Source organism: Lactuca serriola, chromosome 2 (genome assembly GCF_051521515.1).
Source record: "Lactuca serriola cultivar US96UC23 chromosome 2, Lser_US96UC23_V15, whole genome shotgun sequence".
Taxonomy (NCBI): Eukaryota; Viridiplantae; Streptophyta; class Magnoliopsida; order Asterales; family Asteraceae; genus Lactuca; species Lactuca serriola.
This window is the reverse complement of record NC_136409.1, coordinates 185,877,167-185,949,255: the sequence shown is the minus strand read 5'-3', so window position 1 is coordinate 185,949,255 and position 72,089 is coordinate 185,877,167. Positions and strand designations below refer to the sequence as shown.

Sequence of the window (72,089 nt, the reverse complement as noted above, 5' to 3'; positions counted from 1 at the left end):
TAGGGACTCTCAGAGAGTTGGAGGACGTCTAGACTCGCCGAGTCGCCATGGCACTCGCCGAGTCCGGTCGAGTTGACCGTTGACCGTTGACCTAAGTCTGACTTCTTAGGGATAGTCACACTTAGAAGATATAAGTATTAATGAGAGATATGTGATGTTATAGGGAGGTTGTAGCTCGTCGGATTGTGCACGAGTGATTTCAGGATTTGCTAGCTTTCAGCATTTACGAGGTGAGTCTTCTCACTATACTGTACCCGGAAGGGTTTGACTGTGTGACCGGAAGGTCAGATATGATATTTGATATGTATGCTATATGTGGTAAGTTATTTGGTATGTGTGATATGTATGTTATGTGGGCCGGAAGGCAATATGTTATGGGCCGGAAGGCGATTATGTTATGGGCCGGAAGGCGTTGTGTTGACGACCGGAAGGTCAGGGCCTGGAAAGGCGTATGTGCGTAAGTTGTATATTGGGGAACTCACTAAGCATTTATGCTTACAGTTGTTATGTATGTGTTTCAGGTACTAGTGAGGACCGTGGGAAGGCGTAGGCGTGATCGATACACACTGGGGAATGCTTTTATGATCTTGGGATTTTGACTATTTGTATTTAACAGAATACTTAAACTATTTATGCCTTGTTTTGAATGAAATTACTCTATTTATAAAAAGAAAATTTTGTTTGAAAATTTGCGTTGTTACACATAAATAATAATGAACTTTCACAGATCTTGCATTTTGGTCACTACATCCAACTAATAAATGAAATTCAATTTGGAGGAATGATTCGAGAAGTGCATCCATGACTTGTTGTAGCTAAATTTGGAAAAATGCTAAGACCTACTAAGATATGCGGGAACGGTCTGTGAGGCTACAATTAGTTTCTAGAGAGTAATACAAATTCAAAATCGTTAGCACATATCTTTCTTACCTGCTTCAATTATCAAATTTAGATCAAGCTTGTCAAAATCAAATTACAAAAAAAAAAAACCCTCAAATATGTAACCTAACAATCAAACAACATAATTTTCATAGAAATAAATATCACAAATCTACGATTTACACTTTATATAATATTCTTAAATTATAAATTATCTTTTCATCTTTAATGGTGACTAATACCACTTTCTGCCTTATTATTATGACACGCATCTGTATCGAAAATAAGAGAAAGAACTATAGAGAACGAACGTTGATAGATTGATCCTTATTTGAAATTGCAACAAAATTCTTCATAGAGCCGCTAGGATTCTTCTATAGTCCACTAGAAGGTCTCTATGGTGACAACCAATGTAGCATCTATGAGAACACATCATTTAAAGTAATAGTTTTGATTAATGTAAGTGAAAAATCATTTAGAATGCTTACCAGTAGTGGTTTTTTCCACTTAGATGTGAACATTAACATTCTTGTCGAGAAATGAAATATCAAAGCCTACATAGTCAAATCAACAAACATGACAACATAAAAAGAAGCCTAAATTGACATATAACCAAATTTTCAACAAATTTCAAAATGTTAGGTTTTGCTGAACAATTTTTTCAATTTATCAAAAAAATTATTACAACCCTATATGACTAATCAATAATCTAAAGTAAGTGAAAAAAGTAATTGTTCATTTAAAGCCAATAAAAAATACAATATTGTGAAATTACTTATAATTTATTGTTTGCTTATTGTCTTGGAGGTACCCGACTGATAGGTGCATTTTATGCACCTATTTTGCATTTTATTTATGTCCTTTCATAGTATTCTACTTCATAATTTGTGCATTTAGTTAATTATTTGGGCAATTGCATATTTCAATAAGAATGTCTGGTACTTTATTATTTTTGATTTATTTTGCAGGCATTATGGAGCGTGGAGCTTGGATGCATGGAGCATGGTGCTTTGTAGCATGAAGAGAACATGGATCGATCACGCCATGGAAGAAAACATGAAGACATAACCTGAGTCATTGTTGCATTATCATCATAGAAAAGGACTACGTTTGAACACGATTCTTCTCACATCGTCACTGGTCGTGTTTGTCCTTTCTCATCTTATATTCGAGCAACATGACTCGTGGTGAAGCTAGACTAAAGAATGAGCCAATAGTGAAGAATTATTGGACTTTTAGCAAAATACATGAGCCATGCTAAAAAAACATGGCCATGCCAAAAACACATGGGAAAAAGGCATGGCCATGCTAAAAACGCATGGTCTTACGGCAAGCACGTGAGCAATTAATAAAACAAGGGGGATCAACACTTATCAGAAGGAGACGGTTTCTGGAGCTTTCTCTGGTGAGTTTGGGAGATTTTTGGAAATTCTTGAAGGCTACTAATCATTGCAAACACTTTTGATTTTCTTTTGTAAGCATTAAACATTTTCAATTTTATCTTTCTTTTTGATTGATTTGTTCTTAGCCATGTGTGGGTAAGAAGCCCTAATTTCTAGTTCTTATTCAAAATATGTTGATTGCTTGACTTGAAGCATATGATTTGATGTTTGATTTGTGATTCTATTCTAGTGATTATGTTTTTGTTTAAACTAGAACCCATAAATTTGACTTCTGTTTGATTGGCCACTTTCATGAATTGAATTTTGTGTAGTTAATTAACTTTTAGGGAAACTAATCATTCTATTAAGTTAATAATTGGTAACAAACAATAAGTTTTCTTATTATAAAACATATATCACATGTTTTCACACTTCCGAGCTTATGAGAAGAAATGAACATTGTTGGAAGCTTGTACAAAACTTCATGCAGTTTTTCAATACAATCTAAGAGCGTGTTTAGGTTGAATTAGTGAAGCTAGGTCTAGTCAAAGAACATGTTTTGGTTAGATAATTTGTCAAGAGAGAGGTATTTTAATATCTTTCAGTACCAACTTAGAATAGCAATCATGAATTACATCAAGTCATAATCAAGTTGAACAATGACATTAAGAACTAGAACTAGAACCATTCAATCAAATTGTTTACAAGTTTATTTCATTTTCTGCATGTTTTTAAAGTAAATTGTTATTTTATTATTTTAATTTTGCAAACAAAACCCCATTTTGTGATTAAAGTACCTTGCACAAAGAGATATAGATTGTTATCCCATGTCTCTGTGGTTCGACCCTGCTTGCCTTGTACTACTTTTTAGTGCATTAAAGCAGTGTATTGGAGTCTGTTGTACCCCTATTATTTGTTGGGTCTGACAGACCCTTAAGAAATTGGTGCAGTTGTCGGGGACACGGTGTTTCTAATTATTTATGCCTAGATCTTTTCTTATAGGTACACCATTGCCAATTGACATGGAGATAGAGAAGACTGAAAAGAGGTTACAGAAACAAGCCAAGATTCGTAAGAGGCAACCGGGTTTCGGGACTTCTTTATCGTCTACTCCTCCGGTCATTAACATTTGGGAGGACATACCCCTCTCAAGTGTGTTAGAAACCGAAACAGAAACCCTCTCACTCTCACCTCAACCATCCTCATCCAGAAGTACCACTCCACCCTCTTTACATGCTCATAACATCCCAAACTCCACACCCATAGAAACCTCAATTCCTACTCATACCATGGGAGATAACCGTGGATGGAATCAAGGTCCTCCAAATCCACCACCCGAACAAACACTTCGCTAATGGGCGAGGTAAGAGGTTACTCAACAACCTCTTTGCATCACATATCCAGTAGCCACAAACCTTGAACTAAAATCCGATCTAATCCACCTCCTCCCAACCTTTATAGGCCTTGAAAACAAAGATCCCCACAAGTTCCTCACATATTTCGATGTTGTGTGTGTTGGCATGAAACCACACAATGTCATAGAGGACTAAATCAAGCTTAAGGAATTCCCCTTTGTAGTGCAAGACTCAACAAAATATTGGCTTTATGACCTTCCACCGGGGATGGTTAGCATATGGGTGGACCTTAAACGCCCCTTCTTAGACAAATACTTCAGAGAAATAAAAGCCTCAGCCCTAAAAAGAGAGTTAATTGGGATCAAACAACACAACCCTTTCATACATATTGGGATAGGTTCAAAAAACTTTGTGCTCGTTGCCTAAAGCATGGTATTAGTGAGTATCAAATCCTCAAATACTTCATTGAAGGCCTGCCTCCTTGGGTAAGAAGACTTATTAATGCTTCAAGTAGAGGATCTTTGACCGACAAGACCCCAACTGAGATTCGTGATCTCATAAAAAACATGGTGGGGGATTCAAAGCATACGAGTCTAGATGAAGATTGGTACACGGATGCACCTCGAGGTGTAAAAGAGGTGCACACTCCTCAAATTTAAGCTCAACTATCTGAGTTGACTTAGGTGGTAATGATGCTTGCTAAGGATAAAGGTGTGAAAACAACACCTGTCCTTGTGGTATTTGCACTCAAGTGGGACACCGGCCAATATGTGTCCTCAATTGCAAGAAGAAGAATATGAAGAAGCAAATGCTATGGGAGGCTATTCCAAGCACAATCAAAGAACTTATGATCAGCCCCGAGTCAATCAAGGGTGGAACGACAATCAAAACATGGGCTATCAAATAAGATAACCACCACATTACCAAGCAAGGCCACCATTTCCACAACAAAATTACCAACCGAGGCAACTATAACCTCATCCTCAACAAGTTGGATCCTCAAGCATGTCCTTAGAAGACATAGTCAAAAGCCTTGCCACCAGCACTCAAAGTTTTCAACAAGAAACCAAGGCAAGCATCAAGAATCTTGAGCACCAAATGGCACAACTTGCTTAATCGGTGAGCAAAATGGAGAATCGAGGAAAGTTGCCTCCTCAAACCGAAAAAACCCAAAGCACAATGCTTGTAAAATTAGCTTGAGGAGTGGAAGGAAATATGGTGGCCTGAAGATGCCTGAAGAAGAAGAAGAAGAGAAGTCGGTGATAGAAGAACCACCAAAGAAAGATGAAAAGAAAGAAAATGGTGGAGAAAAAGAAGCCGAAAAAGAAAAAAGCAAAGATCACACCACCACTTTTTCCATCAAGATTGAGCAACAAAAAAAGATAAGATAGTGAAATCATGGCAATGTTCCGGAAAGTTTAAGTCAACATCCCTCTCTTTGGCGCGATCGAACAGGTACCTAGATATATTAAGTTTCTTAAGGAACTTTGCACATTTAAAAAGAAGTTGCGAGGTAATGAGACAGTGAAAGTAAGTGAAAATGTTTCTGCAATTTAGTAGAGAAGGATGCCTCCAAAGTGCAAGGATCTGGGTGTTTTCACCGTTCCTTGTAAATCGGGAAACCTTTATATCCACCGTGCTATGCTAGATTTATGAGCTTCAATTAATGTTTTATCAGATTCTATTTATAAATCTATTGGCATAGGCACTTTAACAAAAATAGGGGTGATTATCCAACTTGCAGATCATTCTATAGTACACCCAAAAGATTTATTAGAGGATGTTTTAGTGCAAGTTAATGAACTTGTCTTTCCTGCAGATTTTTATGTGCTTGATATGGGAGATGATGACCACCCAACCTCGAGTTCCATACTTTTAGGTAGACCATTCTTAAAAACAGCAAGAACAAAAATTGATGTCTGCAATGGTACATTGTCTATGGAATTCGATGGGGGAGGTCATCAACTTCAATATCTATGAAGCAATGCGGTACCCAAGTGATGTCCATTGTATAAATTTTATTGATATGATCAAGCCTTTGACTGAAAAGTGTTTTGAGTTGACTAACCATGATTTTTTGGAGTTAGTTTTGAGCAAGAATTTTGATAATAGTTCAGTCAAAGAGATTGCATAAAATTTCAAGCTCAATGAGGAGTTGCTAGAAATCATGGAGTTCATGGAAGAAAGGAGGAAAATGAGGTATGATAATATCAATATGAAATTGTCCATTTCTAACACAAAACTTCTTACTTCTATTGTGCAGGCACCTAAGCTAGAATTGAAAATTCTTCTAGATCATTTGAAGTATACATACTTTGGAGAAGAGAAGACTTTGCTTGTTATAATCTCCAAAAAGTTGTCCATTGCAGAAGAAGATGAATTGGTGACTTTGCTGAAAAAGTATTAGAAGGCTATTGGGTGGAAATTGCTGACATAAAGGGGTTGAGTCCCTCCTTATGTATGCATAAGATTCTCATAGAGGAAGACTTCAAACCAATCCGAGAGGCACAAAGAAGATTGAACCCACCCATGATAGAGATAGTAAAGAAAGAAATCATGAAGCTTTGATCTACCTTATCTCTGATAGTAAAGGGGTGAGCCCCATTCAGGTTGTCCCAAAAAAAGCTAGGGTCACAGTTGTCATGAATTTCGAGGGAGATTTGGTGCCAACCCGTGTGCAAAATGGGTGGAGATTTCGTATTGACTATATAAAGTTGAATGCCTCAATGAGAAAAGACCAATTTCCCTTGTCACTCACTGACTAAATGTTAGAGAGATTAGCGGGAAAATCCCACTACTGTTGCTTAGATGCTTTCTCGGGTTTTCCTCAAATTCCGGTAGCCCTAGAAGACCAAGAGAAAACCACCTTCACTTGTCTCTTTGGCACATTAGTTTATAGGCGTCTGTTTTTTGGTCTATGCAATGCACCTGCAACATTTCATGGATAAATGGTGAGCATTTTTTCTGAATATGTTGAAAACATCATTGAAGTCTTTACGGATGATTTCACGGTTTATGGAAACTTGTTTGATGATTGTTTAAGCAATCTAACAAAAATTCTGCAAAGGTGCATTGACATAGATCTTGTGCTTAACTATGAAAAATGCCATTTCATGGTGGACAGAGGATTAGGACATATTGTGTCCCAAAAAGTCTTGGAAGTTGACAAAGACAAGATAGATGTTATCAAGAGTCTTCCTTACCCAAAAAATGTTCGGCAAGTTTGTTCGTTTCTTGGTCATGCAGGTTTTTATCGACGGTTCATCAATGATTTCTCAAGGATTATGGTGTCGATGTGTCAACTACTCCAAAAAGATGCCGCATTTATGTTTACTCAGCCACGCAAGGATGCTTTTGATCGTTTGAAGGATTTACTCACCTCCGCTCCAATCATCCAACCACCTAATTGGGATCTCCCGTTTGAGATCATGTGTGACGCGAGCAACACGGCTGTTGGGGCGGTATTGGGTCAAAAGGTGGACCGAGCACATCATGTCATCTACTACGCGTCCAAGACCCTTGATATGCACAAAGCAACTACACCACAACAGAAAAAGACTTGCTTGCTATTGTTTTTGCACTAGAGAAGTTCCAATAATACCTCCTTGGAACTAAAGTGATCATGTATTTGGACCATGCAACTATAAAACACTTACTTACTAAGAAAGATTCGAAGCTGAGGTTAATACGGTGGATGTTGCTTTTGCAAGAGTTCGATATTGAGATCAAAGATAAAAGTGGGAAGGAGAACCTGGTCGTCGATCATTTGAGCTGAATAGTTCAACCTGAAGATGTGACTCCTATTCAAGACACATTCCCAGACGATCACTTGTTTGATATCCGAACACCACCTTGGTATGTGGACATATGCAATTCTATGGTCACGAGAAAGTTTCCACCCGATCTCACAAGGTTACAGAGAGATAAGATCAAGAAAGATGTGAAAAGGTACATTTGGGATGAACCTTACCTTTGGAAACATTGTGCAGATTAGATAATAAGAAAATGTGTTGAAGAACATGAGATACAATCCATCCTCAACTTTTGTCATAGTTATGCTTGTGAAGTGATTTAGTCCAATCATTGCATGGTGTAACTTTGATTGTGATATAAATACTTATTTTGTTTTCATTATCCACAAAATTATTTTTATTTTGATTAAGACCAAGTTGTGGATTTTGGATGTAGTAACAACCATCCCCATGAAGCAAACTTTAAATCTTTCAACCCATCTGTTAGTAACCTCTGTCTCGATCTTCCTTCTCTAAATGCACAAAAAAAACTAGTTAATATATTGTTATATGTGGTTAGAACGAAATTGTAAGAAAAGTCACAAATAAAAAAATTTGTTATTACCTATTCATCAATGAGAATCATATCAATTTTGTAAGTCTTTATTGAAGATCCATATGTAAGATGTTTCATGAGACAGGTTATTCTTACTCATGGTAAATTGACATTTTGGGCGTGTTTGGCAAAAGTAGTTGTTAGCTGGAAGCGGGTAGCGGTTAGCTGGTAGCATGTAGCAGGTAGCTGGTAGCGGGAAGTTGTAGCTTTTATTTGTTATATGAATGTTTGGCAAAAGTAGCTGGAAGCCTTTGAAATATATAAAATTACATAAAAGGACAATTGATTAAAATTAAATAGATATATAAATATATTTTTAAAGGTAATTATGGAAATTCGTTTAAAAAGTTCACAAAAGTTTTGTTAAACGATACATGAAGTAGCTTTTAGGGCGTGTTTGGCACGGAGCTTTTGGAAGCGTTTGGGAGCTTCTAGCTTTTAACTTTTGATAAAACGCTCTAGTTTAAACAAAAAACATCATTTGACAGTACGATCGTTTAGCTTTTAGTTTTAACAAAACGCTCCGATTCTAAAAGCTACTTCATGTAGCGTTTAACAAAACGCTCCTAAGCTTTTGAAATCAATTTCCATAATTACCCTTAAAAATATATTTATATATTTATTTATTTTTAATATATTGTCATTTTATGTAATTTTATATATTTCAAAAGCTTCCAGGTACTTTTGTCAAACATTCATATAACAAATAAAAGTTACAGCTTCCCGCTACCAGCTAACCGCTACTCGCTTCCAGCTAACAGCTACTTTTGCCAAACACTCCCTTAGAATCGGAGCATTTTGTTAAAACTAAAAGCTAAACGTTCGTACTGCCAAACGGAGCTTTTTGTTTAAACTATAGCGTTTTATCAAAAGCTAAAAGCTAGAAGCTCTCAAACGCTTCCAAAAGTTTCGTGTCAAACACACCCTTTGAAACATCAAGTTGGTCTATAAAGGTAATGTTGCCTTGAGCCATGTTTCTGTTTGTGAAAAATTAATGATTGTTATGTGACTAAACAAGTAATGTGGACCGGGTAAAATAGGCAAAACAGGAACAATTCAAAATCATAGTGTCATAGTTGAAATATAGTTTTAGGGACGAAATTTGTAACTTTTGACATAACTCAAGGACGCCGGATGTAATTTATTCTAAAACATATCATGTAGAAAGTCTTTTGTATGTAATCAAAATAAAAAAATTTATAAAAATAAAATAAAATTTTTATCATCCAAATATGAATGATGTTATATACTTTTAAAAAACCCTGTAATGTAAACCTAACAATAAAGTAAGTATAAATAGTTTTTGTTGTTGTTAATCAGAAAACATATCAAGAAGTATATACCATTACTCGTTTAGTATGATACTCTTCAAATCTGAGTATTTATCTTAAAATATATGTTTATAAAAACAGTTTAAAGCATCAATGTACTTTCAAAGCATATTGTTGTAATTTGTAAAATATTTTTTTTAATGGACAACAATATATAGCAAAATAAATTATTTTTTAAAGCCATTTTCTATCTAATAAAAAGTTGGTATTTACGTGTAAGTTATCAAAAAATTTATAGATTCGTAGTTTTGACTTATATACCTAAAAAAACTGACTATGTAGTTTTAACTTTTTTATTTGTTTACAAAAACAATTTAAAACAACAATGCACTTTCAAGTACATTGTTATAATCTATAAAATATGGTTTGTGAAATGGACAACAATATATAGCAATATAAATTATTTTTTGTGTTCATATAGATAGCAAACTTTAACATCCAAAGTGACCATATTTCTCACGTATACTATCATATATCCAATTTTAAATGAGTCAAATATTAAAGAAAAAAATTTTAGCAGTAGAAGGGGTGCAACAGTGGTAGGGGTAGGGGTATTTCAGGTAAAGAGAATGCATACATAGATGTTACCATGTGGACGTTGGTGTTTGGCCTTAACCCTGCGACAGGTCAAGCATCTCTGTACAAACCATGCGACATCCCTCATCATACAGGGCCACCAATACTCCCTCTTCAGGTCCAAATACATCTTAGTGGCCCCAGGAGGGATCGAGAACTTCGATCTATGAGCCTCTTCCATCAAAAAGGTACGCGTCCTGCCCACAAACGGTACCCATATCCGACCCTGGAATGTCATAAGCCCCCGACCATCGGTAACGAACTCCGATACCAGCCCGACAACTCGCTCTTTCTTCTGGCTTTCTGGCCTCATGGCCTCAGCCTGGGCCCCACGAATAGTGTCCAACACCGAAGCCATCACTGTCAATCTCAAACAAACATCTCGCATCGGGGCGCCCTCCGCCTTTCGGCTCAGTGCATCGGCTACCACATTAGCCTTGCCCGGGTGGTACAGGATCTCACAATCGTAATCCTTCACCACATCCAACCATCTCCTCCGACGCATATTCAGGTTGGGCTGATCCATTAGATACTTCAGGCTCTTGTGGTCCGTGTATATGGTACATCAAACCCCATACAGATAGTGACGCCAGATCTTGAGGGCGAACACCACCGCCCCCAACTCCAGATCGTGGGTGGGATACCTCGTCTCATGAGGCTTCAACTGCCTCGATGCATATGCTATCACATGACCCCTCTACATAAGCACTACTCCCAGCCCAGATATCGACGCGTCACAATACACTACGAAGTCCTCCATCTCCTCCGGAAGGCCTGCTGCTTTGGACCCCATGAAAAAGCAACACCCTTCCGGGTCAACTTGGTGAGTGGCACGGCGATCGTGGAGAAATCTCTGATAAATCTCTGATAATAACCAGCCAACCTTAGGAAACTCCTGATCCCGGTAGGTGACCTCGGCACCTCCCAACTCATCACTGCCTCAATCTTGGCCGGGTCGACTAATATCCCTTTCTGGTTAACGAGGTGCCCTAAGAACTGGACCTCTCACAACCAAAAGTCACACTTGGAGAATTTGTCATAAAGCCTCTCCGATCTTAGGACTCTGAGGATCTCCCTCAAATGCTCCTAATGCTGCCCTCTGGATCTCGAATACACCAATATGTCGCCGATGAACACTATCACCAAGCGATCCAACATCGGCCTGCACACTCTGTTCATGAGATCCATGAACACCGCCGGTGCATTGGTGAGTCCGAAAGGCATCACCATGAACTCGTAATGTCCATAACAAGTCGTGAATGTTGTCTTCTGGATGTCCTCGTCTCGCACCCTCACCTGGTGATATCCAGACCTCAAATCGATCTTGGAGAACCAAGATGCTCCCTGTAACTGATCGAACAGATCGTCGATCCTCGACAACGGGTAACGATTCTTGATCGTTAGCTTATTCAAATCCCGGTAATCAATGCACATCTGGTGTAAACCATCCTTCTTCTTGACAAAAAGGATAGGCGCTCCCCACGGTGAGTTGCTCGGCCGAATAAACCCTTTCCCCAACAGCTCCTGAAGCTGCGAGGACAGCTCCTGCATCTCTGGAGGCACGAGGCGATAAGGCGCCCTGGCGATAGGCGCAGCCCCCGGAACCAAATCGATACTGAACTCTCAGAGGCCGACTCAACGCCTCTCGGCTAATACTGATGTGCTGACTAAAAGCCAAAGATACAAAAGACCGACTCGCACCCGAGTCAAATAACACCAAGGCAGGTACAGAATTCACACGAAAAGTACCTACGCATAACACGAAATAAACACAATATCCCAACATCAAAATAAATACAAGGAAGGATACATACCAGCCACGGCGTCTGGCGCAGCGCAGACCTCCTCCGCAATCAACTGAAAGGCTCTCCCTCGCGCCTTCGGTACCTCGGCCTTCACTGGCCGGCTCTCAGTAGCTCTGATAGCAGCAGGGGCAGATCTCTGAGGTGCTCCTTGGGCTGTCCCTTGCAACTGTGTACACTCTGCCTTGCGGTGTCCGGTCTGGATGTAGTGGAAACATACTGCAAACCCCTTTGGGCAATCCTTGTCCATATTCCCCTCCTTGCCACATTTGTAGCAAGATCCAGCTCTGCACACCCCATCGTGGCTCTTGCTGCACTTACCACAAGTGCGGCCCTTCTTACTCCCAGATCTCGAATCGGCGGGCTTGGCCCGCTTGGCTGCCGGCTGAGACTGTGTTGGTCACCGATCCCTCCCCTGAGACTCAGCCTCCTCCCTAGCCTGAGTCTCCAGCTCTATCTCCCTCTTTCGGGCATTTTCCTGAAGCTCAACAAATGTCCGGTACGTTGAGTTCGCCACGAACTCCCGTATATCCCTCCTCAAAATGCTCAGATATCGGCTCATACGTGCCTGCTCGGAGGACACGTGCTCTGGGCAGAACATCGCCCGCTCATGGAATATCCTCGTAATCACTGTGACAGACTCAGTACCCTGCTTGAGGGTCAAAAACTCCTGGGCCAGATGCTCCCTCTCCACCTGGGGAACGTACTCATCTCAAAACATAACAGTAAACCTCTCCCAGGTCATTGCAGCAAGCTCAACAGGCATATAGTGCACCGTCACAAACTTCCACCAGTCCTTCGCTGCCAAGCGAAGCTGGTTCAGCGCGAACCGGACTATCAAATGCTCAGGAGATGAGCAAGTAAAGAAACACCCCTCAATGTCTGAAATCCACCTGATCGCTGCAATCGGGTCCTGGGTCCCATCAAACTCTGGTGGTTTTGTGTTGCTGAACTCCCGGAACAACAACGCATCACCACCATGCGGTCTAGCCGCAGCTACAGCTGCAGTGGCCGCAGCAACAGCAACATCAGAAAGAGCAGCGTATCTCTCGTCAAATGTCTCTATCAGGGTGGTCTTGATAGACCCGAACATCTTTGGGATCTCAGCGCGGATGGCAGCAGCCACCTCATCATGAATCATCTAGCGGAGCTCCTCGTCACTCACACCCCCTCCACTGGTCCCTAGTATGTGGCGTGTTCCCACCATGATACCTCTCTGAAATACAACACAAGATATCAAAGACTCGCTCAAGCGTGCACACACCCGATACCCCCAATCCTACTTGGTTCCTGGTACCCTAAGGATTCTTACTTGGGTTGCGCACTGACCCGGTGCCTTCGGTAGTACGGGCCCAATACTACCGACCACACCGACTCGGCACCCATTCCAAGTCCTCCTCCTAGAGTCCCAAATTTCCAAGCACTCTACTCTCTTAAATCATGTGCTACTCATAAACAAATATCTCATAAGCACCTCGCTGCTATCTAAACACTCTCGAACATTTCTAGCAGCAAAAGCCCCTAGACTAAGGCATCATACATCAGGCCACTCTAGTCCTAATAAGAATACGTAGTCTACTCTAGCATGCATATCATAATTCGTCATATAACAAAACATATCTAATAGCACTTATTGTAAGGGTATTTTGGGAAATCACCGTTCGGGCGCTGGCTGATCGTACACACGGCTCTGCTCTGTTTGTCTCAAAACTCTTTTTACTCTTTTCAAAATCTTTACTTTATTATCAAAAAATTTCCTCAAATTCTCAGTTTGAGTTCAGATACGCCCGAAGATGCATCCGAATCCCTCAAACCAAGGCTCCGATACCAAGTTGTAACACCGTAAAAATTTAAACAATTTTTCGCATTTTAAAAATCATATAATTTCATTCACATCCATGTTTTAAAACATTGTATCATCATTATCTTAATACAAAACCCCAAGATCAAATATATAAGCTCCAGTGTGCGTGTGTACGAGTCATGCCCGCGCCTTCCCGCGATCATCGCTAGTACCTGAAACACCATACATCACACTATAAGCATATTTGCTTAGTGAGTTCCCCAAAATACCATATAAACACATATCAGCCACTTGAGGCTGTAACTCTATTGACCCTCTGGTCGAATACCTATGTGGAACCCTCTGGGCACCATAACTCTGTGGACCCACTGGTCCTAACTCTGTAAACTCTAAATCATGCATATCTCATATCACAATAAATCACAACACATAATAACATGCAAATACACTGACATATAACTCTTAAAATACTCTGTCACATAACTCTGTTACCACACTAGGTAAAGTATAGTGAGAAGACTCACCTCAGATGTCTCGGTAAATCTCTAACTCGGTAGAAATATTATCTAGCCTCCGCCTAATCACATAAAGTAAATATTCTCATAAATATAACTCTCGGGACTAGACTCAACCCTCTCTAGGCACCCTCAGTAGGCAAAAGACCATTTTGCCTCTCTTTTGGCTCAAAGGCCACATTGTTGACCCAACCCTAAAAGTCAACAAAAGTCAACGGTCAAACTTTGACCCGACTCGTCGAGTGCACTTGGGCGACTCGGCGAGTCTACACGTGTCCACTAACTCTTTAGTCCCGTTTGTCATGTCGAGTTCCTCCCCATACTCGACGAGTCACACCTGGCATGAATCGCGGGGCCACCCCGACTCAATTCGCCGAGTCTCAAGAACAACTCGGCGAGTTCCGTCTTAGACTCCAGTCCCCTAATCCCCCTCTGACTCACTGAGTTATTTCCCCAACTCGGCAAGTCTACTCACTGAGTGATTTACGGGAAACCCTAATCCAACTCGTCGAGTCTGATCTTTGGACTCGGTGAGTTCATGCCATGCACAAACTCCATAGACCTCCTGAGGTCAGATCTGTTCCTTTAATCCATAGATATGACCTTCCCAAGCATGCTAATCACGTAAAGTTCAGACCTTGACACAAATATAACATCTAGATGGTCTCACTTGGTGATTTAGCCCTAAAAACAACATCCTAAGTTCATGGCTCCCAAAATAGCTCATAAAGATCCAAGGGTTAAGGTCTCTGGACCTCTTTGAGTCCAGATCCAAAGAATAAACTCGATAGGGGACCAATTGCTCCACATATCCATCCTCTAAATGGGTTAGAAAACCCTAACTCTAAGAATCAACACCAAATCTGAAGAAGGTCCGAACAAATACCTCAAGATGAAGTCTCTGGACTCTGAAATCACCAGAATCACACCTTCTTCAGCCTCCTCTTGCCTTGGTCACCTCCTTCTTGCTATTACACCAACAAAATGATCAAGAATGGTCTCTCCTTCCTCACAAACGCTCTAGGTCTCTTATGGTTTCTCTCTGGGGTTTGGTAGCCGCAAATGACGGCCCTAAGGGCCTTTAAATAGGTCCCAAACCCAGGAAATTAGGGTTTCATTAAACAACGTGGACTCGCCGAGTCCACTCATGAACTCGTCGAGTCCAGCTGTGAAACCCGATACGAAACCGCGGTCATACTCGACGCGTCTGAACACCAACTCGCCAAGTCCCCTTCCAACCTCCAAAAAAATAAAGGAATAATTAATATACCTGGGAATCCGGGCGTTACATTAATTTTGACTCTCAAATATTTTGTTGATTTAATGGGATTAGATTAGATTTTATAAGTTCATAACCGAATTATTAATATGCTTATTTAGTGAGTTTTTTACAAACAAAAAAATAATAATAACAGGTTTGAATTTTGAAGCCAAAAATTATAAATAAGGGAGTTAATTTAGGAGCAATATTAGTTAAAGAAACTTATATCTTGTATATATATATATATATATATATATATATATATATATATATATATATATATATATATATATATAATGATATGCATCAATTGATCACATAATTATTGAATTTAAAGATTCTATAGTTAAATGTAATTGCCTCTGAATTCTATTTGGAGAAAATAATGTCTGCATTTTGATCTAAATGTGGAAAAATATGATTGAAATACAATCAAGGGCCCTAATTGTTTCATTGATGAATTAAGGGTTCTCTTTGAATTAAACTTATTTTTTATTTGATTGTGCAAAAGTTAAAATAATTTGTTTTAATTACGTTTACATAATTTTTTAGTAAAGACAAATCTTAAAAAATGGTCCATATGGTTTATAGGAATATCATGTTTGGTCTCTAACTTTTTTTGTCTTCAAGTATGATCCTTGTGGAAGAAAAACTTTTTTATGGATTGTCATTTTGGCTTACTCCGTCAAATTGGGATCGATAAGTCACTTGAGGGAAATTTTGTCAATTCACTTAAACCCCTCCTAGTTAATGCTTGCAACAACATTTTTCAATCCATCTCCTTCCTCCACTTCTCGAATGCTACTTCCCATGTGATGAATTCAACATAATGGTGGTTTGCCGATGTGGAGATCGTGAAAGGAAGGTGTGAAACAACCCAATTTTACAAAGAAAATTTTTCATTTTTAATTAATAAACATACTTGCATAAACCATGAAATCCCATCATAATTTTTTTCAAATCCATATTTATTACATCATGTTTAAATTATCAGAGCGTCCCAAACGTAGTAATAGAGGAGAGATAGAGTGCACGCTGCGCCATCACGCTTTGCCCTTGCCCTTGGGCTCAGATGTACCTGAAACAAATCCACAAACGGTAAGCTTGGAGGCTTAGTGAGTTCCCTAGAGCACACCCACGCACAAACGCATACAACAAGTCACACCAGCTAATCAACTATACAGAACATATAAACCATGCATGCTAAACACATAAGGAATCCCTGGAAACCCTCTAGGGTCTTACTCCAGGTGTCATGGGAACCCCCACATGGTCTTAGCTCAATTCCTCGGGAACCCCTCGAGGTCTTTGACCTAGGATGCCAAGGAAACCCTCCAAGGTCTTACACCTAAGTGCCTCGGGAACCCCCCCCCCCCCCGAGGTCTTCGACCTAGGATGCCAAGGAAACCCTCCATGGTCTTACACCTAAGTGCCTCGGGAACCCCCCAAGGTCTTTCATGAAAGCACAAACACAAGCATATAAATGCACAGAATGGCTAAAGCATATATCGTAAACACATAATGGGCCGGCCTTGGTGCCTTAGACCCATTGGTATGGTGAGGAGAATCACCTCCGTCTGCCAAATGCAAAAACTGATCTCCTAACTGTCTGAAATATCCCGGGATGAATGATAATATCAATTACGTTAGGACCTTAAATTATTAAAAGGTAAACCCAACCCCAACCCTAACCATGAGGCCCAATTATTCCATCCTTGATAATGGGCCTAAAATCTAAGTCCAAATTTTACTAATGGGCCACTTGGCCCATCAAGGCCCAAATCTGATGAGATAGTCCATAATTCACAGAATGCAATCAGTCCAATAATCAAAATGAGCCAAAAGTTCGCCAACCCAAAACAGAAATGGCCCAATCTGCAAAGCGTACACTCAGCGTACCAATCTGGTACGCTCGGCGTACTGGGGTCTCAAGGACTACGCGCAGTGTACATTGAGTACGCCTAGCGTACGTCCAGGTTAAGCACGTTCTCCATTAAGTGCTTAATATCCAATTCTTTTACGTCCAAAAGCTAGATTTGAGTTGATTAATACGTCGTAAGGCATAAAGTTGCCAACTTTATGCCTTTGCATGCCTCCCATACACCTAAAACCTTCATTAAGACCTTTCCAAGGCCCTTAACCCATGCATGTGACCAATAAATCCATCAGGACTCCATTTTAATACCTCAAAACGACCTAGGGACCTCAAATCCGCCATTCTCCTTTCATGGAGTTGCTTATCTTGCCAAAAGAGGTCTAAAGTCCCACAAAAGGGACCAAACTAGAAATCCCTAGCTAGATCTAAAGATTTACAAGGAAAAGTACAAGCTTTTTACCTCCAAAAGCATTGCAAGATGACCCAAAAGCGGATCCTTGAAGCACCCAACCGATCCAAGCTTGCTTAACAACTCTCCTTCTTGAAAGAACTCCAAAATAACCACCAAAACCCTCTTCTTAAGCTCCAAAAATCACTCACACTCTAACTCAGTTGTAGGAAGATGAAATGGGGCTAAAGAGGCAGACAGGGTTTGGTCCAAGAGGCCAAAAGGTGTTTAAATAGGGAACAAGTCCGGGGTTTAGGGTTTAGTCCTTCTGTTGCGTACGTCCGGTGTACCCTCACGTACGCCCAACATACGTGGGGCTCCTCCGCGATCACTTAGGCAGGGTACGCTAAGCGTACCCATAGGTACGCCTAGCGTACTCAAGGGACCAAAAATGCAAAAATATGAATTCTTGAGGGTCTCAAAACATACCAGCTTTTGGGTGTTATAAGGTGGCATCTTGGATCGATAGTAACCCAGGTAGGCAATTTTGGAGTACTTCAAGGTTTGGTAGGTTGACCCTCCAATGTGCCCTAGGGTAGTGGTGGTGATTTTGAGTTTGCTTAGAGCCATGAATAGACTCCAAATATGGCAATACTCCTTGAGTTTGAAGTGTTGAAGATGAAGTTGCTCTTATTTGGTTCATATGTGTTTTTGTTTGGTATTATTACACCCATTAATGTTTTAGTGTGTTTTGATGTTGGTATTTTTATTTCATGTTGAACATTTTTATAAGAATTGCAAAATTATAGTGGTTTTGTTAGGTAGGAATGAAATGGTGTTTTTGGCTACATTTTGTGATGCAAAAGTTCATGTATATATGAAGTCAAGTTTATGTATGTATGAAATTCAAGGTAATGCGATGATAAATTTCCCTTTCCATGCATACAAGGTGGTTTTGTTAGGTAGGAATGAAATGGTGTTTTTGGCTACATTTTGTATGCATGAAATTCAAGGTAATGCGATGATAAATTTCCCTTTCCATGCATACAAATACATATATAATTATGGGAACTGATCCATACACAACAATTTTTCTCCGTACACAACAATTGATGCTTTAAAATGTTGTATTGTACAACTATATAATATAATACACATATATACAACATTTGAAATCATCAATTGTTGTGTACGGAGAAAAATTGTTGTGTACGGATCAGTTCCCATAATTATATATGTATTTGTATGCATGCAAAGGGAAATTTATCATCGCATTACCTTGAATTTCATACATACAAAATGTAGCCAAAAACACCATTTCATTCCTACCTAACAAAACCACCTTGTATGCATGGAAAGGGAAATTTATCATCGCATTACCTTGAATTTCATACATACATAAACTTGACTTCATATATACATAAACTTTTGCATCACAAAATGTAGCCAAAAACACCATTTCATTCCTACCTAACAAAACCACTATAATTTTTGCAATTCTTATAAAAATGTTCAACATGATGAAATGGTGTTTTTGGCTACATTTTGTATGTATGAAATTCAAGGTAATGCGATGATAAATTTCCCTTTCCATGCATACAAATACATATATAATTATGGAAACTGATCCATACACAACAGGTTTTCTCCATACACAACAATTGATGCTTTAAAATGTTGTATTATACAACTATATAATATAATACACATATATATACATTATAGTATCCTACTTTGTTTTTTTCATTACACACAAATACATATATACAAAAAAAAGTACACATGGAAAAACACATACATGCATCATACACATACAAATACATATCATATATACACAATATATACATTCTACATACAAAATGAAAGATAAAAAGATGAAAATGAGCTTGTGGTGGTATAATTTCGAAGTTTTTCGGTGAGGATTCTACAATTCCGACAACAATTCAGAAATTTGATTTTTCTGGCAACAATCTTTAAATCGTTAAATTAAAAGCTTAAAATCAGTGGAATAAAACCAAACAGAAGAGAAATAGAAAATAAGAGAGGATTCAGACATTTTTCGTTCGTTTTGGGTCGGAATAGCTCACCGATGAGATGCTTCTGTCGCCTGAGACGCCTTGTCGTCGCCGGTAATGGAGATGTTGTGGTGGTTGGCGGTAAATCTCGCCGACTGGTGATAGAACGTCACGACAATCGTTGGTGGTCGGAACAATGGTTGAGGAAATTGCCTTCGGAAAGAGCAAATGAGGCTAACATAGGAAAGAGCTGAAGTGGGGGGGGAGGGGGTATCTACGAAGGGATTTTGTGGCGACAAGTAGGTTTTAGCGGCGACACCTATGGAAGGAAAAGTCAACGTGTTTTTTTTTCGGAGCATTAGCGGCATCGGACGTCATCGCAATTACTGTCACCGCAAATAGTATGCATTTTAGTCATTTTCAACCGTTGGATTAGATGTAGATCAAATGGACAGGGTTCACATATGGCTTTTGATGCGGATCGACGGTGCGAAGGTATTAGCGGCGACAACCACCTTTAACGACGACAAGTAACGCAGAAATTACTTGTCGCCGCTGAAGGTGGCTATCACGGCTAATACCTTCATTTCTTGTAGTGAGTTTCTAACTATTACAATTATATATATATATATATATATATATATATATATATATATATATATATATATATATATATATATATATATATATATATATATATATATATATTGGAACTATAGTTTATTTGATTAATTAACTTGTTATTTTGTTGGTCAGCTTGATTGATCCTTCTCATTAGTGATGAAATAGAAAACGTATTGCAAATTTTTACCAAGTCAGTCGTGGTTTTATACCCATTTGTACAAGCTGGACTTCAAAAATGAGCAAGTTGTGGTTATCAGTAGGAACACGAGTTTGAGTTTCCTGTATGGACTATGGACTAAATCTCTTAATTCTTCGTCATTTTCTTGTTTCATTTTGTTGAATATTTCAAGTCAACCCATTCTCACCCACTCCCTTGCTAGCTAATACTAAGTATATAAATAGTACATCTTCATTCGTGTTTGTATACCTACCTAACAGCTCAAACACTCTAATCAACCAATATGATTTCATTTATGTCTTCTGCGAAATCTCTTCTCATTTCGCCTATGGAACACTTCATCCATCCCGACTTTCACCAAATCTTTCAAACAATGACACTCGTCAACAAGTTTCTCTTTCTGGTAGGTATCTGAAATTCTGCATGCATGTTGTTATCTAGAATTCTAGATCCTTAATCACTTCAAGAGAATAGTACTGTATTAATTCTGAAGGGATTAATTTATTTTCTATGCAGATAATTCATAGTGTTGATAAGTCAGGGATAGGGTGGCACCGTTTGCCGGTGTTCTTGGGGCTATTCTACTTGGCTATACGCCGGCGTCTTCATGAGGAGTACAACTTGATGAACGTGGGGAAAACTCCTGTGGGGTCCCGATTCAATCCCAGTGACTTTGCTTTCAGGTCTGCCAACGGAAAGTTCAATGATCCGTTAAAGGAAGATGCCGGAAGTCAAGGGTCTTTCTTTGGCAGGAACATGCCTTCTGCTGATCAGAAAGATAAGGTATGTTGAAGAATTATACACATGAATACGTCTTGTTCGATCAAAATAATTTCATGAAGTTTTACTTCTATACATGTGCATCATTTAATAGATCGATATAATTTGATATTAATTTTATATATATATATATATATATATATATATATATATATATATATATATATATATATATATATATATATATATATATTGGGGTGTTTTAAGAAGAAAAATTAAAAACATAATCTTTTTTGAAAATGATAAAGACATGTGTAGATTGTTTAAAAAATACAAGTGTTAAATAAATATACAATACGTACAAGATTATTATAAGAAGCAAGGTCCACGAAGATTCAACTCGTGCGTATTCCTGATTCATTTGTACTCTATCAGTGGATAGTAATCATTCGAACTACTACTTCAACTTTACGCATTAAATGATTAAATATAAATCAATACGCCATGTAGGGAGGTAGGGTCAATATATAGCAATTTTAATATTTATTAATAAAACTTTTTATGCAATTACGTACTGCGAATGCGATATATAATTAATGGAAAAGTTGGAACAATCCTGTCACATAGACAATGATGTATTTGATCACTATGGGAGTTTTTTTTATTATTTGGTTAAATTACTTTTTTTTCAAGTTATTAATTAGTTCACTAATTTAAGTGATGATTACACGAGCAATCATTTTTTTAAGGACGGAATTATATTAAAACCCACTGTCAAAAGAAGAGGCATGGCAAAAAAAAAATACAAAATGATTACAAAATATTAAAGGAGGATCACACAATATAGTCCAGTTAAGTTTGTGTACTTTACTTTATGTTTTATCCAACTAAACAACGCCAATTTTATTAATTAAATGTCGAGTTCTACATAGAGTTCTACATAAATATGTAAATATGTAAGTATATATGATTTATATTTTTATTCAGGCATAAGAAATAATTATGCTTTCCTATTCGTCAAATCGTATGCCTCTTGTGTTTGTGTGTACGGAGTTAATTAACAAGTGATCTTAATTTTACTAAAACTAAATAAAAATAAAATAATTAGTATATAGTTGTAATAGTATGATTAGTTGTTCCAACATCTATAGCTAAAATGATAAAAGAAAATGTTAATTTGCAATATCTATCTCATATGATATTAATTTAATTATAATAAAAAAGAATGTAAGTACGGTTTTTTTCATATGATATCAAGTACAATAGATTTGAAAAAGATGGATGAAGGTCCAGGTCATGGGAATAGGGTATTGTTGTTGCTGTTGAATTTCCTAGAATGACTTGTTTAGATAACTTTAGGTTATGTAGTTTTTCAAAAGCGATAACAGAAGTTTTATGAGATACAATGTGAGATGAAGACATTTAAGCTCTAGTTAATATTGTGCAGCTATTGAAGCCAGATCCTATGGTGGTGGCAACAAAGCTTCTAGCACGCAGAGAACTTAAAGACACTGGAAAACAGTTCAACATGATTGCTGCTTCTTGGATTCAGTTCATGATTCATGATTGGATCGATCACCTCGAGTCAACACAACAGGTTTGACCAACATATATACATTTATGCAAGAATATATATTGCATGTAAACCCATAATTAAACTCTAATGCACAATACATGAGGCATGAGTATTAGAACCTGATCATGCTTTTGCATCGTATGCAGATTGAACTCAAGGCACCCGTGGAAGTTGCGAATGAATGTCCTCTTACATCCATCAAATTTTACAAGACTAAAGAAGTTGATACTGGTTTGCCCGACATTAAGAAAGGTCATCGTAACATCAGAACTCCATGGTGGTATGATTTTTAGCGACGCTTTTATTCTCTTCGTTCTCTTTCAATATACATATATACCTTGAACCAAATAGTTGTAGCTTTGAAAGTAAATGTTCATATAATTTAAAACTCAAAATATAGATAGTTCATGAATTAAAAATTGTGAATTATCAATCGAATAACTAACGCCCCACCCAGATTTAGGTTTATATCAATTAAAAAACACCCAAACATTTTTGCGTAATATGAAGTAATTAACAGAGCTTGGGATACATAATACATACAGGGACGGGAGTGTAGTATATGGAAGCAATTCGAAGAAGATGCGCCAAGTGAGAACATTCAAAGATGGAAAGTTGAAGATCGAAAAAGACGGCCTCCTGCAACATAACACCGACGGATTGCCCATCGCCGGCGACGTTCGTAACAGTTGGATTGGGGTATCAACCTTGCAAGCACTATTCATCCTCGAGCACAACGCCGTTTGTGATGCATTAAAGGTACACTAACTCACTAGTACTATATATATTTCTTACTTATATTAATATATATTTATGGTAATCAGAAAGAATATCATTATTTGGAAGATGAAGATCTGTATCGTCACGCAAGACTGGTAACTTCGGCAGTTATTGCAAAGATACACACCATTGATTGGACTATTGAGCTTCTCAAAACCGACACACTTGTCGCTGGAATGAGAGCTAACTGGTAATAAACCTGTTTTTCTTTTAGCTAGAATATACTATTGTTAAAATATTGTAACGTGAAATTCTCTTGAAAATATTCAATTACAGGTATGGGCTATTAGGAAAAAGATTCAAGGACACATTTGGGCATGTTGGAGGAGCCATTTTGGGAGGTCTTGTAGGGTTAAAGGAACCCGTTAATCATGGTGTACCTTACTCACTAACAGAAGAATTTACGAGTGTTTACAGAATGCATTCTCTCTTACCTGATCAACTCTTCATTAGGGATGTCAATTCAAAGCCAGGGCCTAATAAATCTCCAAAATTGAGCAAAACGTAAGACTCTTTAATTTGGACCCATGTGAATTGACGTCGAATATGCATGTACTCTCACTCAAAATTGTGTCTAGGATATATATGAATCCGAAACTTATAAACTGGACCAAGTCTATCGCTATGATTTTTAAACATCATGCATATCTCATTATGCAATGATAAAAATTATCTGCTAGAGTAATTTTCTCCTTCAAAAAAATACTTTTAATGGATTTTCGGAATAATTAGAATAACTTTTACAGGATTGATATGATAAATTTGATTGGAAAGAGTGGGGAAAAGGAATTGTTAGATATTGGATTTACAACACAAATGGTATCAATGGGGCATCAAGCATGTGGGGCACTTGAGTTATGGAATTATCCGGTGTGGTTGAGGAACATTGTACCTCAAAACGTTGATGGCACAGATCGCCCAGATCATATCGACTTAGCATCACTCGATAGTAAGTATCATCTTTCTTTCACATAATATTATGGTTTTTAATTTTAATATTGTTCATACGTACCAAGTCTAGCATATTGAAATTTTATATAAAAACAATTACAGTTGGGATAATGGTTTTGGTCCTAATTAATACATGCATGATAATGCAGTTTATAGGGATAGGGAAAGGAATGTAGCAAGATACAATGACTTCCGTAGATCACTACTCTTGATCCCGATCTCAAAATGGGATGATCTAACGGACGATATAGAAGCTATTGACACATTGCATGACGTGTATGGTGATGATGTGGAGCAACTCGATCTTTTGGTAGGAATGGCGGCAGAGAAAAAGATCAAAGGGTTTGCCATCAGTGAGACTGCGTTTATAATTTTCTTAATCATGGCATCAAGGTATAATTAACTCAAACACATGGAAAATATAAAAACTAAAAATAAAGAAACCATATATATGAATATACTAATTGGTTCTTTAATTTACTTGTGCATCAATTGTAGGAGACTCGAGGCAGATAGATTTTTCACAAGTGACTTTAACGAAGATGTGTACACGAAGAAAGGGTTTGAATGGGTGAACACAACCGAGAGTTTGAAAGATGTGTTGGATCGGCACTATCTGGGAATGACCGATCGTTGGATGAACTCAACGAGTGCTTTTTCTGTTTGGGATGCTGCACCAGAATCACATAATCCTATACCAATATATTTTCGTGTCCCTAATTAAGTAATTATTCATGTTTTGTATATATATGTATTAGGGTTTACTTATTGCATGGATCTTCTGAAAAGAAATTGTTTAAATGGTAAATCAAACCACATGTCCGTACATGTGGTAAATGATAATTTTTTATATTAAATGTTTAGCTCAAAATAAATAGGAATAAATTCATATAATTCTAAACGGAAAATTTTATTTACAACCATGGTGAATGAAAGCTAGTACTGTTAATTGTTATGTACACCAACCAAACAACTCGAAACTTATATCCTAGATCCTGAGGAGGAACACTTGAATATCACATGGAATTAATGGTGATCATTGTTTGAGAAAGATGATTATAATTTTGTAACATTTCAAAATTTGTAAGGTAAAAATTTCACTTTTAATTCAATTACTATTACCAATCATTCAAAAATGCATCATGGTATCAAAGTACAATCCCAAAATCAATAAGTTGCAGAAACATGGGTGAATGCATTGTAGTCACGTCGGATCCTTCTTTTTTATACCAGAAGTACCCGAAATTATAAACAATAAACCGTAAGCACAGAGCTTAGTGAGTTCCCAAAATATCACATATCACACACACACGCATATATATATATATATATATATATATATATATATATATATATATATATATATATATATATATATATATATAATAGCATGTGGTTGTGTCAGGTCCGTATCAACTCATATGACCAAGTTTCTGTGACTTTTGTGTCTCGAGATTACAAAATGATCATTGCATGATAGTTTAGAATCTAACACATTCTACTAGTAGCAAGAATTAGGTATTCTTACACTAGTGATAAGGATTAGGGATTGTGAAATGAGCATTAATTGGAAATGTATTCAATTGATCTATTTCACAAAGTAAGGACCAGATGTAAACATAGTATGTATGATTGGAGCATGGGATAATTAAAGTTATAATTCAAGTATTAAGTTGATTATCCGAAACATTATATAATGAATAATGTCTAATCAATATGGTGATTAAATAATAAGTGTTTTATTTATACTCAAAGTGTTGAGGCCATATTAGATTCGATTATTCTTCTGTTTCACTTCACATGTTTTGACTTCCAGAATAACTAGGTTATTCAAACATCCACAGTCAATCATACTTTGGAAGTAGGTAATGAGGTAAGAATGTCATGAATCCGACTGTAGATTGTCTAAAGTGTTTAGACATAGCAAAAGTTTGGTGCAGTATTCATGAGTGCTCCTGAAATAAGATTTGAGTATTTGATTAAACTCACGCTCACGTGAATCACTTCATAGATTTTATCACGAGTGATTGTGAGACGATAATATCTTATATTCTTGAAACTGAGAGATATGAGTTGTTGTTTAAGAATCGGTTGTACATTGATAATACGTAAACGCATCAGTAACTTAATGTTATAAAACGTATTGTTGTGTGTGATTTGATGAGTAAATAGTGCAAGCATATGAGTCGACGTTTATCCGTTCCTTTTACCCAAAGTGGGATAAAAGTGATATATGTGGGCCCCTCGATGATTTAGTGATGACACCTAAGCGTTTGGCCAAGCCTGGACTAAGTTGATGTGTTCAACTGAAGTCTATTGTAAGTCGTATTAAATCGGAAATCGGGAAACAACACATAGACAAAGAGAATGATAATAATCCATGTCTTATGTCTATACGATATCTTGAGAATGGAGAAATATATGATCCCTTATCTAAAGGACGCATTGCTGATAAGATCAAAGTCCAACAACGGCTTTTGAAAGCTACGATTGCTAATCAGATTCTGAAGTCGTACGTAATAATAGTTATTAGACTTATCCAAGTGGGAGACTGTTGGATTAATTGTCTAAGCCCATAACTATTTTTTGGTATGTGCTTGATGGACTCATAACTTCAATTAAGAGGCGGAAGGAAGAATTCTTCTTTGTTCACGCCTCTACTTTCGCGGTCCTTATGACTTATGGTGTCTGGGCTGATATAGTTGCCGATGCGGCTCCTGAGTTGAGTGACGATAAGCGGGTTATCGTAGATCGTATTTTTGTAAATTATGTGAAATGTTCGGATCCTAACGAGACGATGTTATGGATTGCTAGTTTGAGCTCCCATTGGAATAAGTTGAGGAAACGACATTTGCATACCATAGATAGAAAAACTGTTGAGCGGTTGCATAAGAAACGGCTTGCCAGTTCCAGTCAAGTGGTGGAAGATGCTTCTACTCCAAATTCCCCCATTCAATCGAAGTCAAGCATGGATTCTTCCTTTAATGCCTCAGGTAACGATTCCATTTTTGTTTCCCTGAAGGTTATCCATGAAATTATTGAGGCAAAGCATGCTAGTGGGAAACCACCCTCTTCTTCGTCCTAGGTGTTTGGAAAAAGCTTTCCTCGAAGAGGAAATTAGGGCTAGATGTGTCTAGGGAAAAGAACCCTACCTTTGGAAGATGTAACGTACCGTTACGAGCCCGCGATTGACCTTCCTCCTCTAAAGCAAAAAAGGACTATACGGGTTGTGGAGAATAAGAAACGCTTAATGAAGCTTTAACTTCGAAACCCCAGACTGAGGATACAGTTCCCGTTTTGCATGTGGTTCCAAACGAAGTAGTTAAGCTTCATGAGTGCCCGATTACTTCAAACCCAAAATTGTTGCATGTCGAGGACTCTCTTTCCACTTCTTCTATCGATATTATGGGATCAAAAGAAGTGGAGGGTTCTTAGTTATTGAACCAAGTTGTTGTTGATATGCATCCAAAAGAAACCTCTGTAGCCATCCCTTTTGCTATGGTTGTTTTCCAACGCAAGTTATTTGGTGCTAGATGTAGAGTATTTCGTACATCCCACACGGAGATAACGGTCATTATTGTTAATCCTATTCCATATGATTCAACTTCCCAGGTTGTTTCGAGTGCTTCTCTGGTTGAAATGATTTATATTAATGCTTTTAAATGTGTACGCGTTCAACTGACCTTCCTGGTATTTAAAGTTGAATATAAGGCGTGGATCGGATATATATATATATATATATATATAGAGAGAGAGAGAGAGAGAGAGAGAGAGAGTTAGGTTCAAATGTTTTCACTATCTATTGTGTGCATGTATGATTGATTCTGGACCAATCATTTTAGTTATTTTAAGAAAGTAATTAATGTATATTAAATGCTGAAGATGTAATTAATATCCATTATGTCTTCAACATGTAATATGCATTAATTACTTTCTTAAAATAACTAAAATGATTGGTCCATAATCAATCATATATGCACACAATAGATAGTGAAAACAAAATAATATAACCCTATATATATATATATATATATATATATATATATATATATATATATAAAGAGAGAGAGAGAGAGAGAGAAAGAAAGAAATAAAGAGAAAGAAAGAGATATATAAAGGAGGTTACATATTTTTTAGATTGGATGAGAGTAATTTTGTTTGTCATCCTCTCAGTGGGAAATTATTATGTTGTGAAGACTGATTCACCATTTGACCATATATAGTCGTTAGGCAGACCAAGCATGGGGTCGCATTCCTTGCGAGGGACATGGGAAGCTCCCCAAGAATATATTATTTATAGGTTTGTTCTTATATCATATTCACCTTCATTATCGTCATGGGCCAGCTATTGTTAGAGTTACTTAGGTTTGGCTTTATTGAGAGTTTTAAATCAACCAACTAGTATTTATACCTCTTAAATTTGTGTAACCTAATGCATCAAAAATTCATTCGGCATAAAGCAATAAAATCTTTTGCTCTCGTGATCATCATGGACATAGTCAATCATTCTGATCACATGAACCACATAAATTGATTGTGTTCTTGTTTTTCATTATGGATTATCACTTTGTGTGAAATCTTTTATCATTTGTTAAAGTGCTTAAACTCTAACACACATATATTAAGTACGACATAGTTACATTAATGTATCTACCATCGAAAGTTGAAATATAGTATTTTGAGGTAAAATAATAATATGTTATGAAACTAAAATGAACAAGAATACGTTTAAGTCGACTTTATTTTAAATTCGAAGTAAAAGTTCGACATGATTTTTGTATGCAATTTAAATATATGCTATGTTTACTATATATTATATATTTTAACCTATCCATTGATCTAACCCTTCTAGTGGTTATAATGACGTCTAGTTGTACAATCTCGAGTTAAAAAGTCGCCAATTCTGGTTCTTTCGGATACCGCCTTCCTGTACCAATCTCATCTTCATTTCCAGTCAATTTTTTACTATTATTTTGAAGACCCAAACACACAAACACAGCTAATATATAGGGCTATGATATTGTTGTAAATCGCACCACCAAACCCATGATCCCTTTCATGTCTTCTGCAAAATCTCATCTTCTTTCACCTATCAAGAACTTCATCCATGCTGATTTCCATGGAGTCTTTCAAAGAATGACACTGACAGACAAAGTTCTCTTCCTGGTACGTATTCTCATGCTGCATGCATGTTGCTTAATTAAATCTTGATTAATTCCACACAAAAGTTGATCAATCATCTGTACAGAACGTTCACGGCGTTGACAAGTCAGGCATCGGGTGGCACCGTCTGCCGGTTTTCTTGGGACTGTCGTACTTGGCTATACGCCGGCGTCTTCATGACAAGTATAATTTAGTCAACGTTGGGAAAACTCCTGTGGGTGTTCGGTTCAATGCTGCTGACTTTCCGTTCAGAACAGCCGATGGAAAGTTCACTGATCCTTTCAATGAAGGTGCCGGTGGTGAAGGAAGTTTTTTTGGCCGGAACATGCCTCCTGTTGATCAGAAAGATAAGGTACGTACATTGAGATTAGTGTCGTGTGGATATTGTTAGTTCTGAATTGGCTGATAGTGATTATTCTAACTGCTACATTATTAAAATGTAACAAAGATACCAAACATATTAATAAATGTTAAAACCTTTTATACAATTAGTTATTATGATAATAAAATCAATTTTATGTTTTTAATCTTAAATTAACTAAATTTTTAAGATGTTTGAAGACGAAAGTTTTAATTTTTTTTATTATCATGAAATCTTTAATTTTAATCGGAAAACAAATTTATCTATTTATTATTAAAATTATAATAAAATAAATATCATTTTTTTTAACATCTAGAAATATAATCAGAAACGCTAACAAGATGCTAGGGGAAGGTTACAACACAACGGACATTGGATCTTCAACCGACTCTCCCAAACTAACCTTAACCCCTCTCTAGACTTGAGCCAATAAAAAGCAACAATTTTCACGTCTAAAACAAGCCAATTTGTTGTTAAAAGACAATTCAATTCATGGGAAAAAAAAAAGCCAATTTGTTGTTAAAGACTATTCAATTCAATAGGAAAATGACATATAAGTCCAACGAAGTTTTCAAACTGTTCAAAAAACTCAATTATGTTGTATGTTCAAGAAAACTCAACAAACTTAACATTTTGTCTAAAAAAGCCTAACTAACTTGCACTTCCATTCACTTCTTATTTAGGGTCAACCGGTTAATGAAAATCAACGAATGACATGGCTTATGACGTGTAATTAAATATCGAAAAATGACTTGTAAGACCAACGAAATTTCAAGACCATTCAAAAAACATCAATCATGTTTTGTTTGTTGAAAAAAACCCAACAAACTTACATTTTTGTTCAGTTCTCATTAAAGGCAACCAGATTCATTACGTATACACCTAGTTGGCAAATGACATGGCATTATATTTAATGACATGGAATAAACAAATTACAATTGCACTTTATATATCGATTTAGGGATTGGAGAAGAGAAAAGCGAACGGTGTCTGTGTTCGATCTCTTGTAATAGCTATTTTTTATTCTTTCTCTCAATCGTTGATGTCCAACTCAAGATCTATAAAAAATATATTTGACGATGAAAAACCTTGTGGATGTAGACGCCCTTCTTGGATTTGGACATCTAGAACGGAGGATCATCCAGAGAAAAAAGTTTAGGGTTTTTTCGAACAAAGTTCAGGGCTTGTTCGAACAGATGGGTAAGTGTAACTGAAAGCTTTATCATGTTCATATTCTATCTATTTGTTTGGTTTCTTTCAAAAACAAAACAAATATGGACATGATAAAGCTTTCAGTTACACTTACCCATCTGTTCGAACAAGCCCTAAACATTATCTCTGGATGATACTCCATTCTAGATGTCCAAATTCGAGAAGGGCGTCTACATCCACAAGAGATTGCATCATCCAATATCTTCTTTGTAGATCTTGAGTTGGACATCAGCGATTGAGAGGAAGAAGAAGAAGAAGAAGAAATAGTTATTACAAGAGATCGAACATAGACGTCGTTTGTTTTTCTCTTCTCCAAACCCTAAATCGAGATATAAAGGGCAATTCTAATCTGTTTATTCCATGTTATTAAATATAATGTCATGTCATTTGTCAACTAGTTGTATACCTAATGAATCTGGTTGCCTCTAATGAGAATTGAACAAAAGTGTAAGTTTGTTGAGTTTTTTTCAACAAACAAAACATGATTGGGGTTTTGTGAACGGTTTTGAAACTTCATTGTTCTTACAATTCATTTTCCGATATTTAATTACACGTCATAATCCATGTCATTCGTTGACTTTCATTAGCCGATTGACCATAAATGAGAAGTGTAAGTTAGTTGGGTTTTTTTAGACAAAATGTTAAGTTCATTGAGTTTTCTTGAACAGACAAAACATAATTGGGGTTTTTTTTAACGGTTTGAAAACTTCGTTGGGCTTATAATTCATTTTCCCTTCAATTCATATGATTCAAAAGATACCACAAATATGTCTTGGTAATGACCCTCAGCATCATTTTTTCCTTCTTCATCTGCATGTAAGCAGTCTCATCGCACCACTAAATTAAAGAGGTAGCATTGAGAGAAAACTCCTTCCACCAGCCATTAATCTTTGCTCTAATTTCCTTGCTCGACAAACATTCTAGAAAGAGATGTTCTTATGTTTCCTCTTTACCATTAAAAGTGGTACAATGATTGCATCGAATATGGACCCTTTTTTATCTAGATTACGTCTAATATAAGATTAGACACATATGAATATTGATTAGTAGATGATAGTATTGATTTATTATCATTCTAAGAATAACTAGATAAATTGGTTTTCCACTTAAAACTAAATATTTTGTGACCATACAAATATTAAAACTTTAGCTTTCAAAGTTCAAACATCTTAAAAATTTAGTTAATTTAAGATTATATATATATATATATATATATATATATATATATATATATATATATATATATATATATAGTTAGGTTCAAATGTTTTCACTATCTATTGTGTGCATGTATGATTGATTCTGAACCAATCATTTTAATTATTTTAAGAAAGTAGTTAATGCATATTAAATGTTGAAGATGTAATTAATAACCATTATATCTTCAACATGTAATATGCATTAATTACTTTCTTAAAATAACTAAAATGATTGATCAATAATCAATCATACATGCACACAATAGATAGTGAAAACAAAATAACCTAACCCTATATATATATATATATATATATATATATATATATATATATATATATATATTGAATATTATTGAATGATAGAGTTTAAAGAGAAAAATACAAAAAACAAAATAAGCACTATCTATAATGGCTAACCATCACTATAACTTATTATTTTTGACAGATAAATAATATCTACCGACTTCATATTCAAAAATATATCTTTAAATATGATCTCTAACTAGAAAAGCTTTCTCACAAGCTTATTTTTCAATAATTATATATCCATCCTCGTAACTCTTATTTAATTTATCATCTTTAAACAAATGGCATATTCGATATTAATCTAATATATACTTTTAATATTTAAAAAACAATAAAATAGATGATTCTTTTATTTTGTATATTTAAGAAACAGATTAGTTGGTTAAATATAATAAAGTTTTAAGTTAAATATTATTAAGGGTATCAAATAAAATGATATTGAGATTAGGTAGTGGTAACATGATATACCACAAATAAAATGATATTGAGATTAGGTGCTAACATGCTATCACACAATAGAATATTAAGCGGTCAATATTGAAAAATAAATAGTTAATACCAATCTTAAAAAGATGGTAATTTGCTAATAGACATTTCAAATGCTTATTTCAGAAAATGGTACATTTGCTAATAGGCATTTCAAATGCTTATTTCAGAAAATTTGAAAGTAAATTGTCATTTAAGATTAATATTATGTTTGATATAATAGTTGAAAAGTTAACTGTTGGCTTAAAACATGAAAGTAAGTTGTCATTTGAGATTAATATTATGTTTGACATAATAGTTAAAAAGTTAACTGTTGACTTATAATTTAGCTGATAAAAAATAACGTTTGGTAAATACGACCTGATAAGTTAGCTGAAATATATAAAATAAAATAATATAGCAATTAGAAGATTTATTTTTATTATTGATTAAGGATATATTTGAGAAATTTTTTAAAAACCATAGAAAAATTAGTCTATGTAGTTTTTTTATTTTTTTTATTTCTTTTTATTATTTTTTTTAGAATTAACTTATCTATTATTTTTTGTTTTAACAAAAATAACAACTTAAAAATACTCAAAAAAATAAATTACTTATCAATTATCTGTGACATGATAACTGACCAATAAAAATAAGTAATGTACTCTAATATTATTTTTTATTATTATTTAATCAATCAAACAACAATAGTCTCTACAAAAACTCTTATGGTATATTCCTTTTGTTTTTGCAATATTAAAATCGGATAAATTTGTTTTCAGATTAAAATTAAAGATTTCATGATGATAAAAAATTAAAACTTTAGTTTTCAATATCATCATTTAATATATATATATATATATATATATATATATATATATATATATATATATAGTTAGGTTCATGCGAGACGGCCTAATTTTGTGAGACCGTAAGACGCATTTTTTTATTTTTTTTATTTTTTTTATTTATTTTTATTTTTTTAGTTAATTCAGGTTCCGAAAATAATATTTAAAAAAAGAATTTTTGGATTTTTCCATTTATTTTGCATTTTAAAATTATTTTTTAGAATATGTACAGTGTAATATTCTATTAGAATATTTCACGTATTTTTCAAAAAAAACGGCATTTTTTTTTATTTTTTTAAAGTTAATTCAAGTTCCGAAAATAATATTTAAAAAAAGAATTTTTAGATTTTTCCATTTATTTTGCATTTTAAAATTATTTATTAGAATATGTACATTGTAATATTCTATTAGAATATTTCACGTATTTTTCAAAAAAAACGCGATTTTTTTATTTTTTTTAGTTAATTCAAGTTCCGAAAATAATATTTAAAAAAAGAATTTTTGGATTTTTCCATTTATTTTGCATTTTAAAATTATTTTTAGATTTGGTCTCACGGTCTCACAAAATTAGAATGGTCTCAAATTAACCTGAACTTATATATATATATATATATATATATATATATATATATATATATATATATATATATATATAGACACACACACACACACACACACTTATGTTCAAATGAGAACAATCATATAAATGAAAATTTGAGAATAAATCTGGCCACATTTTTTTTGCCGTAAAACCCTCCCGCTTACCGGCACGACGAAGAAACTTAATATCCATACGTGAATATAAACCATCACCACCACAACTAACGCAACCAGCACTGGGCCACATGTTTTTTTTTGCCGCAAAACCCTCCACGTACTGGCGTAAGTATATGCATATTTTCAAGTGATTATTTATATATGAATATTATCTGTCCCGTCGTCCGGTATGTTGTCACGCTTAAGCGATAGATTTGTACTATGCGATGATATAGTTACCTATATGTATTCACATATTAATATTAAGTTCCTCTGTTGCGCCAGTATGCATGAGGGTTTTGCGGCAAAAGAAAATATGTGTCCCAAATTTTTCTCGCGTTCTTGATTTCATAATTATTTTCATTTGAGCCATATATATATATATATATATATATATATATATATATATATATATATATATATATATATATATAGGGTTAGGTTATTTTGTTTTCAATATCTATTGTGTGCATGTATGATTGATTCTTGACCAATCATTTTAGTTATTTTAAGAAAGTAATTAATGCATATTACATGCTGAAGATATATATATATATATATATATATATATATATATATATATATATATAGAGAGAGAGAGAGAGAGAGAGAGAAAGAGAGTTAGTTGGGTCGCACCTTATATATATATATATATATATATATATATATATATATATATATATATAGAGAGAGAGAGAGAGAGAGAAAAAAAGAGTTAGTGTGTGTGTGTGTGTGTGTATATATATATATATATATGTATATATATATATTCACAATTATCCATAAACGCAATAGTACATTAATTGTTTTAGTCAGTACAACATAAAACAAAGAAAACAAAAAATACAACAAATTTCAAAGTATCCAAAAGATCTTTATGTTCAAGAATCATTATAAAATGATATTTACTAATAACATATAATCCTATAGGGTTACACCTTATATCAAGTAGACATTTATTGATTATTTATTAGAATGTGATTATTAATTAATGTTATTTGATTGGGAAATTATTATTTTATGAAAATTATATTTTTCAAGAGAGAAAACAACTAGAAACTTATAAGGTATGATTTATAAGTTGTGTACATATTTTTGGACCTATTGAAGTTCATGAATATTAATACTTGTACATGTTATGAAATAAAAGCTAGTGAAAGTCACATCATTCTTCTATTTAGTGTGTAGGGTTGAGAGCATGCTTACATGCTTGAGATTGCTTGTGAAGCAATGTCTTACACACCCATACTTCCTTACATCGACATGCTTTGACTTTAAATGGAATTATGTTCATTATTACATGAATACAAGTATATAAAGATATGAATGGCTAGTTGTTTTGTTGATCATTCCTTTTTTCTCTCTAGAACCATGGATTCTTCTTCTTTCTTCTACTTGGTTTCTTTTAAAGAACTAGTGAGATAGTTGGTGATTAATAAGTGCTTCTCCTTAATAGCAGTTTGATATTAGTTTTTAAAGGCTTAAGAAGCATTTAATACAAGAGGAGACTAACATCTTTGGTAGCTAACACTTGCTTGGTGGATACATATAGAGGAACTCCACTTTAGGTCTCTCTTGCCATATTTATCAACTGTCAAGCCCCACCGTGAGGATTCAAAATCTACAAAGGTTGTTATTATTTTCATTATATGCTTGGTTTAATCTTTCTATGAATGCAAAAGTATCATTGGTGGGTTAAAATGGTTTTAAGTGTATTCGTATTATAAAGCTTTTGTTGTTGTTTTTATCATTTTTAGAAAATGGTTTTTGGAATAGAACCAAACACTATATTCATTTCTTCGTGCTCATATTTTCATATTTTCTTCAATTTATCATTTTTTTATCTTCAAAGCTCTCAACAAATTATTCCAAATGTACATAACATTCAAAAATAATTAACACAATAACATTTACAAAAATGCATATGTACATATCAATATATACACAAATACACATATCCAATACATATGTGCATATCAATATATGCACATATCCACATATATAAGAACATTTATAAAAATTAATATGTTTATATCCATAATATCTATATCAACATATGCACCTGTGCATATATCTACATATGCAAAAAAACATTCATAAAGTATATGTGTATATCCATATATGCACATATATTTATGCATGTATGCACAAACATATATATGAACAAATGTATGCATATGTGTATATACAAAAATACTAGAGGTTCTTTCTCTAATGGAGTCTTTTATCCTCAAGGCCTCTGAATTTGTAACATTACCCTCTGAATTACCATCACCTATGCTCCTATTATCTCTAGGTTTATCTGAGCTCACACTGTTTCCTAAACTTTCACCTATCTCGATACTAATAGATTTTTAGTGTATTCATATGAAATATCTTCAAACCCAGCTTTATTTTTTGCTTCCTAATGTTTCTTTTTTTCATATGCTTCTACAAGTCTTTCCTTATACAAGACACTCTCGTTGAATACAACATCCCAACTTCTGATAACACTTTGATTCCCGTTAGCATACAAGTGGTACCCTTGTCATCCAACCCATAGCCTATAAAGCTGCACTTCATTACCTTAGCATTTGGCTTGTCTCTCTTTGAGCCTTTAACCTTGACATACGAGACACAACTTTAAACCTTCAAGTGTCTAAGTGAAATCTCATGACCTTGACTTTCCTTTTATGGAATTTTGAACCTTATGAAGACTGAGGATTCTCTATTGATTAAATATGTTGATGTGTTTAACAAATCCACCCAAAATATCTTGGGTAAACCTCCATGAAGTCTCATGTTCTTCACCCTCTTGTTCAATGTATGGTTTATCATCTCAGTTACTTTATTATGTTGATGTGACTCTAAAACCCTCATATGAATTTTGATTACATGGTCAGCATACTAGTCAACAAATTATTTGTTGTTGTAATCGCCCCCATTGTTTGAACTGAAACACTTAATCTTCAAGGTCATTTCATTCTCTACAGTAGATTTTCATTTCTTGAATGCGTTGAAAACCTCAGACTTCTGCTTCAAGAAATAAACCTGAACTTTTTATGTTCATTCATCAATGAAGATAACATAGTATCGAGATCCTCTAATTAAAGAAACTAAAGTGGGACCGTAAACATCTGAGTGAACTAACTCCAATTTCTCAGACTTGGATGGATGACCTATCTTCATAAAAGTGGATTTCTTCTGTCTTCCAAGGATATATGGCTCACGAGAAGTAATTGTCACGGTCTTCAGATATGGAATTCTTCCTTTGGAGACTAGCATCTTCATTTCCTCCTTACTTACCCCTACTTTGAAACGACTCAAAAATACGACCCAAAAATTTCATTTTTCAACATAACCAAAAACCATAATCTGAGTGTCATATCATAAAACCATACATGATGTATCTCAAAATAATAAAACACTGTGCGGAAAATTGTATCATATCCATGTCATATAAATATCAAGAACTAAATCAACTCCCAGGATAAAAGCTGAAGCTGTGGTGTGTGCGATGCCATCATCCCGAGCTCTTCCCTCTACTGGCGGAAGTACCTGAAACCAAAACTGAAACTATAAGCACGAAGCTTAGTGAGCTCCCCCAAATTACCACATACCATACAATAATATATCAAACACATACTGGGGCCTTGCCCCCTCCATCGGACCAAAGTCCGAAGCTGACTGACTGGGACCTTGTCCCCTACATCGGACCGGAGACCGAAGCTGACATCGGACCGAAGTCCGAAGCTGACTGGGACCGTGTCCCCTACATCGAACCTAAGTTCGAAGCTGACATCGGAACGAAGTCCGAAGCTGACTGGGACCTTGTCCCCTACATCGAACCGAAGTTCGAAGCTGACATCGGGCCGAAGTCCGAAGCTGACTGGGACCTTGTCCCCTACATCGAACCGAAGTCCGAAGCTGACATCGGACCATAGTCCGAAGCTGACTGATCATAACATAAACGTATCACTTAACATGAACACACATAATCCTGTCTGAGCCACGAAGGCATCAAACGTGCTAACTACTGCATCGGATAACAATCCGGATACTACTATTAGCTAAACGGGTCGGCGTTGTGACCTTAGACCCGTTCCTACTGAAAAGGAACTCACCTCGTGAACTGGCTGCTGAGTGAATAGCTCTGAGGGCTAACTGTTGCTGCTCCGGTGCCTCCCCGGCTACAAGTCCATAAACACACTCAATCAAATACTAAACACTGCATTGGGTAAAATGACTCTTTTACCCTTGGTCAAAGTCAACTCTCAGACAAAGTCAACTCTCGGTCAAAGTCAACCCACATTTGACCTGACTCGCCGAGTTGGGCTGCCAACTCGCCGAGTCCCTATTCTTACTCCTCGACCCTACTCGCTACTACTCGTCGAGTATGGCATCGACTCGACGAGTACTCATTCGATCCAAGAACTCAGAAAATCTTCATCCGACTCGCCGAGTCATATGAACAACTCGACGAGTTGTTCTTGAGCTTAAGAAGATTGCCTTGGACTCGCTGAGTTGTATGAACAACTCGCCGAGTCCCTCCATTACTGAGTCTACCCTCAAACTCGCTGAGTCCACTCCACTACTCACTGGTCCCACTCGACACCGCTCAAAAAGGAAGAATCGGGGACTCGCGACTCGACTCGCCGAGTCGTTCTTCCGACTCGCCGAGTCGCCGCCATGCAACTATTCTACACTCGATTCTGCTCGAATCCAAAACATACAAATGATAGATCTGAGTCCAATAAGCTGATTTACCACGTAAAGTTTCCAACTTTACGTGTACAAACACATGAACAAGGGAATAAAGGCTAAAAGATGCTTAAAAGGGGTAGATCTAGGGTTAATATGCAAAATAGCTCCATAAAGGCAATAGATCTGGGCTCTACAACTCCTAAATGAACAGATCTAAGGTTATCTCGGCATAAGAGATCTTCCATATCAACATAAAGCTTTGAGAAAGGCATTAACAAGATCTAGAAAGGGTTTTAAGGCATAAAAGAGAGGGAAAACGGAAGAATACCTCAAAGAGCTCTTGTTTTCCCTTGAATCTCTGCTCTGAAATCCTTCTCCTTGCTCCTTTCTTCTTCTCCTTCTTCAAGCCTTCACAAATGCACACAAGATCACTAAAACAAACACTCAAGATCGAATTAGGGTTTTCTCACAGCTTTTGAGGGTGAAGGAGGCGAGATTGGGGGCTATAAGGTGGCTTAAATAGTGGGCAACCCGGGGATTTAGGGTTTCTCCCAGACGGATAGACTCGCCGAGTCGCCAGCTAATCACGTGCTCGAAATCCCGACCCTACTCGGCGAGTCAGGCTATGAACTCGCCGAGTCCCTCTTGCAAAACTTCAAAATAAATACCAAGGAATTATCATACCGGAGACGGGTCGTTACATACTTCTTCTACAGAAGGTGTTTCATCTTTAGAAACCTCCGCCATATATATTATACCATGTTTTTTACCTTTAGCAAGAATTAAGGTCCCTTTATTCACCTTCCATTGTTGATGACCAAATGTAACATGGTGATTCTCATTATCAAGTTGCCTTACTAATATCAATATTCTCTTCAGGTATAAAAAAAACTTGACATTCTTCAAGGTAAATTTCATTCCCAAATTTGTATTGAAAAGCACATCCCCAACAAATGTGATATCTAAGAACTTTTTATCTACAAGTTTGACATTCCTATTGTAGTGTTTGAAATTTTGCATTACATCTTTGGAATAACTAGCATGAAACAATGCACCAGAGTTCCATGATTTTCGATTCTATTGAGTTTTTGATACAATAAACAAGTGCGTCATCGCCAAAATCAGTTGCCACATTCATCTCCTTCTAGCATGTATCTTCCAAAGGCTTCAGACACTAATTCCTGAAGTGACCGCTATCTTTGTAATTCCAACTAGTGATATCCCTTATGTTGTTACATCTACCTCTTTTTCTCGATTTTGATCTTCCTCTACCTTCATCCCATTTATTAGACCCTCCTCCTATGTCTTTAGTACTTAAGAGACTATTAAAAGCTTCTTCAACACTCCGTCTGCACACATCCTCACTAAGGATTAAATCGTGAATGTCTTCGAATGCTAGCTTAGCACATCCAACTGAGCTGCTAATTGTTGTTATTGTACCAAACCAACTATCAGAAAAAGGTGATGATAGTAGCAATGCATAGACTTCATCCAAGAATTCAATACCAACCAAAATCAACCTTGAAATGATTTAATTGAATTCATTAACATGATTGGTAACTGAGCCACCATCCTTTGCCTTCAGATTCATCAACTATCGAATCGAGAAAACCTTATTTGTTGCTGAATGTTTTTCATACATATTAGAAAGCGCCTTGATAGACCCATGAGTAGTCTTCAAATTGACATTGTTGCAAGCTACATTCTTTACCAAGGATAATCTCATCATACCAAGTACATGTCGATCTAATAATTCCCACTAATCCTTCTTTATCGCTTCAGATTTCTTTTCGGACAATGGTTCATGTAATTTCTTTAAGTAAAGACAGTCTCCGATTAGCATTCTTTCGAATCCGAAATCATGACCTTCGAATTTTTCGATCTTAACTTTCCCATATTCAACCACAACTCGTATACCAGTTTGTTGGGAACTCAACAAAACAAGTTAAACAACTTTAGACAAATGATAAACGATTTCAGTAAAACATGCGAAAATAAAACTGAGAATTCTACAAACGAAAAAATAAACACGGTATTTAACATGGTTTGGTCAAAGTGATATACGTCCACACGCTATAGAGAGAGAGAGAGAGAGAGAGAGAGAGAGGGGAATTCATTAATTTCTGAGAACAAATACTATCACTAAATTGTTTATTGTTTGTCTGAAGTCACTATATTTTGGATGACTATCATAAAATTCACTACATTTTAGTTTTTTTTTTCATTTTAGAAACCCATAAATATAATATAACCAAATAACATAATGTCATCATGCTATGTCACGTAATCAAAAGTGTTACATCAGTTGTCAACCGGATTAACCGGTTAAATAGTCATAATTATAACAAATAGATAAAAAAAAGAGTGAAGTATATATATATATATATATATATATATATATATATATATATATATATATATATATATATATATATATGAGTGTGTGTATATGTGTGTGAAACTAAAATAAATAGATATTATTTTATTTGCCAAATTTAATTTTCTCCAGGTTAGTATTAAGATATAATACAATCAATTCAATATTTTATTATTATAAATTAGGGTTTATATTTTCATGTGAAGCAAAGAAAACCCTGAAAACAGTTGCAACAATGTAATTATTTTTTAAAAACGGACAATATTGGTTATCAGGTTCAATAGAAAATAACATTTAGCTTATCTGATTGTTATGGATTTGAATGTCTATCAAACATCATATTTCAGCAATATGACATGTTGAAAAATTGAAATATATTGAGTATTAAGTAATACGAAAAATGTAATTCATGACAAAAATAATTCGAAAAATGGATATTCATAACAATATAACAGATACATATTTTAAAACAATATAAATAAAAATGGATTCAATAATATATTATTATGTAATAAAAGTTATAGTAAAGAAAACCAGAATAATTTGCTTGAGTTATTTATAAAGGTAAAATGAATATATATATATATATATATATATATATATATATATATATATATATATATATATATATATATATATATATATATATATATATATAGGGCCGGTCCATTGTTTTTTACTACCCGGGGCGAGATAAAAAAATTATGCCATTATATGTGTAACGTACAATAACAAAAACATATAATCAAACAAATGTAGTAATTTCTAATATAAAAAATGCAGTAATTTTTATAATCAAACAAATAACACAACCAAAATATACAAAAAATCACCTAAAACGATGTCTTCGCGCATTTTTTGAAGCGAAAACATCTCTTATTTTACAATAATCAATATTTTTTAGAAAATCACTTTCAATACTTAAAATTGCTAATCCATTCAATCTTTCTTGAGCCATGGTACTTCGGAGATACGATTTCAAAAGCTTCAATTTTGAAAAACTTCTTTCCGCGGAAGCAACCGTAACCGGCACCGTCAATAATATCCTATATGCAACCAACACATTAGGGAACATATCCATTCTTCTTGCATACTCCATTATTTGAATAGATGTCCAAGGACTTTGACTTTTGTATGCTTCATCCGGCAACATTTTCTGCAAAAGTTTTAACTCAATGAATAAACCATCTCCATCAATATCATAATCTGCACCATTTTTCAAATTGGACTCAAGATTTAAACAACATTTCTTTAATTCATCATCAACTAAAGAAACTAATTTGGAACCATCAAACAAAAAACCAAATATCGATTCAAAATATTGCATTTGTTCAAATCTACTTTTTAATTAAACAAGAGCCATATCAACAAGAATAAAAAAAATAATCTCTTTTAAATGCTTCTTGAGAAGATTGGTGTTCTCTTTCGGTATTTGGAATTTCATCAAAATGTTGTTTTCTTTTTTTATTGCGTTTTTGAGGAAATTCGGGTTTAACTTTAATACTATTTGCTATTTCTTTTGCTTCACTAATAGCAAAGTCAAACCCACTTTCCCTATATTCTTCAAAATAATTAATTAACCCTTCTAAATTTTTTACAGCAACATCAAGAAGCATTTCTTTGGATTGTAACTTTTTGCTTACCAAATTAATTTTGAAATATATTATTATGAAGAGCTTAAATATACTTTTATCTATATAATGATACAAATTTTGGTTGATCCAACGTATATCAACATGACATATTTTCAGTCTTAACTTTTTGTTATATCATTATAAAATACATTTTTTAGTATATATATATATATATATATATATATATATATATATATATATATATATATATATATATATATATATATACACACTAAAAAATGTATTTTATAATGATATAACAAAAAGTTAAGACTGAAAATATGTCATGTTGATATACGTTGGATCAACCAAAATTTGTATCATTATATAGATAAAAGTATATTTAAGCTCTTCATAATAATATATTTCAATTTATATCGAGTATTATGTTATAGAAAAACGTAATATGTAACGATATAAAGGAAAAAACCCTACTTTACAACAATATAAATGAAACAAATTTTAAGATCAAAAATATGTCATATCTGATATATTTCGGACTGATACAACTTTGTATTATTATTATTATTATTATTATTATTATTATATATATATATATATATATATATATATATATATATATATATATATATATATATATATATGTGTGTGTGTGTGAAAGTTTCTAAATGATATATTCGGATTTATACCAAGTATTACATAAAAAAAAGTTGTGATAAAAATCAGATTAAGTAGAGGTAATAAATTAATAATCTAATAATCAAAAAATAAGATAGTCTCAATGACATATTTTGATTTATACCGACTATTACGTAATATAAAAACATATTTTATAACAATTTAAAATAAAAACAAATCTACATTAATGATACAAAAAAGTAGGATTTAAGATCGAAAATATATCATGTTTGATATATATTGGATTGAGACATGTTTTTTTATCATTATATAAGGAAAAAATAATTATAAAGTTTAAATGATATATTCTGATTTATACCAAATATTATATGTTATATAAGAAAAACTATAATGAAAAACATGTTAAACAGCTTAAATTAATTATAATAACAATAAAATATAAAATGTTGATTATTGTTTTTATTCATTCGTTATGAAATTTGTTAAACTAGCAAATATTGAATTTAATATCGGGTTCTCATAAAAACATTGAGAAGTTAATAGGGCAACAATGACACTCTCTATTGTCAAAATCTTTTTAGTCAATTTTTTGAAATATATATTTTCAAAGTGATTTTATATAGTTACTCATTTCACGAATATCAAATTGTAAAAAAATAATAATAATAATAAATAAATAAATAAATTGCATCGTATGTACAACCTACAACCCACGTCGAATATGTACAAGGGCTCATCATGTGTAGGTTAAATCGGAGAGCATTAATTATATTTACGGTGTATCAAAGTTTCAACTTTAGACTTCATTTATAAAATTCAACACATCAACCACTAGGCTCTGTTGGTAGGGGCGAATATCAAATAGTATGTTTGTGTCTTTATTGTTTAAACCTTTAATACTTATTTTGTACTAAAAAATTGAGATATGTGGTTTCTTCGTATCAAAGAATATTTTATGTGTCATATAAAGAAATGTAAATGCTATTGGATACAAAAAAAAAAGGACAATCGGATCTAAAATGCACCAAAAACCAATGAGAGAATGCATTAGATCACATCTAAACTCTCTAGTTAAACGTGTTTGCACGAATATTAGTGTGAGGAGGTGAATGGAGCATTAAGAAGATGGGAATGAGAGAGTTAAAGGTCCGGAAAGAATTCTAACTAATCTGTGCAAGTAGCTTTGGAGGAAGGAGTGTGTTCACTAACAAACCTCTTAATTTAACATTGCTTCTAAAGACTGTCAAGATGTTGGTTGAGTAGAGATTTAGTAGCAGTGGCGGCCCTGGGGTGGTGCCGGCGGTGCGGTCGCACCGGGCCTCCGATCTTGGAGGGCCTCCGATTTTTGGGATAATTTATAGTTATAGTATTGGTATTTTTGTGAAATCTATTTTTATGTTTTATCAATAAATAAAATTAGTCTGGTAACATTTGGTACCAATTTTAGATACATTTTAATTTTGAAAAAAAATCAACAAAAATCAAAATCTAATCATAAATTTAAAATTTATCAACAATTTAAGGAAAATATCTATATCCAAAAAAAAATGCAAATCTGTTTTCTTTATAAATTTTAGAAAACGTTTTTATTTTTTATAAACTCACCAAAAAGTAAGAAAAAATCTCATAGATGAATTTTCTTTTAAAAATGCTACAAGATTGATGTTTAGAAAATAATAATGTGTTCCTTTTTTTAAAATTGTTTATAACAGTTTTACAGATTTATTTGATTACCAATGAGTGAAGACATTATTTTGTGGTAGTGAATTTATGAGATGTTTTTTAGCAACTTTATATTTTGAATTAGTGGTAACAAATGTAATTAATAATATTTACAAGAAATTTTTTATGGGGCCTCACTTTAGCTTTTACACAAGTTCTCCGAAATGTCAGGGTCGGGCCTGTTTAGTAGTCATATTTATATAGAAAAGCAAGGGAGATGTATAAAGTGTGGCAATTAGGATGATATTTAGCTACTTAGTGTACCATGAAATTATGTGACGGGGCGTTCAATGTGGGGTTGTGTCATGAAAATGTTGTATTGGAAAATCAATTATACTTAATGTCAACATGGTCAACATCAGAAATGATCCACCTCCTAATATGCCTTGTAGATCAAGAAACATACAAAAAGAAGCATGAATCCTAATACGGTGTTCATGACATGGAGAAGATGTATGAGATCGTTCCACAGGAAACAATTTGGATGACCTTAGAAGCTAAAAGGGTCCCAATGAGATATGCCTTTTCTACAAGCGATATGTATTTTTGGTCCACCATATGTGCCTAAACTTCAACCGGTGATATAATGGAAATTAGGTTGCATTAGATATTAGCTTTTAGCACATACATCTTTGCTTTGATTTTGAATTATATGTAGTGTTCTATTTAAGGAGGGCTACCAAAAAGTGTATGATTTTTCTAAAGATATTGTGTTGATGGCAAAAGACTATGATCCTACTAAATGTTAGATTAGATACTTGGAGTAGGACGTTGAAAGAGAATGTGTTACAAGTCAAAAGCATCAATATGAAATACCTTTGGTATAGATTTGGTAGGGATTATAATAATTGAGGAGTATATAACTATGCATCGGAGAGCAACTACTACACCTAAAGGGTGTATTTAGGATCTATGATCCATAAGGAAAATAGTGTTGAAAAATATGTTTCCTATTATGAAAGGCAAGTTAGTTAAAGTGGAGGGTGACAATACGAGTTTTATACGACTAAAAGCTCCCATGAACTAAAGGATAGATTTATAAGATGGTAGTTTGGACAACAATTGCATATAGATCATAAAGTTGTCTTATTGGGAATGAATTTGTGGGGAAGATGGGAGTTTTAGAAATAAATTTTGTAATATATTTATGGTTGAACATTATTAATAGGTTAGAAGTGGCATTGATCATCTAAAAATTGAAGGAAGAAATATTGTGGTTATTCAAACATGTATAAAAGAGGCAACCAATTACTATGGTTATAAGAATGGAGATGGTTACAATTAATGGTGTGAGGAAGATAGGACGCATGTGAAGGAAGTGGAAAGATAGTCTAGGTTAGGAAAGAAGGATTTTGCTCCTTACATGGAAATAACCTTGTATATGAGTGTGTGGATGCTTAAAATTAGGAAAATGGAGTAGTGTGGGTCATAGTCTCTTTTTTTTTAATTTATATGTGTTATATACACTATGTAATTAACTATTTTTCCTTTTATTTCTTTCAGCTCTATTGCTTGTATTTTCTTTATTTTTTACTTCCTTTTTATATACGATTATGAGCTTGAGTTTCATATGGCAAAGGTCAATATTTGGAAGTTGGCTCTCTATTTTTAGAGAATTTGATGTCATATGACCATTTGATGTAAATAGAAAATATTCAAGTGTATGATGTTGTACAAGTCAAATGGTGTAAATTTGTATAAGGCTAGTTTGATCCCAAAATTACGAATGATGTAGGTTAAAAAAACATGTGCCCTTAGTGGGGTCTGCCCCTTGTGTTGGTCATGCTAGCATATCGACGAATAGCGTTGACGAATAATGACTTTTCGGTGTTTGGAGCAACATCCTAAAATCTAAATACATATTTGATAAGTCATGAAAGTGACATTGCTTCAAACCAATCTAATCAATGTTTTCATAAAATAAAAATAAAAAAAGAATAAAAAAAAATTGATGTTTGTTGTGCATGAATGATTGTTTGCATGTATGTTAATAACATGTTATTTTTGTTATGTTGATCAAACTAACAATTTTTTGTCACAAAAATTTTACATAAAGTAAATGGATAAGGTGTGTGTAAACATTGGGATAAGTATTAAACATCAAAGGGGCCATTATTATATTAAGTAAATTTCAAATAAATTCAGCTATGGTGATTGTTGTCTCGTGATCACTCTATAGATCTGAGTGTAAAACTAATGCATAATTAGCATGGTCAAAATATAACTAAGTTGATATGGGTTATTTGGTGTTTGATATATGTCAATGACAAGCACCACACCTTATATTGCTTAATCCCTATGGAAATTATGTAGGTTGTGTAAGCAATTTGAGTATTCAACATTAGTGAGAAACTCAAAGAATATTTGAAAATATAAAAAGGAACCATGGAGTACGGTGTGAGTTATCTTAGGGGAGATGTCATTTCTTGGGCTTCCAATATATAAACTTGCATAAAAACATCAACAATGGAATCCAAATTTGTTGCATTGCCAACTATCGTAAAATAGGTATTATTATTAAGAAGTTTAGTATATGTAATTTTGTTATGGCCTAAATTGATTTCACGAATCTTTTTCATTATGATAGTTTTCCTAATTTGGTTTAAGACATATATACAAGTATAAAATATCAAGTTTAAACATTTGGGTGTTAGACACAGCATGGTTAGGAAGTTAGTAATGAATGTTCTGATATTGCTAAATGTGTTGAGATGCATTAGAAATTGGCAAACCATTTCACTAAATGTGTAAAAATGAATTAGTCCACAAGTTTGTTATTTCAGATGGGATTAATTAAAATCAACATAAACCCTTGACAACATTAGAACCTAAATTCATTATAGGAATATGACACTTAAATATTAGAACGCTTGATAAATCATTAGATGTATTTGTTCGAATCTACAATGGCAAAGGCTAATGCTTTGTCCTCTTAATAATTCATTTGGTAAAATGTATTGTAGGTTACATGATTTAAAAGAAATATCTATGTGATCGTGAAGTATAACTACATTTTTAAAAAATAGGACTTAATTTTTACGGTGGATAAGGGAATATAACTTTACAATTCATTCATCATTATTTACTAGATAAGTGTAGAAATCTATATGTATTTTATCTTTAAGTATTTAATTATAAATTCAATCCTTATGACACCTCAATTCTAGAGTAGTTAGGATACGTAAAATAATGTTACAAAAATTGATCAATTCGACATTTGCATTTATACACAAGTTTTTTTTGTTTACATTATTGTATAAATTCAATGGTTATACTAAAATGGGGGAGGGTTGTTGCTCATTTTAGTGTCACCTAACTATTTGATGTAATTAGAATTTATACACATGTCAAAGAAGACTTGGACTGTGATCTAATAAGAGTTAGATACATATATAAGATTAGTTTGATTCCAAACACGAAGAATGATGTGGGTCAAAGGGAAGAGACCATTGTGGTGTTATATTGGAATGGATTTTGACCATGGAAAATATTCATTTTCCAAACCTCAAAGAACCTTTAACTACCCTTCAGAAACCTTTCAAAACCTTCTAAATGCTTATGAAGTGAAGTTCCCTTCTAGACTTGAGAAGTTGAAATCCTTGATTGAGATGTTTGTGAACCTTCTAAAAACTGATCAAGTGAAGTACCCTTTTGTATTTCTGAAGTTGAAGCCCATAATGGACATGTATGAGTGCCTTCTAAAGATTTTAAAAGGTGGTGTGCCTTCTGAATAATTTAGAAGGTGAGATTTTATGAGCTACTCAAATCTTACTGGTTCAATCCTAACTGTCTATAATTGTTTGTAGCTTTTAAAAAGTCATCAATTCATTATCCTTATCCATTTTATATGTACAATGGGTAGATATACTAAGTATATGTCATAATTTTGGCTCTTCTACAAATTTGAACCTTTCATACACGAACTTACTTTGTTGCTTCATTTGTGTGCGTAAGAACTTGAAGTGCTATCTTGTAGATTATCTTGTATCAAAGTTGTTTATACCCAGGCAAAAGGTCAAATTATCGATTAAGGAAAGATAAATTATACATGATTCATAAGATATTCATGAACCATGATCATCAATTTGCTCTTATTTCATCCCCTTATTTTTAACATTTACCTTTGAGTGGAGATACGAATATCTATAACTAATCTCCACCTTACCTCATTGTTATGTGATTTGGGTATTGTTGTTGTTTGGATTTAGTCTTTCGTAAACTGGTATACATTGTATATAAAAAGTATTAAACTCTTATTTGTGTGTAGCTATTAAAGCCAGACCCCATGGTGGTGGCTACAAAACTTCTAGCACGCAAGCAGTTTATAGATACTGGAAAACAATTCAACATGATTGCTGCTTCATGGATTCAGTTCATGATTCATGATTGGATTAACCACCTTGAATCAACACAACAGGTTCGATTGGATTACATTTATTCATTCATGCGGACAACCTATCTATATAATCTTCTAATGAACACCACTTGACTATATATTTACTTCCAAAGATCGAACTTAATGCACCTAGAGAAGTAGTTGGTCAATGCCCTCTAAAATCCTTCAAATTCTACAAGACGAAAGAATTTGATACTGGTCTCAGTGATATCAAGAAAGGTCATCATAACACCAGAACTCCTTGGTGGTATTATTTCTTCCAAAACTACGATTTTTCTTTTAGATTTGTGACATTAAGTTAGAATTATGAAGTTAAGATTTGTGTGTTACAAACATTTTATATATAATATGAAGTTAAGAGGCTTATACATATAGGGACGGGAGTGTAATATATGGAAACAATTTGAGAGAATTGTGGCAAGTGAGAACATTCAAAGATGGGAAGCTAAAGATAGCAAAAGATGGTCTCCTCCAACATGACAACAATGGATTGGCCATAGCAGGTGATATCCGTAACAACTGGATTGGTGTTTCAACTTTGCAAGCCCTTTTTATCCAAGAACACAATGCTATTTGTGACACGTTAAAGGTATCTACTTGCATCCATTAATTTTAACTTAACTAATCATATTTAGCTCTTACAATATAGTTATGAAAATCAGAAAGAATATCATGATTTGGATGATGAACATTTGTATCGTCACGCAAGACTAGTGACTTCTGCGGTGATTGCCAAGATCCACACCATTGATTGGACCATTGAACTTCTGAAAACGGACACGCTTGCTGCCGCAATGAGAATTAATTGGTAATTAAATCAATTTTTTAAGTTAAAGTATTACTAGCATAAATTATGTTGAAAATTGATTAATTCAGGCATGGTGTGTTGGGGAAGAGATTCAAGGAGACAGTTGGGCATGTTGGAGGAGCTGTTTTGGGAGGTCTTGTAGGGTTAAAGAAACCTAATAACCATGGGGTACCCTACTCATTAACGGAAGAGTTTACAAGTGTTTACAGAATGCATTCGCTTTTACCTGATCAGCTTTTCATTAGGGATGTGAATTCAAAGCTAGGACCTAATAAGTCTCCAAGATTGAGCAAAAAGTAAGTTTTCGCATTGGCAGCAATTATATTCCTAATAGAACTTTTAAGTTATTATAGTAAATTTACAGGGTTGACATGATAAATTTAATTGGGAAGAACGGAGAGACGGAATTGTCGGAAATTGGATTCATAACACAAATGGTATCAATGGGTCATCAAGCATGCGGTGCACTTGAGCTATGGAATTATCCGATGTGGCTTAGGGATATTGTTCCCCAAAACATGGATGGCACAGATCGGGTCGATCATGTTGACTTACCCTCACTAGAGAGTAAGTATCATTTTTCTTTCACTAAACATACTCATTATATTATATGAAGTCCATTTTGACATATTTGTCGGATAAATTTTACTTAGATACAAAGATAGATCCCGAAAAGTATAATAATAGAGAAAAACAAGTGTTTTAATAGTAATGGTTAAAAGAAAAGGAGGATGCTATAATAAAAATATGTTGCTATTTTGAAGCATGTAGTTGTTAATTTATTAAGAAAACTGTGGTGCAGTTTATAGGGACAGGGAACGGAATGTAGCAAGATACAATGAGTTCCGTAGATCACTTTTGTTGATCCCCATCTCCAAATGGGAAGATCTAACGGATGATATAGAAGCTATTGACACATTGCGTGAAGTATACAATGATGACATTGAACAACTCGATCTGTTGGTAGGAATGGCGGCTGAGAAAAAAATCAAGGGATTCGCCATAAGTGAAACAGCCTTCATAATATTTGTAACCATGGCATCAAGGTAACCTCACACAATTTTAAAATGAAAACTGAGAAGAAACAAATAGAAATAGAAGCGAACTGACTTCTGGAAGTAAATTGTAGGAGACTTGAGGCAGACCGATTTTTCACTAGTGATTACAATGAAGAGGTGTATACAAAAAAAGGGCTTGAATGGATTAACACAACAGAGAGTTTAAAAGATGTGCTGAATCGACATTATCCAGAGATGACTGATACTTGGATGAACTCAACAAGTGCTTTTTCCGTGTGGGATGCTTCACCAGAACCTCGTAATCATGTACCCTTATATTTCCGTGTTCCTAAGTAACACACTCACTCTTCAATCTTCATGTTCCATTCCATTGCATGTATGTATAATATAATATTACTCTAGTTTTTATTTCTTGAAAAATAACACGAGTGTAGTGTTTGTGTGGGTTTAAAGTTTGAATAAAGTAAATGTAGTCATAATTGGTGAATGGAATATCAATATACCAAACTTTTGGCTGTGTAGTAACTAGTAAGTATGAAATAAAACTGCAAAGACAAGAAAACTAATTAACCTAACAAACAAAGAGTAGTAGTTAAATATCTACACTGGAAATCCTCTTCTTCTTCTTCTTCTTCTACGATGGTCACTCTCTTTCTCTCTCTCTCTCTCAGATAGATAGATAGAACGCTCCGATTCCGGTTGGCCACAAGACCTGAAAAAGTAATCACGGATTCCAAGGTTTCAGTATATAATAGTAATAAATTATGGAATGTCAATATTAAACACAAAACTCACCAGAGGGTATGCTGGAATTGAACTAGTAGTATTTTCTACTGCCATGATGGATGTTTATAGCTGTTAATCCTACTATCCCCATCCCAGCCATCAACAGGCTCCTTCCTCTTAAATACTCCACCACCACCACTGCTGCCGCCACTGGCCGCCATCTGCTGAAACATCTTCAACTGTTCATCACCAAGAGGAAGCTGTCTCAATCCTGAAGGCAATGTCTCATCCGGACCTCCAGGACCCGAGTTCAAATCCAGACCATGGGTTCCCCATTTTTTGTTATCGTTACTCGATCCACCAGGTAGACCCATAACATATGGCCTATAATTTGATGATGAAAGTGGGCCCACCAGTTGCGAGGGTATGGCTGGGAAACAAATTGGCCCAGGCCCAGGCCCAGCAGATGACCCCACATATGCTGGTGACACTGTATTTGAAGGCATAGAGAAATTAGTTTCAAATGGGAAACCTGGGAATTGGAATGGTGCTGTGGAGGGAAAAGCAACTGCAGGAGAAGATGATAACACGGGCCCTCTAAATAATTCAGGATTAAATGGAGTGCCACTACCACCACCACCACCAGAAGCAGAAGTAGCAGCCATAGGAGTCAACATTCTTTGTGGCACTGGCATGGAATAACTTTGTGCTGGAATCGGAATTGCTGGGTATGTACTACTTGGTGGAAACCAGGAATGGAAGTTTCCCACGTCTATGTTCCCCATTCTGACACTAGGAACATTAGGCAAAAACTGAATACCGTTTCTCGAATGTGGTATTGATTCGCTGCCAATTTCTTCAATTCCAGGCCCGTTGTTGAGATCAAACCCTGAAGAAAGAAGAGACCTTGGAGGGATTTGTGGTCTGCTAAAGCTAACCATTAACGGGCCCACATCGGGAGTTTCTTCACATGCATTTAAATCGAGATCGAGCCCTCCTTTGTTCCTGGAATCGACGTATTTTGATGAAGGTGGATTGTTTTGGTTTTGGTTTTGGTTGTTGACAATGACATCATCAGCAACACCAACATTGAGGTCAAAGTCCAAAAACTCACGGGCCTTTCGAGGCTCAGCTGGACGAAATGCACTGGTGGCAGCAGATCCCTTCCACCCAAGCTCAGCCTTGCCTTTTAGCAGATTCTCAGATGATAAAAAAGGTCCTTTAGCAGCTGCTGCTACAGTAACTGAAGCCACCCGGTTTCCACCCACAACAGAACTTGCAGAATGTAATGAGCTATGCCTTTCGATATCATCACTAGGAACAACTTCATTCAAGTCAAAATCCAGCTTCACTGTCTTTTCTGACACAGGAGGTGCTGATGTGGAGGCAGATGGGCCCGACCCATCTCCCTCTTGGGCCTCGTTTTTATCTACATTTTCACTGCTCTGCAGCAGGACAGAAGAATCAGGATCCGTATTTTCTTTCTCCTCAAACTGCTCTAAACTAACATGGCCACAAGATGGTTTCAGCAATTCAGAATCCACATCATCATGCTCTTTCTGCATTGATTTCTTTTCATCCTCATGCTTATCTGATGATGACCTGGAAGAAGGTTCATCATTGACATGTGTCTCGACCTTTCCACTTATACCTGTTGCATCTGCTGCTGCTGATGGAGCGGGCCCTACCTCAGGTGCCATAGGTACAGCATTACTGGTTTCCGCCAACCTGGCATGATCATGACCATTGCTGACTTTAAGATTATCTTCAACTTGGGAACCATCTTCAATTGATTGTCTGGGATTGCCATTATCTTCAGAGCAAGTGTCTTCAGGTAAAGGTTGTTTGTTTTCAGGGGAACATGATGATGTTGCCACGTCAGACCTAGACATCTCACCAGCAGCCACACTGGCGAGAAGATTCATTCCAACATCATTGCCAGCTGGCAAAGACGTGTTGACTTCAGAAAACTTCGCACAGCTTTCAACCAATGCATTTATAGAGCTGTAAGACGCTTCATGTGACTTCCCTGATTTTATTGTCCCACCTCCACCTGATGCTGAGTCAGCACCTTTGGATGCCTCACCATCGTCAGCATCACAGCCAACCAATCCTTCTTTCCCTTTACATGAATCCGTATCCATAGCTACCACATTGTTGTCTGGTGGTGTCTCCACTTTTCCCTTTGGCCTCCCACTCCCATCAAGATGATCTTCAACGGATCCACCACTGGCTGTGTGTGCAGGGCTTCTTCCCGTGTTCGGCAGCCGGACAATAAGTCTCTGACTGTTGTGTATGTTTTCTTCAGTTGCCCTTTCAGGTGTAGCTCTAAATGGTGACCCTTTACCAGAAGCAGAAGGGCTAGAACTGCTACTCTTTTCCTGTTTAACTGGCACATCTGAAGGGGCAATGCCAGGTGGCACCGGTCCCGGAAGTTTTGTAGGGCTAGAAGATTCTGGTGACTTGACGATAGCTTCACCGGAATTATGCTTACCCTGAGCTTTCACTACAGAAGGTTGTGAAGTAGAAATCTTGACTTGTTTGACCACATGAGGGGACACTTCAGGCATCATTTGCTTGTTTGACCAGGAACCTGAACCTGCACGTCTTGTACCGGATCTTGTTTCAATGATATTCATTTGCTCGACTCGTTTTCTTTCAATCATATTCATTTCAGCTTCAACACTTTTCTTCCACGTGTCAACTAAACACTTAGCTTTCTTCAAAATCTCAGGGTTTTTATGGCTACGTAAGTGATTGACAGACTTACCGACATTACAAGTCTGTAAAGCATGAATATTCACAGGTAACCTGTCAAGTGCACGAAGCAAAGCAAAAAGAAACTCCTCCACAGATAAATCACCCTCTTTAGGACTACCATCACTAATCTTCCCCTTGTGGAACTCTTGAAGCCATTCATCTAAAATAAGCAAACCCCTAAGCTGAACAAACCGACTAAGGCAATCAAAACTGTCAGTAACTGATATGACATTAACAAGCATAATTCTGGAAGCAAGGTCAACTTTCTTGTCACCACTCTCAGGCTGCATCAGCTGTATTATTTTCTCAACACCTTCAAAATCCACCAACCCTCCTTTATCAGTAATTTTGGCAATCTCAGCCTTTAACATGTCTTCAGGTCTAAGTTGACCAGAGTCTGAAGTCTGCTCTCTTTTCTTACCCTTTACCTGTGGTGTCCCATTTGGACCTGGACCAGGACCAGGACCATTCAAAGGTTTTGGGGAATGGCCTCCATACATTTCTACTCTTGTCTTATCTAAAAGCTGGTCTACTACTTCTTGTCGTTCCTGTGTCAGAAAAGACTACATAACCAATCAAGAGGATTTTCAACAGACGAAAAAGAAAGACAAAACTAAGCTAGTTACAATACTTACATTAAGATAATCTTGATCAGTTAGCCACCATAAACGTTTAGTCTCAACATCATAAACTCGTCTGCACACAAATGATGATACCCTTGAAGGAAGTTCAACTCCTTTACGAAGGAATGCGACTTTACAAGGATGAAGTAGTGATGCAGCGGGTATTTTATCTTGGTGAAAGGAGTAAAAGACCTCGTTTGGTGCTGCTTCAAGAGAGGCACCTTTTAAAAGCTTCACGTCAGAAGGGCGATAAAGCCAATTCACACTGAGGCTTAGATTGTCTTCTTTATCTACAATTAATCTACGAATTATACCAACAAATGGAGGGGAATCATGGGGTGGTTTGAACAGTGCACAGTCACCAACATGAATCTTGCGTCCATCCTGAAACAAATGTGCCAGATTTAGATACCAAAAATCAAAGATAGATAAGAAAGAGAATCAAGATTTCAGAAAGTATGTTAATTTTCATAACTCAACGTATGTTGTATGTTAGCTTTCCTTAAAAGACCTCAGACATAATTATGCATTCACAATGGCATCTAATTATATAGAAAAATCTTGTTGCAACCCCTGAGAACCACTTGCCAGCCTTGCAAACATGAAGTGATGTATATATATAATATATTCCACCACTCATTGCAGAATTTAGTAACAAAATATACCTCTATAAACAAACACAGATAATCACATCCGAAGATAGAAGATATTGAATCTCCTAAGTCCTAACTGCATGAGTTATATAGCATATCATGTAAATTGAATAAAGCGGGCATATTAAATTTACTACATATTGAAAAGGTAAGTGATTCATAAACAGCAATTTTTTTCCATACACAACAAACAGAACTGGATAAAGTGGGCATATTAAATTTACTACATACTGAAAACAGAACGTAGAGAAAAGCAAACGCAGGAAGGATGTGGTATTGTGCTTTGTGCAAGCCATGAATTGCCGTTCCAATCAATTTTCAAGATGCAAATATCAAGCAAAGGTCATGCTAATTCACTCGGCATCAATACAGGAAATAACGGATATTGAAATATTTCTAAATGTATATGTATAGCATGGATACGCGATGACTGGAATAAGAAATTACATACTTTGGAGAAAGAGTTAGAGTCAATGAATACGGAGGACTTGATGGGAGCGACTAGAGACGGCGTGGAGGGAGAGGGGACCGACCACATGTGCCGCCGGTTGAACCACAGCTCACCTTCCCACCGCCCATACATAACAGCCTTCTTCCATCATAATCATCAACGGCATCGCTTTTCGTAAAATATAATCCTTCTTCTCCGTACTGCGCGACGAGGACCATCAATTACCGGCGCCAATCTTTTGATCCCCTTTCTAATAAATTAAAAACCCTAAGTCTATGAACTGATTGATCCTGGATGAGAACAGTATGCAGGTCAGCACATCGAGATCGGTGATTCAATAACAGAATCCCTCGAAATCAGAGCTAAATCAATCATGAAAAAGTAGACGTGGTATGGGTTCGAATTAGGGCTTATGTGTCTAAGACTTGGTGAAACGATTTCGTTAACGAATAAAGGGGATAAAATTGTAGATCTACAAATTGGGGATGTCTCTGGACCGGATTTGGACCTAGCTGAGAATTCACGGAGAGAGTTGAAAACTTTTGGAGAGAGTGAGCGGATGGCGCCGATGCAATGAATGACAATGCTACGCCCAAACGGAGAATTAACGAGGCAGGTGCGGTGGTGTGATTGTTAATCGTTGTCAAGAACAAGACGATGTCGTTTGGAATTGCAACTTCTATATATTTCTTAGCGGATATTGTTACAAAAGCCCCCTGACTTTGTCAAAAAAAAAAAAAAAAAAAAAAAAAAAAAAACTATCAATTTGGTCCTTACGGTTTGTAAAAACTTGCATGAAGGCTCAAAATCAAAAATTTTCTATGTTTTTGGTCCCAAAATTAGAAGATTCTAGTGGTTTTGGTCCTTGGAAAACCTAAAATGACAGTTTTGCCCTTTTAATTTCTTTTTTACATTATTTTTACCATGTATAATGTTTTTATAACTCCAAAATAAAAAGAAATTAAAAAAATATACATCATACCATACTCTCTCTCTCTCTCTCTCTCTCTCTCTCTCTCTCTCTCTCTCTCTCTCTCTCTCTCTATATATATATATATATATATATATATATATATATATATATATATATATATATATATATATATCATCCTCATCATCATCATCATTTTCTTCTTCTTCTTTAAAACCTGCAACAAAACACAAATTCACTTGAAGATTGAGTATAAGCTTCATTGCAGCCCACTATTCCTCCTCCCCATTTCTTCGTCGGAAAATCCATGCAAACAAAATAAAAAATACCCAACGAGGACTGCCACCTCTAACCTACAACTAGATCAAAAACATCCACCATTACATATTCAAAATTAATCTCCAAATGTTCCAGGGATGTCAGTATTACGTTTCCTTCAAACTAATCGAGTTGTCAAAAACCAACAAAAACTTACCTTAAAAGCTTCAATCCATCGGTTTTGCATTCATCAATTTAAAGGTAAAGTAAAGGCCTTGAGCTTCAAGGGAATGGGTTTAGACCTTATTAGATGATTACAATGTTGGAAAAGTGGTTAAAGTCTTGGTTTGTGTCTTGAGGTCAAAGGGTAAAATGGGAAAAATGATGTTTTAGACTTCTTTCATGAATTATGGTTTTTAGTTCGACATGTTTTAAGTCAAAATTCACTAGATAGGAGTATGGGGATCGTCAATACCTTTTCATGGATATAAAGATCGTCGAAAACGGAGTTGAAACAAATAAGTTATAATTGTTTAAAGTTGGAGTGAAATTGGGTAAAAACTCGTTCTCACAAGGTGAGCAGTAATTCTCACGACCTGAGAAGTGCTCACGAGGTGAGAATTTATTCTCACGGCTTGAGAATTGTGCAGCCCAAAAGCCCACAAAATTTTTAGGGTTTTCAAGGTATTTAAAGGTAAGAATTCATGTTTTAGGGTATTTTCTTAGCCTCCATCATATCTAGAACCTCTTGGGAGAAACCCTAGCCTCTATTTTCAAGATTTGAGGTTCCCATCTCATCTCTCATCCATTTTTGGAGTTTTTGGTGGTTTTGGAGCAATGTTTTTATGCAAGATTGATCCAAAAATACAGGCCAAAAATTTTATTTTTAAGTAGGTCAATTCATAAAAACTTCGATATAAAAGTTTCATAATAATGCTTCATGTCTGAAAACCAGCCACATCATAATAATATGTCAGAGTACATCCCAGAAAATCCATAATGCGGAAAAACAAGAGTATGTGTGTGTGATATGCCGTTGCCGCGCCAGCTCCTTCCCCCTAGCTGAAGAGGTACCTGAAACCGAAACTGTAAATTGTAAGCACGAAGCTTGGTGAGTTCCCCCATAATACCACATACCATACAATCATATAATGAACAGCTAGGAGATACGCTATCTGAGAGATACGGGCCTCGCCCACACTCAACTACTAAACCATAACATACAAGTATCACACAGACAACGAGTATAAACAATTCTACCACACTAGCATATATCATCATCAAACTCAACTATGAGATACGGGCTCTGCCCACACTCCGATACTATCATATCGTCTATACGGGCCGGCCTTGGTGCCTTAGACCCGTTCCTACTGGAAGGAAACTCACCTCGAAAAGTAGCTACCGAAAGTCTGCCTGCTAGACGTCTGACTGCTGCACCGGTAATCCTCCGGCTATAAATCCATAAACATATATTAGTCACTCATAAATACCCTTAGGTCAAATGACTGACCTACCTCTAGTCCAAGGTCAACTCCTTGGTCAAAGTCAACTTCCAGTTGACTGGACTCACCGAATCCCTTTCCTACTATCACAGTACTAACTCATAAAGTCCCTATTCCCACTCACTGAGTCACCCTTAACTCACTTCTTGGGACGATTAGACTGACTCGCGATCCGACTCACCGAGTCCGAGAACAACTCGCCGAGTCCCAGAAGCATATCTCCTACTCGCTTCCAAATCCTCACCAGAGCATCCATCTTGAGGATTTGGTTCCTGGGACTATTGCTACACGTTAAATTGCTAACTTCGCGTGCAGCTACGAAGGGTTGGACCTTCTACACTTAAACCCTTCTTAACTCAGTAATAGCTCATATGACTCATCGAGTTTGAAGAACAACTCGTCGAGTTTCAAGCAATCTTCATAGGACTCGCCAAGTCGTTCATCCAACTCGTCGAGTCTTAAGACCATCTTCATAGAACTCACCGAGTCCACTTTGGAACTCGCCGAGTCCCTTCAAATCTCCTCCCATACAGACCAAATCTGAGACATGCAACGGTTCCAAACCATAGATCTAAGCTCCTAGGTTATGCTTATCACATAAAGTTGCAAAGTTTACGTGCATGCATGGCCCTATGAGCTCCAAAAGGCAATTTCAAGCTCTTTATGAGGTCATACACTCAATAGGGACCTCAATCACTTCAACCACTGAGACTTTACACTTCTAAGATGTCCATAAGGTCCGGATCTGAAGTCCTTTTAGAACATAGAGCATAAACACATGGAGTTTGAGGTTTTAGGGCTTGAAAACAACCAATTAGGGACAAAAGGGGATCTAATGAACTAGTGATCAAGGTAAGAACTTTTCTACCTAAATGGAAGCCTCTCACAGTGTGGATTTCGGATCTACTTCCCCTCCTTGCACTCCTCAACCTCCTCCTTCTTCTTCTAAGCTCCAAACTTCCTTCACAAAGCAAAAAATCACTCACAAGAACAACATGGGGGCTAGGGTTTCGCTCTACAGCTCTCTGGAAGTGTTAGGGACAAGGGAGGCCGAGTTAGAATGTTTAAATAGTGTGCAAACCCTCGAATTAGGGTTTTTGCCCAAACAGGGTCTACTCGTCGAGTCCGGGACCCGACTCGCCGAGTTCACCGCTTAAGTCCCGTGTCTCTTCTCGCTTCTACTCGGCGAGTTGGACCTTCAACTCGCCGAGTCCAAGGCCAAAATACAAGGTGTACAACAAAGAGGATACGTACCAAGAACCGGGTGCTACACTTAGTTTGATTTTAGGAGGTTTGGGTTGGCTGTTCTAATGTTGAGGTGGTTGTTTGGCTTCTGTTGAGTAGTTCAAGTGAGTTTTCTCACTGTATCTATGGGTCGAAGGCACCAACGCCGACCTGTTACTTGTCGTATATAATGCTAGTTGTCTCTATGATACTTGCATGAAATACCATGATTTGGCCCCTGATAATTATATAAAAGACCAGGATTTGGCCCATGGCAATTATATGAAAGACCAGGATTTAACCGCTAACACTCATATATAAGATCGGGATTTGGCCCTCTACATTGTATGGAAAGACCATGGTTTGGCCCCATGACAGGAAATGATTATAAGACTATGATTTTACCTATACCATTTATTTTGTATGGTATGTGGTCCTTTGGGAAACTCACTAAACTTTTTGCTTACAGTTTATATTTATGGTTTCAGGTACTTTTATTTTCAAAAGGGACGGCTCGGCTTGATCGCACTGCATCTCCTGGAGTTTATTATGCACTAAATGTTTACAAACTACTATGATGTTTTAAGAATACTTTGAATCTGAATGTCTTTTTGAACAATGAATGAATGGATTTAACTTACTTAAAAATTAAATTTTACTAAGTATTTTTGTGACGTTACACTTGTAAGGGTAACTAACTTTAGGTTTTATACATATTTAATCAATATACTTATTTTTGTGATCTCTGTACTATTAAACTTATTGAAATTGTTCACAAAGTACAAATCTGATCGAGTAGTGGGTTTTGTCGGTTTTCAATGTCTTCTCCGGTCAAACATGAGTTCGTTGAATTTAGGGGCATCTTTTTTCGGATAACTTTGAATTTTTTAGTGATCCACACCTTGTTCTTCATCTTTTGACCCAACCTAAAAATCAATCCATCATCATACACACAACTTGCAATTCAGTTTCAAGAAATTTAGGTACATGCACAAGAAAAACCAAATCACGTTCATCATTTTAGTATGGTTACACATAAACCTACAAATAAATCGTTGAGAAGGGTTGTATCGGTTAGTCAGAATCACAATGTCAAGAACAAAACAGTCAAGGGCTTTCAGAAAACCATATATTTTGGATTTGGTTTCAGAGTATTTGCAGGTTGAAACTCGAATTCAAAATATGATTTTAGAACCAATTTTCATATTTGCACGTTTAAACTTGAACTAGAACTTCAAATCCGGTTTTAGAGCCGATTGAAGGTTCAAATTCGAGTTGTTTTGCATCAGAGTTTAGAGTTGATTTCAGATTCCATGTTCCAAATACCATGTTCTTCATTGATTCGTCGTGGGTTTAGGCTTTTCAAACTCAAAATCGAGCTTAAAAACTTATGCGAAACTAAATCGCCTTCATAAACGATAAGGAGATATACCTCTCAATTTTTTATTTTTAAATTTAGATACACTTATGATTTCTAAAATGGATAATAGAATACATATTGCATTAATTGTTTTGTTTTGAATGAAGTTAATAGTTGGTAGGATTGCTTCAATGCTTCAAATCTATTTTTGCAATCAATGTATCAGAGAATTTCTAAGTATTTTTAAAAGTAAAGGAAACAAACACAATTGCTAACCTAGAAGTATCATAGTTAACCTATAATTTATAACTCTTTTCAATATGTAAATTATCATTTAACCCATCAAACATGCATAAAATGGAAATGTGAGGTAAGTGCACGAGAAATATATGTACTTTATGGAGCAACAACTCACAAGAAGAACCTTTGGATATTCTTACAACTCTCCCCAAAAGTATAAAAAAACATAACATGATGTTTACTTGTTTTGTGCTTAGTCCTCTATTTAAGTGGCGAAAATTATACAAGTTTAAAAAAGATAACTTTAGTATTTGAAAATGTGATATTTAGGGGTTCTAAAAATCTCAATAGGCCACCATCATTAGCAAAGAAACCATTAGCATGTTTGTTTTTATGCCGATATTCCTTAAAACACTTCCATGTATTATTGTATTATCTACTTCAAGTGTACAACTATTTTCAGATGTCATGTTTTTATGCATTGTCTGTGTGCAACTAGAATATGTCTTGAAAATAGGGGTTCACAAACACGACTTTCCCCATATATCAATCGTATTTAAAACCGGATAGGGTAGCATGTGAAAACACAATATGGCTTGCTTCTATTCATCTTACTTTAACGTGTATCCTATGTTGTTGAACAATGTGATACTATTTCGGATAAACGGGTAGTAGTCCATCTAGTAATCCATGTATGTCTTTGTGTAGTCCTCATCCTCTGCCGTATTAATTATTTTGATTAATTAATTTTGGAGGTGTCGCCATTTTTACCCCAAAAAATAAAGTTTAAGTGAATTACACATGTTATTTATTTTAATTAAACATGTTATTTTTCGGTGCATTAATTGTAATTATCGACTATAATTCTTATACTTAGAAAGACTTCTTTTTTTATTTAGAATGATCTCAAAATGGTTTAGACCGACTCTACACACAACCTTCTATCACATTCTACCATTCAATATATTTTTCATCAAAATGGATTCCAACAAACATCCCAACAACCTCACCCCAATATTCAGTTGAAAGAAAATCCCATGCTACTAGTTTAAGAACACCTGTTAAAAACATTTTTGCTTTCAATCCTTTGATAGCACTTTACCGACCCTAATTGGATGTCCCTATTTATTTACCCCTCGTTTCAATTTCAAAAACGTGCAATAAATTTATCATATACCAACCGTTACCCCCGAACATATTCAACAACTTATCAGCTCTTCATGGATATGTTCTGGAAACCCAACCTCCCGAGTCGGAAGTCAGGTTTATTTCGGAAATGTAACCATCATCCGAAGAAACATGAGAAAAAATACATCAACTAGGTTTGTGTTCGTCATGATGTCCTATTTTAGTTATTGTTATTAGTTTTATATTATTAGAAATAAATTACAAGCTTATATATTTTTTTACATTATAGTTTTATAATTTTATTTAAATATGAATAAATGAATGTGATATGTAACTATTTTCAATATTAAACAAAGAACGAGAGAAAAATGACATGACACCGAAATGACAAACTAAAAATAAATGAGTGAAACCCGAGCCTAAGTCATCATCCTTGTATTTTATATCACACTAAAATGAGAAACTAAGGCTTTGGGGTATGGAAGGATTTTTGCAGCTGAAATGTTGATGTGGCAGACATGTATGCTAGTGAACACCACCACACGAGTAAATAGGTGTGATTTGGAGTGGAGTTTTCTACGTTTGATTACGCCTAATAGAATTCATCATTTCCAAACTGTCAAAACCTAGCCATTGAATGCGTATGTTTGTATATTAAATAAAAAGATAAATAATATAGAGTGGTAACTGTTTCCAATGTGTAATAGTGTGATGAAAATGATGTAGCGCATATGTGCCAATACTTTTATATTGAAAATGTAATGACCATACCCCTTAGCCTAAAAAATAAATCAGCGAAACTCGAGCCAAACCACTAACCTTGTATTTTGTGTACACTTAGTTTTTCATATTTATAGTCACTAGCAACAATTAAGGCATTAAAAACTTAGGGGGTGTTTGGGATTACGTTTGAAAAATGTTTATTTGCTTATTGACTTTTTGAAAAACTAATAAGTAAAAAAAAAGTGTTTGACAAACTCAAAAACACTTTTCTGAATAGTTTTTCCATAAGCTTCAATAAGCACTTTTTAGTAAGCATGTAAAATTTGGTTTTTTGAAACTGTTTATGGTTTTTCAACCAAAATAACTTCAAAAAGCACTTTTTAAGCCAAATACTTTTTTAACTTATTTACTTGTTGGCTTTTTCACTATAAAAGTTTATCCAAACACTTTTTAAAAAACTCATTTTACCACCACTATAAGTAACTAAACACTTTTATCTAAAAACATTTTTAGAGTTCAAAAAACACTCCCAAACACCCTCTTATTGCATTAATACAATCATTTTAGATCTATGTAACTAGGAACTATTTTACATATTTGATCATTAGTATAAAAAAACAAAAATAATTTGTGAGACATGTCAAACATTACATTTTTGTATACGTAATCATTTGTTTTCATTAAACACAATGTTTGATTTCTTTATAACACAAAATCAGATACGATATAATTCCATTTGAAATAGGATTGTTCTTTTTGTTTCTTTTCATTTATTAATTATTATATAATATATTTAAAAACCATCACTATCAAAAAAATGGGTGTTTAGAGGGGGATGGGTTGGAAAAAGACACATTGATGTTCCTTTCAGCTTTGAAATTGGGAAAGCCTTTTAAACATATGATAGCAACATCTCATATAGTATTTTTCCCTCATTTAAATTATTAACTACAATACTTATTATTATTATTATTATTATTATTATTATTATTATTATTATTATTATTATTATATATATATATATATATATATATATATATATATATATATATATATATATATATATATATATATATATATATATATATATATATAATGGTTTTCTAGTTGATGTACATGAACAAAACTACAAAAATAACATGGAAGAAGTTTGGGGTCATGAAATTTAGACGAAGTCCATGTCTTTATCTATGAGTTTGAATAATGGATTGTTTTGTATACGTTAATACATGGTGTTGAATGTGACCTTTGTGCCTATTTTTCCAATTAAAATTTGAACTTTGATGCGATATATTATTAAAATAGTAGACCAAAAAATTAGTTGATTTATTATAAATGCCTCTCATCTTTTCTTAAAAGGCGGTGCAAAATAATCTCTTATAATTGTTTAAAGTACATTATTTTCCGTTTAAAAATGTAATAATCACATTATATATATATATATATATATATATATATATATATATATATATATATATATATATATATATATATATAGAGAGAGAGAGAGAGAGAGAGAGAAAGAAATAGAGAAGAATGATCATTTGAGAACTCATATTTTTTTGAGAACCTGAACGTTTGATCAAAAAAATGAAGGGTTAAGATACAAGGTGACGTTTTTGTAAATAAGCAGAAACACTACAGAGTTGGGGGTCTTAATTAAATGAGAGAGGGGTATTATAGAAAAGAAAATTACAAATAAAATTTATGTTAATCTATCATATGAGAAAGGAAATTTGGAACAGATCTATCTTTCACAAACCCACGATTTGTTGTCCTCTTCCCAACGACCTTCTTCTTCTGTGTCTGTTTCAACAATCTGCTTTGCCTGCGTCGAATGATCTACGATATTTCATCCTCTTTGCCTCCTTCGCCGATGTTTTGGTCATCGAGTGTTTCGATTTCTCCTAAAATCAACATCACAACGTCCAAATCTGGAATTAATTACCGACCTAAATATGAGATTGTTTTCAACAATCGATTTTGTTTTTTTTTTAATGGAAGATCTCTCCCAATCTGCCTTGTTGACGATGAACTCATTGACTCCATCATCGATCTTAATCAATCAATCAAAACAAGAGTTCATCATTGATCCAATTTTGGAATTGCTTGTCGGAGTCGATTGCTAATTAATTAGCTAAATCCGACACCATAGATTTGAAACCAAAGTTCATTGTATTTGATTTGTCCGGTTAATCAGAAGAGAACGAAGATTAATTTCAGAAGACTCTAACAAAACTTTGTTACTCGTTTCCTGTGATGCCTATGACTTTGTAAGGTTCATTTTTCTATTGATTTTAGTTAGTTGTTTCAGTAGGAATTTTAATATTCCGTTTTTTGATGAATTGAAATAGTTGATATTACATATGTAAGTTTCTTCATTCATCAAATGTAAACTAAAAAGACCAGGCCTAATATGTAAATGTAGAAACTCTTATAGTACATTTCCAATTATTTACAGTGTATTGTGTAGATGCCTTTTCTCTTGTCAATTTCAATGCTCATGTTAGGATGTCTTGTTTATGGAGATGATGGTTTTGATTTGTTACAAGGACATTAAGAATTTGAGTGACGAAGTTTGTAAGAACTTGCTACATGGGCTTTGGTTGTGAAATTATGGTATATTCAACGATAATGTATCTACTAATGTTAGCTTTAAACTTATTTTATGTGTTGCATGAGATTCAATGCTTTGTTTGATTTTTATATGTTTTTGGAGACAAAGAACCAAAAGAATGTTTCTCACTGGAGCTTACATGGCTCTTTAATGTTATAGGTATTATATTTCCTTTACTGAAACATAGGTGGTTGCTTGCTTTCTTATATATACTGATGAGATACTATTTCAGATAGGACTGACAAACCATTAGATGACACTGTCAAACACCTAAAAGAATGTGAAATGTAGGATTTTATAAGATATATCATATATAGCATGATAAGTGGTTTCAAGTAGTTGTACAAAATATGAATCCCGTACCGGTTTCGAACTAGTACTGGTCCCAAAAACGTACCAATTATGTGTAACATAGTCCATTTCGGGTTGCCTTCACCAGAACAATTTGTTAGATGGATATTTGAGAAATATGTTATTTATGATTTATAAATATATTATAAGAATAATATATTATTTGAGAAATCATATTATTTAATTAGTATTGATCAAGAGTTAGTTTGGAATTAATTTAATGATCAAAAGAGACTAATTAAATTAATATGGACTGATTATGTAAATCAGTGATACATATGAATTGGGATAATGATCCATGATTGATTTGTGATGTGTTAAGCTTATGGGTTAGTCCATGAAGTGTTAATCCAAATCAATTGTTGGATCATAAACTTAAGTGTAAAAATTAGGGTTACACATGACTCTTGGGATTCTACACTATATATATGTAACCCTAAGCACCAAAATCGATTAATCACTTGCATTCCAAGAAGAAGAAACCGATTTCGAGTCTCCTAAACCTCTATCATATTCATCTAGTGTGCTCTACCACGGTTCCCTTGATATCTGCTGACCATGCTCAAAGCAAAGGTCACATCAGGGTGAGTACATGTCATAGCATACATAGTTGAGCCAACCGTGGAAGCATAAGGTACTCTGCTCATATTTGCTATCTCGACATCGGTACCCGGGCTTTGAGTCTTACTCAACTTGGTATTGCTTTGGATTAGTAACTACCCTTTTTAGGAATTCTCCATGCTAAAACGTTTTAACACTTTTATCCAAGTAAGTACTTTGAATAAGTCCTATTAGTCTTTTACTCCTATTTCTCAAAATCATTATCCCAAAAATATAAGCAGCTTCTTCGAGGTCCTTCGTAGCGAAGCACTTCCCAAGCCAGGACTTAACCTCCTGCAAGGTTGGGACATCGTTTCCTATGAGCAGTACGTTCTCCACATACAAAACAAGAAAGCTAACTATACTCACACTGGCTTTGACATATACACATGACTCGTCCTGGCTTCTTGAGAAACCAAACTCTTTGACTTTCTCATCGAAACGAAGATTCCGTCTGCGATATGCTTGTTTTAATCCATAAATGGATTTCTCAAGCTTACACACTCTATTAGGGTGCTCTGCACTGAAAAAACCCTCTGACTGACTCATGTAAACATCTTCAGTCAACTTCCCGTTTAGGAAAGCGGTTTTGACATCCATTTGCCATATTTCATAGTCATGAAATGCATTTATGGCTAGCATGACCTTTATAGATTTAATCTTCACAACTGGTGAGAAGGTCTCGTCATAGTCAACTCTGGTAGTTTGAGTAAAGCCCTTCACAACCAATCGCGCCTTATATGTGTGTACTTTCCCATCCATGTCGGTCTTCTTCTTGAAAATCCATTTTCACCCGACCGTCTTACTATCTAGCACATTGTCAACCAAGTTCCAAACTTGATTGTCATACATGGACTGAATCTCGTTGTATATAGCCTTTTTCCATTTCGCAGAATCCAGCCCTGCCACGGCTTCCTTATGGTTGTTAGGTTCATCTAAATTTATTAGTGTACTATCACTAATAAATGTATCACCCTCAGCAGTTATATGGAAACCATATAATACGGGTTGAACACTAACTCTACTGGAACGTCTAAGAGGTAAGGATTCGTCAATTGGTTCAACAGGAGTTTCCTCCTCGGGTTGAGCGCCAGTGGTAGAGGTTCCTTCATCGTTTGATTCTTGAAGCTCTTTAAGATCAATTTGCCTCCCATTGTCCTCATGGCATATGAGTTCTCGCTCTCGGAAAACCTCTATCCTCGCAACGAAGACAACATTGTCACTCGGTCTATAGAAGATATATCCAAAGGACTTCTGTGGATAGCCGATGAAAATACATCGCTCACTAAGAGGTTCAAGCTTGTCGCGAGTCTCTCGTCTTACAAAAGCCCCGCAGCCCCAAATCTTGATACATGCCAACGAGGGAACCTTCCATATCCATATTTTGTGAGGTGTTTTGGCAACCTTCTTAGTCGGGACTAGATTAAGGATATGGGCGGCAGTCTTTAAGTTATACCCCCAAAATGAGATAGGTAACGAAACTCGACTCATCATGGAATGAGCCATGTCCAACAAGGTTCGATTACACCTCTCAACTACATCATTCAACTGCGGTGTCCTAGGTGGCATCAATTGTGAAACAATTATGCATTCCTTAAGGTAATCATGGAATTCAACACTACGATACTCACCGCCTCGATCGGATCGGAGCATCTTAATTTTCCTGCACAGTTGATTCTCTACTTCTTGTTTAAACTCTTTGAACTTTTCAAAGGTTTATGACTTGTGCTTGATTAAGTAGATATACCCATATCTGCTATAATCATCGGTGAAAGTCACATAGAAGCCATTCTCGATCACATCCCTTGTGGTGGATCTAAAGGGCCTACATACATATCAGTATGAATGAGATCCAATAAACCCTCACCCCTTTCACAAGTACCGGTGAAGGGTGACTTGGTCATCTTTCCAAGTAAACAAGACTCGCACGTGTTATCGTCCCTAAGGTCGAATGACTCCAACACTCCATCCTTTTGGAATTGGGTTATGCTCTTCTTGTTGACATGTCCAAGACGACAATGCCACAAGCATGCTTTATCCAAACCATTGGAAGAAACAATATGCAACACACCATTTCCTAAGTTGTCTACAACCATCACAGTTTCATACATACCATTACAAGGCAATGTTTCAAAATAGAAAGTGCCATTAAAGAAAGTATTAATAGAACCATTTTCATTATTAAACAAAAATCTAAAACCTTGTTTAGACAAACCATGAAAAGAAATAATGTTTCGTGTCATTTTTTACAAATAGCAACAATTATTCAAATCTAGACCTAACCCACTACTAAGCACTAAAGAGTAAACTCTAGTATTGGTGACAAACGACGCTTTCCTATTCCCCATGATCAAGTTTATCTTCCCATGCTCCACATCCCTACTTCTTCTTAGACCCTGCAAATCAGAACAAATGTGAAAACCACATCCTACATCGAGGACCCAAGACATAACATGTGATGAGTTATTAGATTGAATAGTATAAACACATGCGAAGGTGGGCTTTATCTTCCCATCCTTGATGTCTTGTAGGTACTTCGGGCAACTTCTTACCAATGCCCTTTCTCGTGGCAATAGAAGCACTCTGGATCCTTCGGGTTGGAAGAGGGAGCAGCAGGACCAACTTTGGTTCCACTTGAAGAGGTACCATCGTGAGACTTTCCCTTGTGGCTCTTAGAAGGAGCCTTCCTATTATTTCCTTTTCCTTGCCCAATAGCCAAGACAGAGGTAGCAGTAATAGGAGCAGATGTAATAGATTTGCCTTTCAAACTACTCTTAGCAGTCCTTAGCAGGCCTTGAAGCTTGCTTAGAACGACATCCTCCTTGTTCATGTGGTAGGTTATACGAAACTGGTCGTAACAAGGAGGCAAGGAGTGTAGAATAATATCAATGGCCAACTCCTCATCGAAGTTGACATTCAACTTCAGCAAGCGGTCCACATATCTTTGCATTTTCTGCAAGTGGGTCGTGATGGACTCTCCATCCTTCATTTTGGTAGTGATCATCGCAACGATGATCTCATACCATTCATGCCTAGCACTTTGATAGTACATTTCCATCAAATCTTGGTGCATCTCGTAGGGATAGTAGTCCTCGTGGGACTTTTGGAGTTCCACAATCATTGTTGCGAGTATGATGCAATGAACCTTCGTAGCATCTCGCTCACGAGTTTCGTAAGCAGCAATTTCTTCGGGAGTGGCAGTGTTCACGTTAATCTCCTTCAGCTCCTTATTGAGAACATACTCTTTGTCCTCGTACCGGGTGACCATGCGAATGTTGTGGATCCAATCATTAAAGTTGGACCCATCGAATATCACCCTCCCACACAAGTTCATGAATGAGAATGAGCCATAAGGGGTCGAGCTAGAAGCATTGTTGTTTGAAGTAGACATCTGAAATAGAAAAAGAATAAGGTTTAGATTATATAAGAATCCTCAATTAAACACCCAAATGAGAAATTAGGGTTAGGACCCAACACAATTATTTACAATTCGGAAGAGGGATGTCGTAATCTAGTTGCAAATAATTTGAAGGTAGGTAGATGACAACTTACCAATTTCCACCATGAAAAACGAAAAAGACAATTAAGTTTTAAATGAGTTGAAATTCCTAGATTCTTTTGAGATTCATTGAACTTTTCAATGACATGTTTAAATCTCGATATGCCCTTCAAGTGTGTGACTCGGATACCGAGGATCACAAACAAGGTGTGAATAACCATGTAAATATACTTGGTACCCTCGATGCCATTTACCACCTAATCAATGTGTCGGTTACCACACATGCTCCGTTGATCTATGATAAACATCAAGCGCCCTTTTCCACCTTTCTAGTCCCAAATTAGTGTGTCGGTTATCCATGCACGCTCCGCAAACAACTTGGCAGGGTGCAAAGTGTAATTTCATGGAATAACATCATTTCACATTTTTCCTAAAGTAACTAAGATTGAGAATTTTATAAAAACATTTAGTTACTTTATTAATCATTATAATTGTTAATGAGGAATTAGTTGCCCTATCATACCCGTTCGG

At 35.4% G+C, this 72,089-nt stretch overlaps 3 protein-coding genes across 4 annotated transcripts; 2 read left to right on the top strand and 1 right to left on the bottom strand.

Moving 5' to 3' along the window:
• Window positions 1-20,447: 20,447 nt before the first annotated feature.
• LOC145087725 (alpha-dioxygenase PIOX-like) lies at window positions 20,448-25,285 on the top strand. The gene is made up of 10 exons (XM_079025768.1): window positions 20,448-20,736; window positions 20,850-21,116; window positions 22,501-22,650; window positions 22,776-22,909; window positions 23,175-23,388; window positions 23,454-23,599; window positions 23,686-23,913; window positions 24,156-24,358; window positions 24,510-24,753; window positions 24,859-25,285. The coding sequence occupies exons 1-10, from the start codon at window positions 20,617-20,619 to the stop codon at window positions 25,082-25,084; spliced, it is 1,932 nt and encodes a 643-aa protein (XP_078881894.1). The 5' UTR covers window positions 20,448-20,616; the 3' UTR covers window positions 25,085-25,285.
• Window positions 25,286-29,233: 3,948 nt separating this feature from the next.
• Window positions 29,234-52,428, top strand: LOC145087724 (alpha-dioxygenase PIOX-like). The gene is made up of 10 exons (XM_079025767.1): window positions 29,234-29,526; window positions 29,609-29,875; window positions 49,954-50,103; window positions 50,196-50,329; window positions 50,458-50,671; window positions 50,745-50,890; window positions 50,959-51,186; window positions 51,255-51,457; window positions 51,693-51,936; window positions 52,020-52,428. The coding sequence occupies exons 1-10, from the start codon at window positions 29,407-29,409 to the stop codon at window positions 52,243-52,245; spliced, it is 1,932 nt and encodes a 643-aa protein (XP_078881893.1). The 5' UTR covers window positions 29,234-29,406; the 3' UTR covers window positions 52,246-52,428.
• Window positions 52,363-57,774, bottom strand: LOC145087723 (uncharacterized). 2 transcript variants are annotated; one of them, XM_079025765.1, is made up of 4 exons: window positions 57,123-57,774; window positions 56,031-56,402; window positions 52,705-55,958; window positions 52,363-52,621 (listed from the first exon to the last, which is right to left on the bottom strand). In XM_079025765.1, the coding sequence occupies exons 1-3, from the start codon at window positions 57,252-57,254 to the stop codon at window positions 52,740-52,742; spliced, it is 3,723 nt and encodes a 1,240-aa protein (XP_078881891.1). In that variant the 5' UTR covers window positions 57,255-57,774; the 3' UTR covers window positions 52,363-52,621; window positions 52,705-52,739. The 2 variants fall into 2 exon arrangements, with proteins under 2 accessions (XP_078881891.1, XP_078881892.1); XM_079025766.1 differs by having other exon boundaries at window positions 52,705-55,943.
• Window positions 57,775-72,089: the final 14,315 nt, after the last annotated feature.

What these genes read in the sequence shown, in the direction of transcription:
- LOC145087725 (XM_079025768.1), top strand. Translation starts at nt 20,617, where the DNA reads ATGATTTCATTTATGTCTTCTGCGAAATCTCTTCTCATTTCGCCTATG. An exon ending in AACATCAGAACTCCATGGTG is followed by an intron (nt 22,910 to 23,174) that starts GTATGATTTTTA and finishes TAATACATACAG; the next exon opens with GGACGGGAGTGTAGTATATG. An exon ending in CCGTTTGTGATGCATTAAAG is followed by an intron (nt 23,389 to 23,453) that starts GTACACTAACTC and finishes TATGGTAATCAG; the next exon opens with AAAGAATATCATTATTTGGA.
- LOC145087724 (XM_079025767.1), top strand. Translation starts at nt 29,407, where the DNA reads ATGATCCCTTTCATGTCTTCTGCAAAATCTCATCTTCTTTCACCTATC. An exon ending in ACCTTGAATCAACACAACAG is followed by an intron (nt 50,104 to 50,195) that starts GTTCGATTGGAT and finishes TTACTTCCAAAG; the next exon opens with ATCGAACTTAATGCACCTAG. An exon ending in TTTGTAACCATGGCATCAAG is followed by an intron (nt 51,937 to 52,019) that starts GTAACCTCACAC and finishes AGTAAATTGTAG; the next exon opens with GAGACTTGAGGCAGACCGAT.
- LOC145087723 (XM_079025765.1), bottom strand. Translation starts at nt 57,254, where the DNA reads ATGTATGGGCGGTGGGAAGGTGAGCTGTGGTTCAACCGGCGGCACATG. An exon ending in ACTCTAACTCTTTCTCCAAA is followed by an intron (nt 56,403 to 57,122) that starts GTATGTAATTTC and finishes CATTTGTTTCAG; the next exon opens with GATGGACGCAAGATTCATGT. An exon ending in CTGATCAAGATTATCTTAAT is followed by an intron (nt 55,959 to 56,030) that starts GTAAGTATTGTA and finishes TTGGTTATGTAG; the next exon opens with TCTTTTCTGACACAGGAACG.